The 70957-nt window shown below is 46.3% G+C and overlaps 1 protein-coding gene across 1 annotated transcript; it reads left to right on the top strand.

The window, feature by feature from the left end:
* Positions 1–40909: 40909 nt before the first annotated feature.
* On the top strand, positions 40910–64431 carry DUSP10 (dual specificity phosphatase 10). Its single transcript, XM_009953220.2, has 3 exons — positions 40910–41711; positions 60288–60665; positions 64041–64431. Exons 1-3 carry the CDS (start codon positions 40910–40912, stop codon positions 64304–64306), a joined length of 1446 nt encoding a protein of 481 aa, XP_009951522.1. The 3' UTR covers positions 64307–64431.
* The last annotated feature ends 6526 nt before the right edge of the window (positions 64432–70957 follow it).

Genomic DNA, 70957 nt, shown 5'->3' with positions numbered 1-70957 from the left:
ATTAAGTCTTTAAAAATGTTAGTCAAATGGACAAACTGAGGTGTCAGGCTAATATGCAGTAGAAACCTTTAGATTAAAATTATCTGTAGAGTGGTGCTACGGTGGGTCTTTAGCCAAGGCAATAGTATTTGAGGAAATCAGCCAATTGGGACTTGCACTAATTCAGATTCTTAAAAACCGGTGAACTATCATACAGGAGTGAAACAAGAAACAAAAGGAAGAGCATTGGATCCAGACACAGTGTGATTCAGTTTCTTATGAGGTCTCAGTAATATCTAGCATTGTGCATATTCAGATTTCTGAAAGAAGCAGGAGATGATAATTGAGCCACATGTAATAGTAGCAGGGAGTTGAATAATAAATTCTATGCTCAGTCAAGCTGAGCTTAGTTTCTGTCGGAGTTTCATTTCCAGCAGTTGCTAGACAGTCAAGATTGAACTCCAGACAAGCAGAGGTAGAACCTGGATTGCACCAAGAATTATGTGTTAGTTATGAGAATTACAGCATGATCTATTATTAGAGCATCAGAAAATAGCCCTGTGAGGTAAGGGAGAGGCTGAAAAGCATAGAAACAAGACCTGAAAGGGATCTCACCATGTCAAAATTAAAGGAAAACAGCAATTTTTCCTTGTGGCAAATAAACTTTTAGGGACATGGCTTAGTGATGGGCTTGGCAGTGTTAGGTTTATGGTTGGTTCAATGATCTTAAAGGTCTTTTCCAACCTAAATGATTCTATGATTCTATTCTATGAAATTCTGCCTCACGAATAGGAAGACTGTCCTGTATCCAGATGTCTCTGGATTGCCTGCCTCCTCCTGAGGGTGTGTTGGCCCTGAGCTTCCCCCTCTCCTAGTGGCTTGGCTGTGGGTTAGTTCCCTACCTGTGGGGTGAGCTGGAGGCCTCAGCTCCCTTTGTTTGGGTCTACTTCCTTAGCCTGCTGTTGCCCTTGCTCCTGCCTGACCAGGTGCCCTGTTGGTTTGGGGCCAGATCCTGATCCTGGACTTGACTTTCTAGCTTTACCTTGGAGCTGCCTTGTCGCTATGGACTGGCTTGGTGGTCTGGACTCCCTGCAGACCCTGGTTACAACTTCTGGATAATAGCTAGCAGGGCTGGAGTCCCAGGCATGTTGGCCTCAGAGGGTGTGTGGCTCACTGCATGTGCAGGATCCTCCAGCACAGTGCCTTCTACAACAGTGGCAATGCATCAGGTCATATTGGACTCGCTGCGAAACCATCAGCTCTGCCAACACTTGCACAGCTCAGCACAGACTGCCTTCAGAGCTCCTACCCAATTTATTGCACTCATGGTCTGAACCTCTCCAAGCTTGCTTCCATTTCTAATGTGAAATGTTTTGGTGGGGTTTAGTTCAGGCCTGCAGCATCACTGTTAAGTTCTTTGTTCTTGGAGGCCAGATAGAAAACCTTAACTTTGAGTTAAGCAGTCTTTGAACGTTTAATCACACACTTGAGTGTTACCAGGCAGGAGATTCCAAAACTGAAGGTTGACCTGGCAAAGTGAACTTCTACTTCTGTGCTGTACCTTTGTAATTTGGAAGAGTGCACTCAGTTGTGAAGTTGTGTGTTTGTTTTGGGGTGTTTGTTTTGGTATTTGGCAGGGGGAGGGGGGGTGTCTGGGTGTTTTTTTGTTGGTTTTTTTTTTTTTTTTTTAGTAGAAATGGCTACAAAAACATGGTCCTTTCTTATTTGTAGGGGCTTGTAAATTGAATTTTGTCAGACTTTGCCTTGGAATGGGCCAGGAGTCTGTGAAGAGTTTATGGGTCAAGATTAGCAGGCAGTCTAATATGGGTGCTGTTATAGTGGGTATCTGCTATGGACCTCCTGATTAGGAAGAAGTAATAGATGAGGCCTTTAAACAACTGAAAGAAGCCTCACATTCATAGGCCCTTGTCTTCATGGGGCACCCACCCCAATATCTGGTGGAGGGATAATACAGCAGGGCACAAGCAATCTAGAAGGTTTCTGGAGTGCACTGATGACAACTCTTTGGCACAAGTAATCAAGGAGCCAACAGGGAAAGGTGATTTCCTGGACCTGACTCTTACAGATAAGGAAGAACTGGTCTGGGACATAAGTCAAAGGCAGCTTTGGCTGCAGTATCTATGAGATGGTGGAGTTCAGGACCCTAGAGGAGGGAGCAGGGCAAAAAGTAGCCCTGGATTTCTGGATAGCAGACTTCAACCTCTTAAGAGACCTGCTTGGAAGAATCCCATGTGACATGGCCCTGGAGAGACAAGGGGTCCAGGAAAGCTGGGTGATATTCAAGGATTACCTCCTCCAAGCTCAAGAAAGGAATATCATGAAAAGCAGGAAAATAAGCAAAGGGCAGCAGGAGGCCTGCATGGATGAGCAAGGAGCTCGTAACTGAACTTGGACATAAAAAGGAAGTGTACAAGAGGTGGAAACAGAGGCAGGTGACCAGGAGTATAGAGTTGCTCTCGATCATGCAGGGATAGGATTAGGAAAGCCAAGGCAAGCCTGCTGTTGAATCTGCAAAGGGATTATGGAGGGCAACAAGAAAGACTTCTAAAGGTACATAAACAGCAAAAGGAAGACTTGGGAAAACACGGAGTTGCTGCTGACTGGGGCAGGGGAAACTGGTGATAAATGATATGGAAAAGGCTGAGGTACTAAATGTCTTCTTTGCCTGAGAATTGACAGTAAAATTAGCCTTCCAGAATCCCAGGCCCCTGAGACCAGAGGGAAAGTCTGGATGAAGGAGGGTCAGACTAGGGAGCGCTGAAACATACTGTACATGTACCCATGAGGCCTGATGTGTTGCACCCATGAGTGCTGAGGGAGCTGGCTAATGTCATTGTGAAGCCACTCTTGATTATCTTTGACTACATCAACTGGTCATTGTGACTGGGAGAGGTTCCTGAAGACTGAAAGAGCAAATATCACTCCTATATTCAAGAAAGGCTGGAAGGAAATCTGAGGAACTGCAAGCTGATCAGCCACATGACAATCCCTGGGAAGGTGATGGAGAAAATCTTCCTGGAAGGTATTTCCAAACACATGAAGGACAAGAGGGTGATTGGGAGTTGTCAGCATGGATTTACAAAGACGAAGTAATGCTTGAGCAATGATGTTGCCTTCTACAGTGAGATGACTAGTTTGATGGACAAGGGGAAAGCAGTAAATGTTTGGGTTTTTTCACTGTGAGGGTAGTCAAACACTGTCACAGGTTGCCCAGAGAGGTTGTGGAGTCTCCATCCTTCAAGATACTCAAAACCCAGCTGGACACGGTCTCAGGCAACTGGCTCTAGCTGGTCCTGCTTGAGCTGGGGAGCTGGACTAGATGATCTCAAGAGGTCTCTTTCAACCTAAACAATTCAGTGTGAATGTATACACCCTGTGTAGATTTTGCAACTGAAGAACTTCTCAATCCATATTGCACCAGTCAGCAGCAATGATGAATTAAATAAAAAAGGTCATTTTCTAAAGCTATGATACAAATTGCATTGAAGTCATTAAAAAGTCCCATTGATTTCAAAGGGCTTTGGCTTAGTTCCAATACTCCTTATTTAAATAACTGTCTAAATGGCCTGATTTTCACAAATATAGGGAATGCAGCTGCTCCAGAGGGCTTCACTTGGCTTTGATCAGGCTCTAATTAGTTGTACTTGTTTAAAATGTTTCTAAAAAGTTTGAAAATTTGGTATATTTTTTTTTCTCCTCACAGTCAACAGACTCAGTAATTCCTGGAGGGGTACGGTTTAAACTTTCCCCAGAGCTCAACCTTTTATATAAAATAACTTTAGACAAAATATTATTATAAAATACAACTTTGAGTACGAAAAGTCAGCAGCATGGTAGAGAATCTCTTCTGTAATCATAGAAATAGGCCAAGAGTTTTGGTGTCTCAGACTCGTAAGGGCAAAATTCTGGGGCAAAGAGTGTTAGCGAGTGTCACATCCAACAGATGTGTACCACATCAGAAATCAGAGATGGGAATGACTGGAGATTGGGAAATAAGCATTGGATTGCCCTTTCCTACAAGTGGCAGCTGTGTGGGAGACAGTAACTCCAGTGACGGATGGTTTTGCTTTCTTAGTCAGTAAGTGCAGGATGTGTGAATGATGATGTTTCTGAAAAAGATTGGTATTATAATATCCTAGGCTGACTAGAGATCTGAGATTTGCTATTGAAAAACTCAAAAGGGAATGCTGAAACTGTTTTCTGAACACTGGAAAGCTGAGATGCCAGAGGGAAAGTGATTGCAGTGACGTTCTGGTGAAATGTTCATCAGCTATTGTCATACTTTATTAAAATCAATTAATTAAATAAATACCCTCAACAATTATGCCAATTATTAACAGCATATGAATGTGTAAATCTGATTCTTAAAAAGTCACCTGGGCAGTGTTTCATATTCTGCTACCAAAAGATGTGTCATTTATGTATAAATTATTTTGCCTTTTCTACAACTGAAATTATCCATCGGTTAAATGATTATAATAAAAACCAGGCCTTTAGCTCACAGGGATATATTGTTTTTAGCCATACTGTAGTTCCTACTAAGAGCTCAAAATTCTTCTTCCGTAAGACTTTTTTTTTTTTTTTTTTTTTTTTTTAATACTTTATAGGCCTATATTCTAATTCAAATTATTACTGCATCTGAAGGTTGATCTAGCCAGAACATCTTGCGTGGGGTAGATTTCTTCTTTGGAAGCATTGGTAAGCACGGCTTCATCTATATTTCTTCTGTATCTGCTGCAAAAGCAAGAAAAAAGCTCTGATTGATGCATATGACTATGGGGAAAGACAAAGGGGAAATATCCAGCCTGGTTAAGCGCAAACTAGAAATATCGAACCAGACAGCTAGCTAAGCAGACAGGCAGATAAAAAAGATAGAGATAACCATAGAAATACACTGAGAATTATACTTAGCTTAAGTATATAACTGGGGAAAGGCACTGAAGAAGTAATGTCCCCCTTGAAGATACCTGAATCTGTAAGAAGTAGCCTGAGATAAAGGATTGAAAGGTACACCTGCCCAGGGTCACCTGTTTTACTCTTCTAGTGAAAATTCAGGGTATAAAGATAACCTTAAAAAAAATACTTGTGGTTTTCTGCTGTAATAATAAACGGAAGTAATAACAAGTGGCAGAAAAAGAAAAGGTTGGTTCTTTAAATGGTCAAGCCAGACTCTGCCTGGGACCAGAAGGGACCAGCCAGAAGGGTTGTGAGCAACAGCGGATGCTTCCTCTTGCCCAGAGAGCACTGTCACTACAGAGCCGTGTCATTAGCCAGAGCGAATAGCTCACCTGCGACTCACCCTGAACCCATGCACAGCAGCACATTGAAACTCAGTGTAGTTTGTTGGCATAGTCTGAGAAATAACTTCTAAGCCTCCCCAAGTGAAAGCACATTATTCTGTGAAACAATTCATTGTTCTTTAATGAAAAAGACAAAATTCCAGTGTTCATCATTTCCACCATTGTAAACTCCAATGAAGTTATAGATGTTTCATTTTTACGTGAATGTAAAAAAGGGAAAGATTCAGACCATGAACCTCACATTTTTGGCTTACAAACTTTAACCTTGTTAAGAAGGCACAGATGCAGTGACTGATAAAACCAAAGCCTACGCTTTCTTGCTTTGCTATGCAGGAGAGGAAGTGGTTTTTCATCTACAATGCGATACCACAAAGAACTAACTTTTTCCATGTCTGAGTTATACAGTGTTCTTTGTAGCTAGATTCTTGGCACCCATCAAAATATGACTAATAAAAAGATGGCATTTGAAGAGATATGTGCAAGATCCAGCTACTAAAATGAAGTCACCTTCATCTTAGTGTGGGCGTTCCTTACCAGAGTGCTTCCAGGTTTCTTAATATGAAGTCCTCTCTACCTGGCTTTAACTGCTGATGTGGTGCAGCAGTAAGGTACTACTACATGAGGTAGCTGTCAGTACCTTTAGCTGCAATGAAGACCTGAATCCATGGTGTACCTATCTGCTGCTGTAAATGTCCATACCTCATTGCACCTGCTCACTCCAATGGAAGGGTTGGTTGTAACTGCTGGCCTCTCTTTTCAGGAGCAATTGGGAAGTCTTCTGGGGGAAGCTCTTGGATTTAAGGAGAAAGTGGATGCTGTGCCAGGTGTTTTTGCTACCATCCTGTAGCTGAAGATAGTAGTATACAGAGGAAAATTTGCTGGGGAGGATGGACTCTGAGATGTGTCTTCTTTCTGCCCTTTGGCTTCAGGAAAGGGTTGGGGGTGCATGCAATCTGGGGAGGGAACAAGAGAGCAGGGATTGCTGGGAGCTCTCTCATAGCACCCAGAACCAGTTTTTACTGTTTTACCTTGACTGCTTATAGCAGTCTCCAGCTGCCATGTGTTCTTGCTTCTGATCCTTCCTGAGTGATGTCTTCTTGCCACATATTGTGATGGACTGGAGAAATTGTGCTCTTTCAGCTTCTGGTCTGGCACAAACACTTAGAGGGACTGTGGCTAAATTGTGGGGCAGAAATGCTCTGCAGGTGCCCCATGAACCTGGCTGGAGCGTGCTGAAGCTGGCTTCAGGCCTGTGTGATTAGTTTTCTTTCACAGGCAAACTAGGCTGTTGAGAGGAGGAAGGGAGAGAAAATCCTACATACCTGGACACCTTCTAGCATGGAGGTGGGTCATACATAGTCCTGCAAGCTCCCAAGTCCCAGAGTTTACATGAGGACAAAGGGTAGCTAATATTTAAGTCTTTCATTTAGTTTTATTTAGTTACTGAAAACCTATTAGGTCTAATTTTAATTGCAGTAAGGCTTCATTGCACTAATCTGAAGGGGTAAAGGTACCTCTTAACAGTATAAATTAGTTTCAATTTTAAAGCACTGCTTTAATTCATTCTTCAGTGTTGAAGAGCAAAGAATAATTGCATTAGCTTCTTGTTATCACTGCTTGATGTATTCAGACCATCTATATGCATGCTGGCGTATCTTGGCAATGGCTGGAGAGCATTAGTGAATGCAGCAGAGCTGTGGAGCTGACCTGAGATTTTCAGAGGGTACCAGAATTAGGGTTGGTCTCTGAACATCATTTAAATTATCTTTTAATTGATGTTTTAAAAGAGAAAGTTTTGAAAGTTGCAAATGGAAACTTTCTAAGAGCAAAAATCCCCTGGAGCCCCACACATTGTTTCTCAGGATGCCTAGATAGTTTCTTGCTCTTACACCAGCCTGCTGAAACAAGGCATTGTAAGAGCTCTTTCCGAGCTCTCACAAGGGTCTGGTGGTGCTTGGTATTTCAAAGTGCTTTAAGATCCTGATGAGAGGTGCTGTATAAATGCACCTTTCTTACACATAAAGAATACAGTTTGCTGGGACTGTGTGCAAGTGTATGTATGTATAGATCTACCTTATTCCAATGCCATGGCTGTCCATCCAGGACGTAACAAAAAATTATTTTCCTTCTGTGACACTGGGCAGATCTAGGAGAGCAGGTAGAGTCATATTGCTGCAGCTGTCTGTACAAACAAAGGGCAAAAACCCTCTTTACAAACAGCACAAAAAAAAAGTACCTCTTCCAGGTGCAGGGTTTGTGCATATAGGTGACTTCCCTTGCTCGAGCAAGGTGAAAATGAAGGACTGCTGGCAGCTGGATTGCAGCAGTCTGATACCTGACCTGTTCATTAATGATGTGCTGCAGTCTGAGCCTTTGTCTCAATATTAGGGTGACCCTCCACCTTGTGCGGTGTTGCCTCTGTGTGTCACTAGCTGGCACTGTAGCTGGTCTGCTATATAATCAGGGGGTTCTTCCAGCTGTGTGAAAAAAAATGTGTGGAAGTGGCACATATTCAGGATGTACAGCTGAAAACAACCCAATGGAGTAACCACTCCTGGCCACAGCCTGAGTGTGTGCGTCAGACCTTCATGTGTCAGAGAATGATCTTGAGGTGATGGGCAAAGGCAAAGCAGTGGGGGACAGGTTAATTGTTTGGGTGCCTTTTTCAGTCCTGAGTTTCTATAGTCAAGAGACCTAAGGGTTCCTAAATGTCTGTGGATATTTGGCTTTGAGGAAGTCGGGGTAGTGGGATGCATAAGCTGAGGACTAAGTTTCTTTCCTTTGCACCAGAGTGAGTGTGACCAAACAGCCATGGAAAGTGCATGCTCCAAGGGTGTAAAATACAGCTATTTACATACAAGAAGTTTCTCATTAGACTCTTCTCTCTGCCCCCCAGATGACTTCGGTAGTAGATAAGAGAATAGGAAAGAAGCCATCAGGCCTGGATTATCTTCTTCTGGAGATTATCTTCTTGCACAGATTTAGGAAGTAGACTACACTCTGCACTACGGTTAACCACATCCTCTTGCTTATATTAACAGTAAGATCATGCTTAGCATCCTGCTTGATAAAGCATGTTTCATTAAGCATGTTTTCTTTTCAGCCTTTACAAAGGATGTAGGCCCTTGCATACGTTGCTAGAGAAGTCCCATCCTGCTGCTGCTGTAGTCCTTGGGCCCTTTCAAACTGGGGTGGGAAGCAAAGCATGGGCTTGAGTCTCCTAGGAGAGGGTCAGCTGCTGGATCATGGGCTCTCCAAAGTCCCTTCGCTTTGGGTGCTCTGATAATTTTGCTGTTTGATAACTTTTGTGTCCTTGATCCTAAACATAATAGTTTTTATAATGTCAGGCATGTGTAATGTGCTGTACATAGAATGCAGGAATCATTTGTTTTTCTGCATTGGCAAGCAGCTTTCCCTTAGGATGGAGGGACTGTTATTTAACAGTCCGTAGAAATACATACAGCAGCTGGTAAAGAAGTAAATAAGGAAACAGGAAGCAAAGCTTTTTCAAGAACTGAAGAAGCAGGACTGTTATTTAACACTTAGAGATGCTTTCCGTCCTTCAGGATGTTCCCATGGGGTCTTCTGAAACTGGGCTAGCCTTTCTGTTCATTTTAACAAAGGCTGGACGGGCTCTGACGCAGTAAGTCCCCGGGACAGTTGACAAAGGCTACCCAGGCCTGTCAAGGGGGATATTGCAAAATAGCACTTTTAGCTGTAGTGCTTGATTTCTTTCAAGCTGGCACCACACCTGTACGATGGAAAGAGAATCAGCCAGGCAGCTAAACTTGTACTTCCTTCTGATATATCAATATATTTTGTTAGAAACGATCAGTCACTCATAATCTTTATACGACAGCTGCAGTTTCTCCTCTCAGCCTCACACACTGTGCCATTATAAATAGATTGTCATATTCCTTGCAGCACTAAATTGCTTTCTGCATTCCGAGTCCCTGTGTGGACTGATTGACTTGGGAAACCTGCCATTTTGGTAGCCCTCCAGAAAAAAGTGATTACTTATTTTTGCATCTGTGGCCAAACCTGTGTAAGTATGTTACCATTAAAAAGTCGGTATTTAACCACAGTTACCATAAAGGGGTATTTCATACGACAGTTGTTTCCTGCTGTGTTATGTTTCTCTGTACACAAAGACCAAATGGATGGTTTTAATTAAAGGAGGGGGCCCTTCCTAGAGATATCTACACTGCTTTGAACACACAAGGCATTCTTGCTTCTTTAACCAATACAGTGATTAAGGATTTAAAAGTGCAGCCCACAAAACCCAGAAGTATACCTGTTGTAGGGAGCCCACAAGCACAGAAGAATATTAGGGTGTATCACATGACACTTCCTGCAAATAAATGTAAGTGCCTAAGGGTGATGCTGGAAGTGGAGTGGTTGTTTGGCTGAGGGATACTTTACTGGAAGAATCGTATTCATAGCATTTGCCTGTCCTATGGCCTAATACAGAAATGTATGCACGGCAGTGTGCTGGGCACTCCAGAATCGGGGATATGTCTCTGCATATAACAAGATCTATTGCCCTAATGACCTTATCCAACCTTGGTGAGTCAGTGAAAAACTCCTCATTGAGGTGAATGGGCTTTGGATCATACCGTAACCCTTTAAAAACCTTCCAAGACAAGACATGGGATTTTGCCTAGCCCTGCAAAATAGGGCACTTTGTGCTGCGTGGTTCTTAATAAGGCAATGTCTTTTGCATTTTAATAGCATCCTCTTAGGCATTGGCCCAGATCAGAGCTCCTTCAGTGGCTGTTTATACACTTAACGTTGAGTGCTCATTGATTAAAACCCAAACACAGCCTCAGGAACAGGGACCAGTTCATCTCAACCAGGCTGCAGGCTGATGCCCCTTCCATGTTCGTTCTCTCCCTCTTTCTATTTAGTCCCATGAACAGTGAATTTTTTTACTGCATGGTGACAGCGCTCCAAGGACTGAGGTGAAGAACTGTTCTTGTCTCTGCTTCCCTTCTTCACCAGCTCTCTTCCTAATCTGGACTGCATTTGGCAGTTAAATGCCCCATGAGAAGGTAGGACATGGGCTGAGAAAGGCGCTAAATCTCCCTTTCCCAGTCAGCTGCTATAAAAATGTAGTTAATATACAAAGGCTAGGGGGGGAGGTGACATCCCTAGTGTTTCATTTCTGAGAGACGATGACTGTAGGAGAGGCCCTGCTGGAGTCATCCCTCAAGGAGAGTGTAAGATGGAGGAGATAGCCACCCTAAGCCTCAGCTATAAACTGGATATTATCAGGTTCTGCTAGGGCAGCTGTCATCATGCAGCAACTTTCTGATGAACCTGATAAACTTGTGGTCCAACAGGGATCTCATGAATGTATGTTCCTCCAGGGCTTGGTGGCAGGTAAAGACTGTTTCGGGTCACAGCTTCTAAACTTGGATGCTTTTTCTCTGCTGAAATGCTTTTTCTCTGCTGAAATGCTTTATTAAAATGAAACCTAAACCCAGAGACCTCAAAGTGCTTTTTGAGATGGGTCAATACAATTATTTCATAGTTTTGGGTGAGTCCAGGATTTCTAAAGATAGCCATATGTCTAGCATCAGGAAAGGAAGCCTTTGGTATTTTTTTCCCCCAGTGATTAAATGGGTAGGTGCTTGAGGGTTTTAGTGAAGATTAACCTGAATCTCACTGACTATTTATCTTTACTTTGAGGTAACTGAGGAATCTGAAAATACAGCCTCAGGGGATCTGCCCAGAGCCCAACAGAAGGCAGGTTTTGGCTCTGATAACAGAATATGGCTTTCCTGATCTGCTGCTTGCTCCACGAGCACCAACGGGCTTCTGCTCTGCTGCTTCTCATGTCCACTCTTTCGTGAGGGGTGCTGTTTGACATGTAATTTAGTATTGGATTACAGACAACAGGCTTATACTTTGTGACTGAAGGTAGAGGAATTCATCGTAGAAACCATTCATAGTAGATACAAAAAAGTATATTCTATTCCTTTGATACAAATAAGAATTTAAAGTTACTTAACAGGCTGTCTAAATAGCATTTTATGTCTGGCCTGTGGAGTATTTTAGCAGACTCAGTCTATTTAGATTGAGCAGTTACTTATTGCATACTAATCAGAATACTTACTGATTTAGCACATTTAAATTTTTTCGTCTAGCTAATAGGAATCTCTTCAGTTGTTCTTTTCCTCCATAAATACTTTTCCTAATGTCCAGTGCTCTTTTTTTAATATGCAAGTCTTCTCTCCTGAATCTGAAGAGCAAGATTAAATAGGATGCTTACGATATCATGTATAAATAAATAGCTCTACATTATTAAAAGCAGCTGGCTACTAAGTACTGTAAAATCAGTATCTTTTTTGTACTTTCAACCAGAGCATAAATGAACTTTGTGGCTTGGTGTGCCATCAAATCCAGGTCTGGGATCATATAAGTGCAGAGATTCTGGAGTTTGTTCCAAAACCAAAGAAAATAAGAGACGACAAACCACTGTATTTTTCCTGCACTACCTTATTGCTGAGCTCCAGTGCCTCATAAGCGCTTCCTTCTGTCATTCCCTATTGCCAGACACCTACAAAATGCCTGCAAAGCCTTTGACATGAAGCAGGAAAGATGATGCCTGTCTCCAAGTTATGAAGATTGTTTACAACCCAAATGTTTGAAGATGTTGCTAGTTATATGGTAACCAGAACCTGTGTAACTTAATGCTTTAATTAAAGGTTTCTGTTGATTGAAGCGTGGATGATAGCTGATTTGAAAGCTATTGCTGCAGCTAGGTTTTGTCTATGTCTAAAGATGACACTAGAGAACATGTAATTCAGAGTAAATATAAATTACAAAAAGCTAGTTGTTGGCTGGTTGCTGTGCAAATGCAATCAGCTATTGCTAGCCTGGCATGATGGGAGGAATATCTCTGATGTATAAAACTGCACCCACCCTGCTTTTTGCATTTGCTTTTATTTTGTGACTCTTTTTTTTTAATCGCTCCCAGGATGGTCTGTCCACAGAAAATGCCACCTGAACAACCTTCTGTGGGCTCTTCACAGCTTGTGACCTCTTCTGTGGTTTGGCCAACATTGTTGCTAGTGATGTGGGATTTGGACACTTGATTATTTGTGTTAGTGAAAATCAATGTGGGCAAGCAGGTAATGAAGGACTTGGGTTGGCAGCGCAAGGGAATGAGCTCGAACCTTACCGTCTTTCTTGTTCCAAATAAATGTGAGCAGAAATCTTCCCTGAGGGAGATTTTAAGAAGGCATCAGCTGCTCTGGAGATGTGTCCAAACCTCTGGACCTTTTGAGGTTTGCCCATCACTCGTTATGATCAGGAAAGAAATGCATGACTCTGTGAGGAAGGTATTTTAAGCTTATTTTCTTTAATCTTCTGGGTTCTGTGGTTGTGACTCCCCTGAGGTCATACAGATATTTTTAAATGAATTCTCAGTGCTTGGATAATGAGGAAATAACATCTTGGTTTTCAACTTCTGTATTCTTCAGCTTCATAACTTTGGGCACTCCTCAAGTGAAGCTGAAGTTGTTGGGCTGTTTCAAGGGTCCTTTTGTATTTACGTTAATAACAAACCTTCCCCCTCGAAGAACGTTTGCCATACTTCAAATGTTTATTGTTCAGCTGGGCCAGCTAACAGCTGTATGGAGCAAAGCCCCATGTGACAACCAGTGCATTCCTGGGTGATTATAGTATACTGCCAACGACTGTTTAATGTGTACGTTGCGGTAGTTTCCGCACAGCCTGGAGCACATATAAGGGGAAAAAAAAGCCCTCGCAACCAGAGTATGAAATTGTTACATAGGGATATAAAAAGCAAGGAAGAGGTTGTTGCACCCCTGGTAAAATGTCTTCTGTCCCTCTTTGTGCTGAATTTGTACCTGTTTACTGACAGAAAAGCGCTCAGCCTGTGTAGGTATGTGCCTTGGCATGGAGGCTTTGGGCCTGTTTTCCCCAGAGATGGCTCAGAGCTTTTCTTGGAACCATATTTGCATCAGAAAATGGAGTCTGACAAGATCAAAACATGTTGTGGGAGCACACCAGCATTCAGGGGATGGCAGGAGGGGATGTGCGGTCGCTTTGACATCCTCGGTTTGTTCTGATCGGTGCCAGACTGCATTGATTTGACAAGAGGAAGGCATTTTGTTTCAACCTGCAATGCTCCTGTTACTTTTCACTTGGTCTATTTACATTGAAGAGAATGTTAATATTAAAACTCATCAAAGGCAGCAGCGCTTTATATTGCGGTATCGTTGTAGAAGTGAGGTGCTCCCAAGCTTCCGAATTGATTTCTTTTAAAAGAATTTCTAGTTAGCAGGAAAACTTAAAATTTGGACTTTTTGGGTTTATCATGACACAAACTTGGAAACACTGGAGGTGACTACAGCTTCCTAGCTAACTTGAATGTGTCCTTGTATCCACACCATTTCTTGCTCTGACCCATGCCAGATAGCGATGTCTGAAAAAATACATTTCCAGACCAAAAAACTTAGGAGGTTTTTATTTACCGGATTAATTTATAATGCTTTTTATAATTTTTGTTGTAAAAGGTGTTGGGGCTTGCAAGATGGAGTGGAGCATTGCCCCTTCCCAGCACGCCATGAGCTTCCCACAGCCATCCTCATGTCCTGGGTGCTACCGTGAGCACAACCCAGCTGCATGGGGCCCATGCTAGGGTCCTGACCCCAGTTTGGGACTTTTAAAAATTGCTTAGCTTTTTCCCTATTTCTGTGTGCTCGGTTCTCCCTTTTCGCTCTTCCACCATGCAGAGAGGTACAACAGCTGCTGGGGAAGTACAGCTTTACCTGGATGCTTTTTGGACGGGGCTGCTCCCACGGCAGGGAAAAGCTGGACAAGCCTAGGGCCCAGCTGTGATCCCATAGCAGGTAGCAGAGGAGCACCAGCTGGAGCGGAGGAAGGTATGGTTTGGCTCCTCATTTCTTCCTCACTGCCTCTGTCATGGTGAAAATGAAGGCATTGGAGCAGACCGGTTCTCAGCTTTCCTAATAATAGAAATTTTTTAAATCATCCATCGTGTTTAGATTGTTGCCATGCCATGAGCTACTGTCTTAATAATGTCATCCAACAGGCACACAGGGAAGAATGAATTGCTACAACTTGTTAATAAAAATAGTTTTAGCACTTGGGATTGCTTCAAACATGTTCCATTCAGATAGATTTTTGTGCTAAGAACAATGTTTCTTCCTTACCCCAAAATCTTCTAAACCAAAAGGCTGTGTAGCTACGAATTGTCTTTAACAGTTCCTGAATAAAGAAGGAAATTATATTCGGGCAGGCCTTTTAAATCGATTCAGAAATCTCATTTGGACTTGTCTTTCATGAGAGCCCTCCACTTTGCCAGCCCTCTGCAGCATACAAGCTGGCTGTTCTCCTCAACTAGACAAATAATAATCTCAAACATGGATTAAACTGATAATTGGCTTCTTAAAAAAAGGCTTTTTAAAATGGCTGTATGAGAATGAATGTTTCCAGCAAATGCGCAGAATGTTACAGGAAAAGTGGATCTGAAATTAGCTCCTTCTGATTAACTTTCATGCAGTGGGCTATCGTGGTGCCACCTAGATTCTTCCTGTTAATAAAGCTTATTTAAGGAGCAGAATAATGATAGTCTTGCAAAATGCCTGCTTTTGCAAGATTTTCAGTATAATTTTGATGACTCAAAATGATCAGATATGATTCTTTTGAATTAAGCGTGGTTAGTAACTGCAACCATATCTTTGCAGGGTATTAAAGATTTTAAACATTTTCATGGTAATATTTTTGTTAGGAAATGGGAAATAAGGCTTTACAGGCTGTCACACTGTGTAGAAATTTGGTGCAGGTTTTGGTTTCCTTTTTTTCTGATGCTATTTCCTACAAAACGATATATTCCTTAAAAGAATGTCTTAGTTCACTTAACATTAAAAAAAGTTTCCATTTGGAGAGAATAATTTCTCCAAACCCTAGATTACGCCATGCCTCATCAACTCAAAGGACTGTTATTGTTTGGGAGCAGTTAACCTCATGTCAAGTTCTTCAGGACTCATTTTCACAAGATCGAGAAACTGGAAACCAAGCTGTTAACCATGGTGCAGTCCAGCTCCCTGAACCCACAGGGAATAAAAAAATTCACTTTTTGTGTACAGTTCTTGGACTCTGTCTGCTAGTACCTTGCTAAGAGAGGTCTCTGGACTTCTACTTGCTACCTTGATGTAAGTGGAGGTCTGTCTGATGCCTCTCTGCTTTTTTTTTTTTTTTTTCTTTTTTACCTGAATGGTGACTTTGGAAATCATCTTCTCTGGGACAGTGGGGAATGAGATACAGTTTTCCCCTGAATTGCTTTCCTTTCCTGTTAGGCTTAATTAGCCCAGGAGGATCAAAGGGATGGCTGTTTGTGTTTCCCAGTAGCGCAGGATGCACCCGTAACAGCTGGGAGATGGTTGCCCATGTAACTGTTGTTTCTGATGCAGAGCAGGGAGACAAGAGATGGAAATGGCTAAGAGCTGAAAAGTAATCTATGAACCCACTGAAAGTTTGGAAGAAAGATTTCAGGCTTTTCGCCGGCTATGAGAAGGTTTAGATGTAAACAAATCCATCAGGCCTTTGGCTGAGTGAGAAAATGCTGTTATTTTGAGAAAGTGCTCCATTGCAATGGAGCCACGGGACTCTTAAGCCTGAGAAAGGGAGCAGGGACGCCTCTGAGGGTGCCTTGTCCGTCGGGATGCCCCGGTGCATCCTCCCTAATGCTGCTGCAGGGGAGGCACAGCTGCAGCACTCTCACCTCTGCGCTGGATCTTGCCCCGCGGATACTGTAGCCTGTGTATATTTTTTGTCTGTAATATTTAGGGGGAAGCGTGGCGTCCTGATGGGAAGCAGCTGAAAATGAGGTGGCTAAATCTGCTTGGACCAACTCTGACCTTTGATATCTCTTGCTGCTGCTATCTTGTGTCTTCCTTTATCAGAGACTTCCAGTCTCAAGTCAATTTTAAGACATGGGCTGTGGGCCTTGGGCAAATATTCGCTGGAGATTAGGAGGAGACCTTAATGAATGCAGCGCAGCAGAAGCACTCACAGGACAGTGGCTTTCGAAAAACCTTTCCCGGGGCAGTTGCAGGAAATCTGGGGCACGCCCTGATTTCGTTCACTTGAGATGCCAGCTGCGAGGCATGTTGTTCCATGTGAATCTTCTTTTGCATTTCACCCGCTCAAAATGTCCGCTCTGCGGCTGCTGGGAGCTTGAAATGAATTTGGGAACGCATCCAAAAAATGGTGGGTGGGTGTGTTTTGTGGGAGAAGGCTAGTGGATGAAAATCCTTGTCAAACAAGGGGATACGAAGAAAAGATGATCACAGTGCATACCCCGGCCAGAGCCAGGGCAGAGGGAGGGAGGATTCGTTTCCACGGGGTGCGTCAAGATGCTGACCCAGATTCGTGATGCCGCGGTGGTGGGTTTTACGCAGTGCTGACTGCGCATGCAGCAACGCAGCAGGAAACAGCTTGTACAGCATGAACATTTCATCACATCCCTTCCAGGGTGGTGAACGGACTACCTGGAAGTCCCTGCAGCTTGATGGCTGGATTGGGAATTGCTTCCCACCTCCCACCCTCTTTCCTTCTGTAATTACTAAAACTCTGTAGAAAAGCTGAGTGGTGGGGTCAGGCTTCAAGGTCAGCTGCATCTTTGAGGCAAGCCCTGTTGTGAGTGGGTGGTTGCACTGGGTAACCCCCAGAGATCCCACCTGAATCACCAAAATCAGTAGTGGTGTGATGGTGGTATCAGAGTCAGGCCCCCAGGGACATACACACTAGTGCAGAGCTGGCTGCAGGTGTGTCTGAGTGCCTGTGAACTGCCTCGTTCAGAGTTTATCTCTTTTACCTGCATCCTAATTAGGTGCTAAATGATTGCTGCTTAATCTTAGTGTTTCCTCACCATCAGTCATGTAAAACTATCAGTATTATTTTATGCCTGGTACAGTTCTGTTACAGGAAATGGTGCTATTCAGGGACCCACATGATGCAGAATTTGGTCTGACCTACAGCTTATTTAATAAAAGCTTTGTCTGTCAAGTGTTAGCTTCCTCTTTCTGCTTGAGTTACAGGACCCCAACCTCCTTTCATTTTCACTTACCTTCAGAGATCTAAGCTCAGACCTGTAGGAAGCACCAGAGAAAAAAGGAAGCCTGGACTTGCTGCTAAGGCAAGTCTAAGGTCTAACTCAGGCCTGCTAAGACCCATTTCCACTGTCATGGACTTAGGCTTCTCCCTCTAGAAAGTGGGAATGATTGTACTGGCCTTTCTTATCAAAGTATTAAATAGCTTAAGGAGTTGAGGCTTAGAAAGAGCTTGGAGAGTGGCAGACAAAGTACAAAAGGTGGCTGCATCATTTAGGTCTCGAGGAGATTGCGTTCACTCGATCACACAGCAAGGCCACTGGGAAGGTCACGGCAATTTGGGTCCTTGCTCAACCTTTCTCCCCAGAATTTGGAAAACCTCAGCAGTTTGCGAGCCCTTGGGTCTGTGGGTGTGACTGTATGCAGCCGTCGGGCAGCAGTTGTCAGGATATTTCAGGTTTTTTCAGTTTCCATTTCCGATGAGATAGCAAGAGAAGAGTTGGTGATGTGACTTCTTGTAGCGGACCACAGAAACGTCACTGCTCCTCCAGTTTGGCAAACAAGTTATGACCAACGTTGTCCTAAGTGAAAATTGCTTCTCCTTATGTCCCATTAGGAGCTGCAGTGGAAAGCTTCCTGTGGGTCCACTTCTTCAGTGACTTGGCCAAGGAGCAGTTGGGTCCCTCATGCAAGGCAACTTCAGGCTGGCAGCAGGGACCTGGTTTTTTGGCACCACACTGGGCCCCCTCTTCATGCATGAGATCACATTGCTTTACCCCTTTATGAGGGAAAAAGGCAGCTCTCCTTGCTGCTGAAGGCCAACACATTATTGCTGCGTGATGCCAGCCACGTGTCTGCCCTCAAACATGCTCATTGTGGCTGCCAGCATTGATTTCATTGAAGGGAAGCCCTCAGTTTATCGGGCCAAGCTCTTTTTTTTTGCCAAGATTTACTTGGCACGGGGGAGAGGGGCATTTGTCAGGGACTGCAGCTATCCCTGAGGTTTGCTGGTAGTTTTTAGAGCTGCTGTGGTCTGTGAATGGCCATGGCATTCACTTGGTGGGTGCAGCTACCAGGGCACCCAGGAGAGACTTGGTCACCCCAGGCCTTGGAGGGCTGCTGAGCTGTTCCCTCCAGCCAGCTCAATGGCATGAGGGAATGATCCTGCCAGCACTGTGCTGGTTAAGGCCACCTCTCCATAGCAGAGCACTTAGCATGGTCCCACAGGTGAGGATATGTTCCCTTTGTCTGGCTTGGGCTGCTGAAGGGCTGGGAGCATGGGAAAGAGCTGCGTCCAATATATGTGATTCTCCTGCTTGCTGCCTCTTCAAACTGATCTTCCCTCTGACCCTTGTCGGACAATAAATGCTGAGGCATGTCTAATTCTTACCTATCTTCCTTAGCCTGTACTTCTTCCCTTATCTGAGTGGCCAAAAATAACCTCTGCCTCCTCTCCTTTCCAAATATCGTTCATGCAAGATTGGCCTCACGGTACCCACATAGGAGAGTAAAGCACACAGCTTGGTTTTGTCCATAGACAAAAGGGATTGAACTGAAATGAGCAGGGGATTTCCAGAGTCAGGATTCACCTGCAGCTACTGGGGATTTTCCAAGAAGGATGATCCAAAGCAGAAGCCTTGTGTAGACTTCACGGCATCTATTTGGTTAGGTTGCATTGCATGGTCCATGTATCACAAGGCATTGTAGGAAAAAGTTAGTGTTCTTGGATTCAGAGGTTTTTTCTTTTTTTCTCTCCTGTGATAGATTTCTTCCTCTTTTTTTTTTTCCTTTTATTTTGATATGCTTGCTTGCGATCACTAGATGCTAGCGTGAAGAGGGTGACCAAATGCTGGTGTAGAAATGCCCTGCGTGAAAACAGAGACCTTGAAATGGATAAATAGAAAGGGGCCAGATCCTACCCAGAAGATAAATGGGTGCAGAGCCTCTGCCTACGAATGCAGCCATCCCTGTTTATGCTGCTCTAAAGACCTGTCTTGGAAAAAGTCAGCTGAGCTGGGGACCTAACATCCTTGCTAGGGAAAGTATGATGAGAGATGTGTCCGCATGTCCCTACCACTTCCCACTTGCTTTCTTGATGAACTGGGTTGTTCTCTGGGGTGGAGAAGGTCTGATGGACTCAGAGGTTGTTCCCCTCCATAGGTGGATAAACCTTCCCTGAAGTTACCGCTCAGGCCAGAGCGGCTCAGGCACAGGGTGTCCCATGACCCTGAGCACATCAGGGAGGTGTTGTGGGAGTGGCAGGGGGTTTACTCCAGGCAAGGCTCTGAATAGAAGGGGGATGATGTGGCAAGAGCTTGCGTTAGGCAAACACTGCACATTTCTTGCAGGTCTGGTGCATGAGGAAGCATGGGGAAAATTCTTCAGCTTTGTAGACAGCTTATTCATATCTCCCAGATAAGGACGGACTGTGGTAGTTGTTGCAGGTAAATCTCACTCCTCTGTGTGACTGTAGGGAGCTGTAGCTGAAAGCTTAGGTGGGTATAGAGAGAGAGCAAAGTTAATCACAAAGTCCAAGTCACGTACACCATGTAGATGCATGCCTGGAAGCATGACACTCAGCACTGGGCGAGGCGGCAAGCATTGGGCTAGGGTGGCAACCATCACTAGATCGATATCTGGTGTTATCTGGATGCCTGGAGGAGTGTGAAACACGATGGAGGCCTCGTGGTCCCAGTCCCCCATTTTCTTTGCCCTAAACAAAAGGAGCCACTACTTCCACCCGTGCAGGTGTGAATTAACGGACTTTGTGGCATTAACATAAGTTACAAGGTTGTCTATAGTCATCCTCACCGCAGATATACCCCAGTGATGTACTGTAAAAAGTTGAGTATAAATATCACTCCAATTTCAGCCCCAAAATCGGGACAGGATCAACTTGGAACCACCGACCAGACGGATTGACGAATTCGCTCCTTCCCCATTCCCCCACCACTCGGGACGCCTTGTGGGTAAGATTAGTTGCTTCAGCTAATGCTGAGAGATATGCTTTTCCTCCCCGGGAGTATTTCACGTTTTCTCCTCAGGCACATTTCTATGCTACCCTGAGTGTATCCTTGGTTCTTGTTTGTTGCGACTTTACTGTCTCTTGTTCCACTGTACCTCTGTTTGACGGGCTTGTCCGTTTGCCAGGTGGCCGGGCCTACAGCGGGTTAGGTGTTAATGTTGTTAGTGTGTGTGTATAGCGTGTGGTGTTGTTGTTATATTAGCAACAAACCTTTAGTTATACCTGTAGCTTTTAATTTATCCCTGGCGATTCAAAAGAACCTATAAATGTTGCTGTAAATAAACAATTACTATTTGTCTCCCGATTTGCGTCTGTCACATATTCGGTGCCGGCCGCACGAGACTGGATTTATTTCCCCATTTTCACAACAGTGGGACTGAGGTGCCACATGGACCTTGTGCTGAGTCTCTGCACAGTGGGGAGCTCTGTGAGTCCAAAAACTCTGTGTTGGCCAGCTGCATGTGAAAGGTGAAGTGAGATTTGGAGGACTACGTGAAATGAGTGTTTGTCCATTTCGAGCTTTAAGTACTCAAGGAAACTTTGCAATTAGAAAAAAAAAAGAACAAAAACCTCAGCCCTCCACCACGTTAGTTTCTGTGCATCCATGCGTGTGTATCTGTATGTAAAGTTATTTTAGAAGGCTGTTCAGTCATTTCCCGTCCTCCATCTCTCATTCATTCAGTAAGGCACTGCTGCTCCTGGCATATCAGTAAGTGGGAGAATGGTAATGCAGGCCACACCTTAGGGCTAATTAAAGTGTCACTTGAAAGTCAGGATTATAGCCAGGCTTTTGAGGTAGGGATCTCCCAGCATGACACTTAGTAAAATTTTCATTTTGCCTTGCTCCTGCATGATGTTCAGTTCTTCCATTCAGCTGGAGACCAGTGGCATATCTGTGGTATCTTCAGTAGGGCCAGGATATTTATTTTGCTGCCAGACTTGGCATACAGATTCTTGAATGCTGTGCACCACTAATGCAGTGTTGAATAATCCTTGTAATTATTTCCCAGGTCTTTTCTTCTCGGGATACACATATCCTGAGCATATATTAACGGTGCATGTAAACTGGAGGCAATGGCTCTGTTGTCAGCTTCAGCAGGCAAGCCTGGATCAGCAGCTGGATAGACCGGTGCTGTTGGGCCCATCAATGCTGGCTGCAGATCTGGCCCATCTGTGGCAGTGGACATAGCTGGGGAGGGAGAACTTCTTCCCTGGGGTCAGGGTCACGCAGCATGTATCAGGACAGTAATAGGGGAATTGAGTAATATCAGAGCTGGTCACTTGCTTCTCTGAGGCAACAAAATGTTAAACATTTGGTTCACCAGAAATGCACAAGGCATGTGCTTCTGTGGAGCAAAGCCTTCAATCGGTAGGATGTTACTACTGGGTCTGGTAATATGTGCCCTTCTTTGGGATTTCTTGATAGCTTCCACTATTCCTTTGTAATTAAGGGCATGATCCTCAAGTGGCATAAAAAGGTGAGACCCCTTTGCTATCATTGGAGCTATTGTGACCAACGTGACATGACACATTGGCCTCATTGTTACCATTGGCCTTCTTTACTCATTTTTTCCAGGTTTCCACTCAGAATAACTCATATCAGTTTTTCAAATGGGCTATGTGCGGTGACTAAGCTGGGTTGGGTGAATCTAACACAGTTCATTATACCTTATGCTAACATGAGTTATTTTTAATGCACTGATTTATGAAAAGTGTGTGTGTGTATATATATATATATATTGGGGGAGGATGAGTATTTTACTATATACAGAGATGTCTTCTTGTAATATCACACCAACTTTCAGTCAGCCAATGATGCTTGCTATTTTGCACCCAGATATATAGAATTAGATTTAATGCTCCACAGGGCTATGCAAAATGATGCACAAAGGGAACTGGGAGGCAAAAAGGCTTTTAAATGCACTGTAAGATTTAGCTCACGATGTCTGTGCAAAAAGGAGCAGGATGAGACATTTGGCAACACTTGGCCACAGCTGTCTCAAGAAATACTGTCCCTGGTCGTCCTGCTGTACAGTGGGTGTGCAGTACTGCGTTACTGATGGATTATCGTGCTCCTCTAACTCTGCAGGACCTGGAATACTAGTGCCTGGCTTCACCCTTTGGTGGTAACTGCTCTCTTGTATCCGTTCAACTCTGAGAGCCTGCAAGCCTGGGAAAAAGTCCCAGCAGCATAGAAAAGTGTATGAATCCTTTGTTTTTCTGCCAACAAAGAGGTATATTCAGAGGAAAACAAAAATAAAATGGCTGATTTGGTCAAGCAGATCTGAGCTGAAAAGTTGAGAGACCCATATCCTGCGTGTGAATTTATATTTATGCTTAGTGTGTGCTCTGATCCTTTCCCTAAGCAGTGGGCTCGAGGGGTTATGGAGCTGCAGTGCTGCACCATTAGGAAGGTGTTTTGCAGCCCAACGAGTCTTGTTCTTGAAATCTCTCAAGTCGCAGGGGGGACTACAGGGTCCGTAGGGTATGGCTGTGTTTTATAGCACATCCACCTGACTGCTGTTGAACTGTGGCACTGTGAAACCCTTGCGTACGTGTTATACCCTCTGTTGGTGGTGACGTTTCAGCAAAAGCTGTCTTCCCCTGCCCTGCAAGGGTTAAGTATAATTCTCTTGGAAAAGAAAATCCTCTCTTCGACCTGTCAGGGTGTGAGCTGCATGTGGGTTAGAGGATAGTCATAGAAAGCGTTCACTCCTTTTTTTTTTTTTTTTTTTAATATGCTGTCCCACCTTTCCAGTGTAATTACCACCTCTGTGTCAGTTTTGATTTCTAAATGGTTAAAGATCATGAATCACATTTTGTTTCCCTTTTCCATAGCTTGATAACAAATATTTTTTCCTATACTGTGAATGTCTGACCATGACTGATCAACTCCTAGTCATCACCATAGTGAATGATAGCAGATTGTGCAAGGCTGTCCCTTGATGGAGTGAGCTCATCCGACCCGAACGTGACTCTTCTCCCAGGCATTTTTTTCATTAGCTGGGGAATAAATTCAGCAGAAAGGCTCCCCTAATGGGAAAGATCAAAACAAAAGATTAGGGAATGGCTCTGAAACTGCCTGAGATTGTCACAGCCTTTTTCACTTGGCTAACTAGCACCTGAGTTGGGGAAGTTAGGTCACTAAATTTTTACATGATCCTTCTCGAGGTGTGGGAGTATCCCAGAAAAATTAGGAGGCAGCAAATGTGTGAGGAGGAATAACACTCTTACACAAGGCATAATTAACACGTGAAAATTCCTCTCAGAGAGAGCTCCGAGGTCAAGAGGCAAGTGGGATTAAGAGAGTGACTGAAACGCTTAGTTTAGAGGGCTAATGGGACTGCTCCCAAAAACTTTGCTAGAAGGAATCAAAAGCACTAACGAGTCTTGCCTTCAGGAGCTTTTGCCATGGCTTGGATATTGGAGCTGTTCCTTGGCTGTCCACTGAGGGGTTCATTCAATCTTTTGCTGAAACTCTGCTCTGAGGCTCAGTATCAGAGTAGAGGCGTCACTGGAATTGCCTGCAAAGCCAATTTGTTTGTATGGTATGGAGGGAATCACCAAAACCATTCTCTCTGTGTGTGCATGTATATACACCTACAAGCACGGTGTAAATGGAAACTGTTTAATATGCATAGTTGTTCAGACCTCACTAAGTTTTATGGCCAAAAAGTCTGAAGACATGACATTGTCAAGGAGAAAAGTTGTGTTTATCACCTTTTTGCTTGCAGGCTCCATTTTATATACTGACCTCAGCAAATGTAGCAATGAAGACAGCAATATCAAGGAAAAAAATCAAAACAAAGCCTCCCAGCTGCTTACCCATGCATGTTCTCAAATCCTACACTGAGCTAGATTTGAATTTTGCAAAACATTTCTTTATAAGGGACTGAACAAGCAATCAGGTTAAAACAACCTTCTTTTCCCTTCCTCTCCCTATTCCCTCCCCTTATCTGCTCTGGGTAAGATCCTCACACAATAGTTTGCAGTTTAAACTAAAATGCCTGAGCAATTCCTCATATCCATGTTTCTTTGAAATACCTTAGTGGAATGTGCGTGTCCCAGTCCTCTGAGTGGTGGGTCAAGGTCCGTGCTGTTCCCTGGTGGGCCAGGCTGCAGGACGTTGATCCAGCTGAGATGACAGAATGCTTGGAAGCCCCCATCACGCTCCAGAGCCCTAGCTGAAGTTTTGTTTATGCAAAGTTTGCCAGAAAAACATTAGTCATGAATGAAATATCCATAAGATCACACAACTGTCCTCCCAAGCTTTTATTTAATTTATTTTGAAAGGATGTATAATTTTATAATACAATGCAGTGTTTTAAGAAATGCCGTGGATGAGAGATGACTTATATTTGCAGTGACAAATGGAACAGATGAAGAGACCTGTTGTTTATCGTCAGTCATGGCAGTTGCATACATCCTTCGCCTGATGAAGCAATTCCTTATTTGTGTATTGAGCGAGGTTTGTGTTTGCTCTGTGTTTAACACAGAGGACATTGCTCACTCCTGTGGCATTCACAATTAGTGCTAATCACAGGCAGTGTGGTTAGATGTAGGTGGTATCTAAATAAAAGTCAAAGGGGTGCTGATTTTGTTAAACCTAGAGGTGGGAACATCACTATTTCCTTTAGCAGAAGCAGAGTTTATCCCTGCCATGAGCACTATGTGCTATCCCAGGCCCTCCTGGGAATTAAGGTGTGATCCAAGAGTTGGGAGGCAGCCAGTCAGTGGACAGGACAAAAAATGGGATGCCTGGGAATTGCAGGACCCCTCTTCTTTTCTGGTTTTGACGCTCTGATGAGAGAGCAGTGGGAGGACGAGGGCAGAGGAGAAGCAGTGCTCAGGCTCTGCTTGGGATTAGAAATGTGCTGCCTGGCAGGGAAAGCTTTGGTGATTCATTATCAGAGCCTCCATGGGTCTGAAACAATTTTGCTGCACATTTCTCAATCCCTGTTCTGCTCATCCTGCAGATAACTAGGCGACAGGCAAAGACTCTTTTGAGAAAAAAATAAATGTTAGAAGTGAGAAACAGCATCACAGCAGCAGCTGGCGGAGCTGCTGCAGATAAGGGCTTGTGACGATTTCCATTACCCTGTTGTTTAAGCGCTTATGGTTTAGCCATAAAATTAGTTTGGAGCCAAGAACTGACATTGAGTTGTTCATCTCTAACACTGAACATACACAAAGTATGGCTTTTATAGCGTAGGCTCCCCATTCTTGGCAAAATTTATAGTAAATAGATTTGCCCCCATCTGTTAGCTGCAGGCACAGACTTCTGCATAGTTTGCAAGTATGGGGTACTGAACTACAAGGGAAATTATCCAGGTGTGGACCCAGAGATTGTTCTCTGTCCTCAAAATGGGCAGGCTTGATGGGTGAGCATGTAACACACCCCAGAGATTCTCCATGTACGCCAGTGGGAACTTCACACTAGCACACTGGCATACTAGCTGTGCCTTCCGATGCTTCTGGACATGAGGCCAGGCTGAGTTGTGACATTTAGTGGCTCCTGTTTGGCCATGATGCCAGAAATATTTTTTTTTATTTATTTTTTAAAAGATAATGCAAACCATAAGTTTCAGTCCTTTACATATATATTGTTTTCAAAACATTTAATCAATGATCTGTGCCCTTAAAAGGGTAATGAAACTCCAGTTCCCATCCCTTTCTGTCCTTCAACAGCCCTTGGGCAGTGCTGCTCCTGTTAATAGTTCTTGAATTGTGATGTAAGGCTGCCCGTGTGGGCAGGGAAGTACATCTTCAGTAATATAACAGGAAAAGTCCCTTTGGAGTGCTTGTTTCTGAAGAGATCATTCTGCACTGTAGGAAGTAAAGAATAGAGGAGATAAATCTTCCTGAACATATGCTGTGCCTGTACAGACATGCGGGGATCTGGTAGCCACTGTTGTCAACGCTTACGTCTACTGCAATGCCTCTGGAAATACCTCTTGGAAAAATTGTTCTTCCTTAGTGATTTTCTCTGGCGTTTTCGAAATGCCACACATGCCTGACCACTGCTTATTGGGTGGATTTTCCCTGACCAAGCAGCAAAGCAGAATGGGGCCGGGATGTGGAGGGGAACCAGGATATCTTATACCAGTTGAAGGGTGTAATCCCCTCTTTGGGAAGGGGAAGAACCAAAACGCATCAGAGAGGTGGTGAGAGTTTTCTTTTGCAGAATGACTGCAGGGATGGTAACTGCCCCTTGCTGAACATTAATCCCTTAATGGCCACAGGCTCAGCAGACCCACCTTTGTTGCCCCACCTGAAGACCATGATGTACTCACAGCTCCCACAGAAGCTGTGTGACCATGACTTACTTAATGCTCATTAAGAAAGAATCTTTCACTTCATTATATCATCGCTTTTTATTTTTACACTCCTTCAATTAAAACCGTGAGTAATTACTCGCACTGTTGACTTTGGCATCTCCTCTAGATCTCCTGAGATAAGATGTGGACAGGGAGGTGACTCAGAGCACTGGAGTAATCTGGGGGTGGTGTCTAATTTAGGCAGCGACTGTCGGGTGCCTAATCCGGGTAGTTTGGGTGCCTCATCTAGATGGCATGGCTACCTAGAAAGGAAGAGGACTAAAATCCTGAATGAAAGCCCCTTGACAGGATTTGGAGCAGACCCACGTGATACCTGGAGTCACAGTGTTTACTGTAGTACCACTGCATCTGACTTCCTTGCTGGCCAGATGGGATTAGACATATCTCAGAACTACTTTAATCAGACTAATAGTAAATGCACTCGCCCGGCTGGGAAAACTCATTTTCATTTTTGAGGAAATCCGCTTGATTTGCCTGATGCAGCACGAATGACTGGCACAGCTGAGAAATATTTGCACAATGCTCTGTCCTGGTGTACAGGTGATTGTTTTACTTGCCTTTGCAATCAAAACCTTTCTCTTCTGCTAGGCTACAGACAATTACACTAGCTTCCACAGCATTTTAAGGCTGAGTCACCACCTCATAAATAACATACAAAGTCCTGCAAGTTTACTGTATCTTTATTATTAGATCTATGTAATTAATGGCCTTATTTTGAAGAAGAGGGAGGGGAAGCAGTGTTCTTTGAGCATGTTTATAAAAGCAAAATTGAGCAGGGCAGCGTGTTTATAAAAGCAAAATTGAGCAGGGCTTTAGGAAGAAGAGCAGAATGTGGAAACAATGGTGAAAAACACTCAGGCATTGTTTATGCCATCAGCCCGTCTTAGTGTGTTGCTGCTGATGCAGGATTCATGTAGAACTGAAATTCTGATGAGTGTCCTGGCGTGTTCATACTGGTTTGGGCTGGGGGCTGAGAGACGTCTGCCCTGGATTCTCCATTCTGGGTCTGCTCCTCACTCTTCTATGTCCTCAACAGCTTGTTTTTAAGTCACCTGGGATCTCTAAGCCACCAATGACCCCCTTTGGACAGGATCTTATCCCTCAGATGGCCACTCTGGAGACTGTAGGGCCACTTCTGGAGTATGGCACTATCTGACTGGCTTGCGAAGTGACAGGTCCTCTTTTCCTTGTCTCATGCAGGTGGCATGGAGGACTGGTCAACATTCTGACAATGCTCTGAGGTTGTACAAGGTCTGCTTCTATGAGCTCACTCTAAACTATTCTTCAGTGGTGAGTAAGGAGGCCAACCTGGGGGCTGGTGATGTTGCTGCTGTGTGGGTGGCGTGGGCAGCACTGACTCAGCTGAGGAGGACTGGCACTATCACTGTTTTCATCTGTAGTGGCTCTTTCAAGCCAGACCTCAAAAGATGATCCATGAGTTACAGAGATCACCTGCAAAAGCCCACCATGGTGCAGTGATGGAGCAATATGATGTTGCACACTAAGGATCCTTATAGTAGTGACAGCCTGTCCCGAATACCACATGCACCAGTTCAGGTGCTGCTTTGAGAAGGTAAAGGGGGTTGTGATTAAAGCTTGCCCATCCAGTTCCTAATATCTGCAGTTTGCTGCTGAACAGAGCAACAAGGGCTGAGCTGACCAAAACCCCCAGCAAACACTGAAGTGAAGCTACAGCTGTGCTCCTTGAGAGACTACCACAGGCAGGGCAGAGCCGTGTGACCCCCAACTGTGGCATCTCACTAAGAGGTGCCTTTCCAATACATTGCAGCTGCTGTAAGGCGAAGTGCTTCTGGGATCTGGAACCAGGGCCACTGCTTACTGGTAGGGATTTTACAGCCAGCTCAGGAGCAGCCTTGTGCTGCCTAGTGAGAACAGGATACTTACAAAGATTGAAGGAGCTCATCGGAGGTCAGGAGAACTACAGGAATTGGACTGGAGTAAGAAAAAAGACTGGTCAGCTGTTGGCTGCATGCCGAATTGCTTTCAGCAAGTAGCAGGGGGAAAAATGATTATTGGTCCGACCAACAAATTAATTTCTCAAGGAGGTGTCGAAGTAGATGGTAGGTGTGGTGATAATCCTCAGTGGGCTGGGGAAGCAAGCCCGTAGTGCATAATCTCCACTGCTGACATCTCTTGTGTGAGTCCCTGCATTGTGGTTTCACAATCCATCAGCTGCAGGATCATCAGCGTGGGAAAACAGAAGTTGCGAGAAATGCCTGGAACATTTATATGAACCCTACATAAACTTGGTTTTATTTTTGGTACCTTGTAAGAGAAGGGCACTGAGATTTCCTGCTAGGAGCGGCCAGCCTAACCCGAGTGTGGTACATTCTAGGCAAGAATAAACATTTTGCACAAGATCTATATTTACAGCCAAATACTGCGTGTTTCACTTTCACAAGTGGGCACGAGGGAGCCAGCTTCCTCTTCTCCCTCGATTACATCATGTTGTTTTCCTCCTTCCAAGAGCTGTAGAAGTCCCTTAGGAAGTCCCTCAATCCCATGAGTCAACTGAGCAGGATTTGCCTTAAAATTTTGATCAGTTGCAAGCATTGATTATACTGATTAGCTGATTATACTGTCCCACTGCTCTGTTATTGATTTATGTGGTAAGAGTGTAGTCTCCCTGCTTAAAGTTTGGTCACAAGCATGTACCACAGAGACTGTCTCACTCAGTAAGAGCCAAATTGCTCTATAGCTTTCTCCTACCATCTTTACCCTTAATGTCTGTCCCTCATCTCCTGGTGGCTTTAATATATTCACCTCAGAAAGGAAGAGGGGACACCTGAGCCACGGCAGGAGAACGTGCTGTTCCCCTTGGAACAACGTCCTTTTTAGAGGTTTGGCAAGGCCAGCGCATTGTGCTAAGTTAAAAGCAGTGGTGACCTCCCAAGGAAATAACTTGGCACCAGCAACCTGCGAGCTGGTGTCCCCCATCACCTCGCCTCACCTGCAGGGATTAGCAGGGGCTTGGCCTCCTGCACCCACTCTGGGAAGTCCCATCAGCCCCCCGTGTTGCAGTCAATGGGCACAAATGGGGAAATTAAGGGGGATCCCAGGTGTGTTGTGGGACCCAGCCAGCAGCTGTGAAAGCAGAAGGAAGCAAGGAGTGTTTTTCTGGTGGGAGGCAGGCTCTGTGGAGGCAGGAGATGCTTTTGATTAAAGTGTTATCCCTTTCAAAGGGAAAATCTCTTCAATGAAAGCTTCATAAACCCATGTGGGGCTCATTTGCCTTTTATACAATAGACTGGCAATGAAGCACCCTCTGTAGTTAAACTCGTTTGTCGTATCAGCGTAAGGAAGATGGTGAGTGTAATTGCTCACTGCTTCAGAGAAGCAGAGGAGGAGGGAGACAAGCTCGTCCAGTGACCCAGAGCACTTTGGTCATTTACTAATGAGATGAAAATTTGGAGCCCATTAATATGAATTCTACTTTCCCTGTTGCCTGACTTTGGCTGCATGGGGGGACTGCTGGTTGCTTGACTGCGGTGGGAGGAATGGGATTTGTGAAACAGGCAGAGGGTGCCCAGGAGCCTCTGCTGTACCTGCTCGTCCCGCACTGGTGATAAAGCAAGCAGTGGCTTGCGCTGTCGTAATCATAAGTAGAACAAGGTCAACTGCCTATTTCAGTCAACATGACAGAAATAGGTTGATCTCAATAAGATCCCAGCTCTTTCTTCCTGTTAACTTCTCAGTTCCGATTTTAGGATTGCTGTAATCAAGCTGAGGAAGAGGCTGTTTATCCCATGGAGGGGAAGTTGCTTGAAGCCCTCGTGAGACCCCACCTGGAATACCGCTTCCAGCTCTGGAGCTGGAGCCCCGAACACAAGACAGACATGGAGCTGTTGGAGCAAGTCCAGAGGAGGGCTACCAAGATGGTCAGAGGGTTGGAACACCTTTGCTATGAGGACAGGCTGAGAGCTGGGCTTGTTCAGCCTGGAAAGGAGAAGGCTCTGGGAAGACCTTACAGCGGCCTTCCAGTACCTGAAGGGGGCCTAGAGGAAAGGTGGGGAGGGACTTTTTAAAAGGGCCTGCAGTGATAGGACAAGGGGTAGTGGTTGGAAGCCTCGAGAGGGCAGGTTTAGACTAGATACAAGGAAGAAGTTCTTCACCCTGAGAGTGGTGAGGCACTGGCACGGGTTTCCCAGAGAAGCTGTGGCTGCCCCCTCCCTGGCAGTGTTCAAGGCCAGGCTGGATGGGGCTTGGAGCAACCTGGTCTGGTGGGAGGTGTCCCTGCCCATGGCAGGGGATGGAACAAGATGGTCTTTGATGTCCCTTCCAACCCAAACCATTCTGTGATTCTATGATAAGCCCAGGCAGGAGGAGAGGAGTTGCCTGAAAATGTACTTTAAGAAATGAGTCTCTGGCCCACAGGGAAGGTCTGTGAGGTTCAGGAGTTGTTCCCATCGAGTCATCAGTGTGACCATGCAGAAGGTACATGGGTAGGAAGGAGGGAGGTGATTGGGCTGAACCATCTAGTCTGGCCAAGCAAAAGTTTCCAGGTTTGCAAGCCTGCGCATCCATTAAACTGTTAAAACTCTGGCTTTGTGCAGAGCCTCCCCTGCCTGCTGCCAAGGAATATTGAAGCTCTTTTCGTTGGAGGCAAGATGCTGACAGCTCTGTTTAATACAGATGGAAATGGGGTGGGGTGGAAACTGGCACTGAATGCTAATCTAAATGAGCAGCGACTTACAATACAAAGCCTCCGCTGTAAACAAATTAGTTAGGATGTTCTCTTAAGAAAAACATTCCGAGTGGTTTTATGACAGTTCAATTAGTTCCCTCCGAAACACCTGCAAATGCCAAAGCGCAGCGCTGCTGACGGCTGACTGATGCACTTTACCTTGCAGCCTGCCTGTGCGTGTCCTCCGTCCCCTCATCTCCCCTGGGCTGGGGGGAGGGCTGGGAGCCCAGGGTCCTTCTCCCTAGTCAAGCGGGCAAGTGAGCATGTCGTTCATGCCTCTGAGGAAGGCTGATGCAGGCTCAGGCGGTCTTCGAGCAAAGGAGCAGAGCTGGTGGTTTCCCCGCGTGGGTGGTGCTTTGCCAGTGAAGCTCTTCAGCTCTGTGCCCCTGGGCAGGGCCAGAGGTGCCCAACCCAGTGGCTGCTTGCTGCTGCCCCTCTGCTGCTTTGGCACAAGTGCTGGTGCCAATTCAAGTACTGACCTTGTGCAAGGAGAGGTAGAGGAAGGGGTATCCGTGCCTCTTCTGCTGGTTCCTGGCTCGGTGGGATGAGCTCCCTGTGCCACGTGTCTGCCCACTTACTCAGGCCAGCGCAGAGCAGGCAGTGAGGCAGGAGCAGCAGCCGGAGGTGACGCAGGCACAAAATGCTGGGTTAAAATGTTGGTTGCAAACCAGGACTGCTAGTGCCAGTTATTTGGGCTGCGATTTGACCCCTGGTAGGCAGGTTGCTCATGGCAGTGAGTGGGGCTGGTAAGAGCCCAGCTCTGCTGTAGACACACATCTGCTGTCTAATGGGGCTTCACCTGGCTGTGCAGCATTGCACTTTTTCACACCCCTGACCTTTAGAGCCTGGCTGGTGTTTGCAGCTGAGCAGGACCAAAACTGCCGTCCAGGCGGAAGGTCTGATGTGGAAGCTTGCTCTGGAAGATGAGAACCTTCTCACGTAAGACAGGAGCTGCCCTTCCTGTACAGGGGCTGCTGCTGAAGCAGCTACAGTGGCAGTTGAAACAAATGTCTCTGAAGATTGGTTCTGGTACACTTCCAAGTGCAGATAAGCCATAAAGGTTATATTCCCGTCCTGCTTCCCCTTTTGTTTATGGGAGCAGAAGCAGAAATATGCAAGACAGTTTTCTCACTCTTGTGGCTCAGGAGTGAAAATAAAACCAGGAGGCAGAGCACACAAAAGGCAAGAGCTGTCACTTCTGGCAGGCAGGCAGCGATGCTGCCCGGCACGAGGAGGAAAGGGCTTGGCCTTACCCAGCTTTGCAAAGGGGCACACCTACAGCATCTCAGCCGGGGGCCTGGAAGGACCCTCAGAAGCCCCTGTCCCACAGCGTTAGCTGCGGCGTGCCCTCGCCTACCCTGTGCACGTCTGTCTGCAGTTCCCAGTCTGCTGGGACAGGACAATTGGATATTTGCCTCCGGGAAGGAGACCTTGTGCTAGTGCACCGAAAGGCAGCGTTTGCTCTCACTGAATCGATAGGGTGGTTTGGGTGTGATGGAGAGTGGTATTTGCCCAGCTGGCTGTCAATAGCACTGCAGCTTTCTCAGCTCACAGCTATTGTCAGGGCAGCAACTATTCATGCACTTATTTTCCGACAGAGCTGATTTGAATAATTCACCTTCCCTGATCTCTTTTTGAAGCCAGGAGGGACTAGCCTTTATGACCCCAAACTGCTGAACAAAGCTGTAGGAGTGACTCCAGCTGGACATTCTCCAGTCCTCTTGCTCTGCTCCCCATCACCAGTGTCTTCCCCTTTGGCTCTACTAAGGAGAGACAGAGCGAGGGATCTCACCCAATCTCTAAGAAAAGGAAGTAAGACAGTGTCTGGCCTGAATGCAATTTATAAATAAAGACTTCAGAAAGCAGTTTCCCTTTTCTTTTCACATTCTCTTATTCCTTTCCTCCCTGGACTGTCCCCTCCTGTGCAGCACTGGTGGGCTGCCTGTCCCTTCCTGTTGACGTCCTCCTGCCATTGCTTTGTGGTGGGGGAGCGGGGTGGGGGGGGAGCTGCAGGAGCACACCTTGTGACTGGAGTCTGTTCTGCTCCCTATGGTATGTGTACCCTGGGGAGGTCAGTAACTGTGTGCTCACTCAAACAGCTGCTGCTTAAATGGGGAAATCATAATGATAAAAGGATTACAGAATCAGATTGAGCAACTGGTCTAGTGGGAGGTGCCCCTGCCATGGCAGGGGGGTTGGAACTAGATGATCTTTGAGGTCGCTTCCAACCCAACCCATTCTATGATTCTATGACTGTAAAAAAATAATCTGTGTCTGTCCTGCTCAGGTTCCCGGCCAGGCTGCAGCCCAGACGTGGCTGGAGAAGCTTAAATGCAAATTAGCAAGTTGGACCCAGGCAGATTTGAAAAGCAAGCTTTTGCTGAGGCAAACTCCTATTTAATCATTCCTCTGTTGTTTTAAAGGTGGCATGTGCTGCCAGGTAAGTGGAAATATGTTTGTTTTGAAGCCCTGGGTAAATGTTCTGTAGAGGAATTAAAATGTCAATCTGTAGCTGCATTTGTTTAATGAAATTGTATAAACAAGGCTGTGAGCACAGACCATTTTCTCACTTGAGCGCTGTGTCTTAAAGGTGTTGAAGCACTTCCTGCTCCTCCCAGCTTGCAGCCATCCCCACGCTCTGCTGGCTGAAGGGTCATGAAGGTGCTCACAGGGCTGCTGGAGGCAAATTCCCCTAGGTTAGCTTGTACCCTGCTTCAGCTCCTGTTCAACCCAGCCCATCCCACCTGCAGCAGCTCAAGACGTTTGCAGGGTGGTCTCGAGCTGAGATCTGCTACCAAGCACCAGGAAGGCAAGGACGTCTGCAAGGGCTGTGGGGTGAGCGTCCAACCACAGCCCCACAGCAGTGGCCAAGAGCCAAACTGGAGCAGGCATGGTCAGCAGAGAGGGGTTGACCTCACCTGTCTGACTGCCTGCGTTGTTGCTTTGTTTAAGCGACCTCCTTGCCCAAATGGTCCTGGGGAAGGGACACCTGGCATTGCCCGTGGCTTACCAAACCCCTGCAGGCTGCTTACTGCGCAGCAAAAGCATCCTCGTGGAGTTACAGTGCCAGAGCTTCTGCGTTTTAATTTCTCACCTAGGTCATTTTATAGCAGCTTCCCCACTGGGGGTAAGCCGTAAAAAGCAAGCAGGAGTACACGGATACATCTTCATGTTTCCTACTGGATCTTGTTTTCCTTATAAACTCGTTTTGTACACAGTTTTAAACCCATCCCCTCCCTTAGAAGATGAACTGTTTGTCTAAAAGGGATTTATGTTTCCTTTCATACCAGAGGATCAGTTAAGAGGGAAGTTTGCATTTTACTGAGGAATGTGCCTTGAAAACAGACTTAAAAAAAAAAAGGAGCGGGGGGAGTGTATCCTTTTCTTGCAAAAGGCTGAGAGAAACTGAATCAAGTGGTTTCTCAGCTTTGCCTGTGTAGTGAACTGACGTTCCTAATGAGGACAAACGAAGGCACGATGCACTGCATTAAAACCTACCAAGAATCAAGGAGTGCTTAAAATTAGTGAACACGTAGAAGTTCAGTCTGGCCCCCGGGAGACCTGCTTTTAGTCAGTTCATGCAATACCTGCTGAAGTGCAAGACACCGGTTTGCAATTTAAATACTGTGCTGGTTAGCACCTTCGCTTTCCCCAGGTTTCCCAACTTCTTGCTCCACAGTATAAGCTATTGTGTAGCTTTGGGCAAGTCATTCAACCTCTTGCTTCCCATTTCTGTTGGTAAAATTGGGAACTTTCTTTGCTCTGTTTAAATCCCAGTCTCAGGAGGGACAGGCGGCTGTCCTTTATGGTCTTTACACAGCCTATTACGGTGAACAGCTAACTTTGGTTGTTACTCTGCTCCTAAAAGCAGAATAACTCCACCACTGAGAGGGCGGCGCTGGCAGCAGCGGACACAGGAGAGCCCGGTTCTGCATTGTATGGACCACAGAGCATGTGGTGTTCGTGGTGGAGGGATGCACCATCTTGTATATCAGGTCAAATCCATCCTTCACACATGGCTTCAGAGGAGATTTGAATGTTCGAGGGGGACAGGACAGCAGACCTTCCTCTCTGCTTAGGCGCAGGGCGGGTGCTGTACATCACTGTGTCGGCGAAAGTAATTCTACATTTCTTTTTAATCCTAAACAAGAGAAAAGGTCCCTGATTGTAGAGTGGAAGATGAGAATGGTTGATGTGGAACAAATCTTTCAATAACAAGGGACTCTTTAGTTTGAGAGCACTTAAGGGATGTCTGTGTTGTTGGCGAGAATTTTGATGGCTTCTTTTTCACGTGTTAAATATTCAGCGTGTGGTTCTAGCAATCTTTACCCTTTTTGTAAGGTTGAACGGGTTTGATTGGATTTTATGCAATTAGTATACTGTGAGAGTTTGTGAGGATTTGCTTCAATTCTGAGATGATTTCTCTTTGTCTGCTTGTGGTTTTCAACAAATATCTGAGCAAGAGCACCATGATGGCAAAAGCATTGGAGGAAAATGAATGTCAAAATCCCTTGTGTTGCTACTGCTGCAAGTGGGAATTTAACTAAGATCTGCCAGCTTTCATAGTAAGGATTCTTGTATGCTTTTCAGAAAATAGAAGTTTAGTTGTTAGGGGATAGATAAGTCGTGTCTCTTATGGGTGTTAGATTACAGAAAGCAAAAGCACTTAGAAAGCTGTTCATTGACTATACTCAGAAAAAAATCACAGTGGGTTGTGGTTTCTGAGAGCAGGAAAAAGGCCAATCTTATGTTGCAGGCTAATAAAATATATTAAGGATGAAGTCAGTAAAAGTTCTGTAGGAAATCCTCTGAAACTGGGGACGAACAGCAACTTATAGTCAACATTCTTAGAAAAATATGAAGTCAAGTCAAATATGAGACTAAATTACATTTGGCCTCCCTTTGTATTGTAAGAAAACTTGGCAAAGCCCGGGGATTCTTCAGAAGGGAGCGCTGCTTGCCACTGGTAAGCTCTGCACGGCTCTTCTGCGAGGTGAGCTCCTCCATAAATGAGTCACAAAACATTTCCTCGGCGCATGTTATTAGTACTGAAAAATTTGGTCAGAAAGTAAAAGATAGCTAAATCAATGATTCCAAGTGTTTTCTAGTAAATGTTTGCTTTAGGACACGTCTAGTTTTGGGAGGATGCCCGTGCACAGAAACATGGTTTCCAGCTCCCCTGGTTGGAGGGACCATTTCAGGCGTGAATTGAACACAAGGCCACAGAGAGCTCCTTCTGCACACCCGAGCGTGGCTTGAAGGGCAGTTCTGAGGGAAGCACGAGCTGACCCTCCTCTCCGCAGTGAGCCCCGTGCCAACCTCGGCCAGCCATGGACAAAGAGGAGCAGAGAGCATGAAAACGCTACCGTGGTGTCTCACACTGGCACCCCCGGGGAACTGAACCGTGTTTGGGCAGAGAGTCCGAGACTGGTGCATTTCTCCATCGATCTGTTCGCTGTCTCGCTGGGGAGGGCAACTGTTAATGCCACGGTTGTGCTGGTGTTAGAAGCCTGGTTTGCCTTTGTGCTGGGTGTCACAGGGACTTACATTATACAAGCCTTCAGAAGGTGATACCTCCGGACTGCGGTCTTTGCCGGAGTGAAGATGAAGCCACTCCATGACCGATTTGCTCCAAGCCTTTGCCCATGTGTTTGTCCTCAGTGGGAGCAGATTGCTGGAGGTGAAGCTGTTGCATGCGAGAGCCTTCCTCCAGCTCCCCTCTCCTCTTCAGCGTGTGGCAGAACTGGTGCCCTGCTGGGGCATCGCAACACTGGAAACCAAAAGCCTGGGTTTGTGCTGGATGAGTCACTGTCCTGTGAGGAACATTTAGGGGAAAGCAACTGGTTGTTTAAGGGATGGAGAACGACTTGACTTGCTGGTTACATTATAACTATTCGTCAAAACCATCAAGTATTCGGTGCTTCTGAAACCTTGCTACCTGTTCTTGTCAGATTTTTTTTACTCTGAAATTACTGCGTTTTACACTATTTTTTGTAATAGTCCTGGACGGATTAGTAGTCATATCTTGAAAACCCCAGTTGAAAAATTAATTCTCCATGGACACCCCAGAACCAAAATCTGTGGGGGCTAATTTAGATTCAGTGTTATCACACTGACAACATCTCATCTGCTCTAGCTTCACCCTTCCTCCTGTAGTTCAAAGGGTTTGCATTCCTTGGTTGTAGGTGAAACTCTCTGGCACTCCCTCTGTCAGGGAGAACGCGGTGGGATGCATCGTTCTGGTGATGCCACTTTCTCCGTCTCCGACTTGGTGGGTTGATACATGATGGATTGATACGTGATGAGATGTGTTTGCTGAACCAGGAAATGCTAAAATAGGTTGCACAGTGGGGAAGGAAGGGGTGCAAAAATCTCTTGCTGCTGCCAGGTAGTGTTTGATGAGTTGATCCATATGGCTCGAAAATCAGTTTTCACCTTCTGCCTCATAGTGCACCCGTAGCAAGGGAGAGAGCTCATCGTTTCACTCGTGTCAAGGTCTGAGAGAAGGGATGAAAGGGATTTATACTTGTCCTCGTGACTGGTCCCTAAAATCTTGTCCTCATGCTTTGCTTTTGGCTCTGGGAGAGTCTGGTCTAATCCGAACAATCTTTGCTGGACAAGGATGGGCTGGCGGCATGCCAGGAGCTGGATTTGATCTGAATTTGCAACTGGATCCATCTTTAACATGGAGGTCAGGCAGGCGGAGACCTGCAGGCCTAGCCGGCTCTGAGCTGTGCGCATGGGGGACATCTGCCCTTCCTGTGATTTATTGCTGCCGTGCAGGGAAGTTATTGTTTTTCTACTCAAAAGTGCCTTGTGCAGGCTTATTTTTGTTGGAGGAGGATGCTTGGAAAAGCAGCTGAACAGCAGCCTCCTTGATTTGAGGCCACTCGTACACCACCGAACGGCTTATTGAGGGGCTGGGGAGGACAGTCGGTACCACCCCGCTGCCCCGAACCTCCAGGAGCGGGGCATTCGCTCTCTCGGCCCCGCTGCGAAGGCGGTCGGTCGGTCGGTCGGTCGGTCGGTGGGCTCGCTGGCCCGTTCGAACTCTGCCTATGGAAACCGCGCGTCTGGGCAGCCGCTCTCCGGCAGCTCGCTTGCCTTGAAAGGCCGACTGGGGCGGGGGGGGGAGGTGATGGGGAGGTGGCGCACCCCTCTAGGGTGCAGCTCCTCGAGCCGGTGGCGTGGCCCAGGAGGCGGCAGGCCGGGGGTTGCCGGGGTCTTTGCGGCTTTCCCCGATTTGGGACGCGTCGCGGTGGGCTTTCTGCCGCTTCCCTCAGCGGGCGGGCAGCGCCGGCACGGCCCGTTGCGGGCCCGGGCGCCTCAGGCCCCGCCAGCAGCGCGGGTATCGGAGCCGCCCCGGTGCCGCCGGCGCGCACCCCGTCCTGCGGGGGGCGCTGCCGCGGGGGGCGCGCGGCCCGGCCGCCTCCGCCTGTCAACGGGGAGCAGCTGCTGCCCCGGGGCGCGGGCCGGCGCCGCGCCCTCCCGATTGGCTGCCGATGACATCACCGCCCCGGCGCCCGGCGGGCCGGCCACGCCTCCGTCCCCGCCCCACCGCCCGGCGCCGCGCGGTCATTGGCCAACGCGGCCGCCCGTCGCCGCCCGCCCCGCCCCCGCCGAGCCGTACATTTACGCGGTAGCAAAAGAGAAAGTAACGAGGATGGTGCAGGCGGCGCGCGGGACGCGGGGCGGGCGGCGCGCGGGGCAGCGGGCGCGAGACGCAGCGGCGGCCGCGACGCACCGCGCCGGAGTGCGCCGCGCCGGTGAGTGCGGGAGGGCGGGGTGCGGCACCTCTACCCCCCCCCCCCCCCTCCTCCCCTCCCCCCCCCCCCACCCCAGCGGGGGCCGGGGGCTGCGGGAGCCCGGGCAGGGCTGCCGCGGCGGGGAGCACCGGCCCGGTTTGGCCCGGCCCGGCCCGCTGTACGGGTGGCGACGGTCCCGAGTCCCGGCGCTCAGGGGTAAAACTTCAGTTTCCCGCTCTCCTTGCGCTTTTTTTTCTTGGTTCCCCGGTCCCCAGCCGAGGAGCTGAGTTATCTCCCTCATTCATTTTGTTTAATTGCATCAGGCGAAGGCGCTCGGGGCTTGTTTATCCCGTGACAGCGAAAAGGGACGAGGGAAGGTTTGGGAAAACAAAAATAGGCTGGAAAAACCTCCCGGGAGAGCCGCCGGGGCCGCTCCGCGCGGCCCCAGGACCTGCGCCGGCCCTCAGGCGGGTGGGTCGCGGCATCTTCCCTCGCTCCGCATGTGCCCGCGGGTTCGCTCCGTAAAGCGGTGGCTGCTGGGGGGTGGCAGCGTCCTGCAGGTCCCCCCCGGGAGGAGCTCTGGCGGTTGGGGATGGGGCATCTCCGTGCCCGTTTTGATCAGCGGGCCCGGTGCAGGGCTGGATGGGGAAGCCATCCGGTGTTGCAAGCGCTCGCCGGCTTTGGGGGGGTTGGTGGAGTTCGTGAAGTTGCTGCTAGAATGTGTTGCAGCTGCTCCGAAAGTTGCTGGGGAAGGGGAGGCACTGTCTGGCTTCCTTAGGTAGTTCTGCTCCTCTTTTCTATCCCTCCCGAGTGGAAAGGGGGGTTTCTAATCCTGTGTGCTGTCTCTTGGCAAATGGCAAGCCATGTTCTTGGCTGGGGGGCACCCCTCTTTCTAGAAGCTGTGAAATGTGCTGGGGAGGAGGGAGATTCTGCATCTGGGACTGTTGGAGAACAGCAGCTTTCCCGGGCCTGGACCTGGGGTCTTAACTGAGGCTGGATTAACCGAGTCATGGGGGGGATGGAAGTGCAAGGTGCACGCTTACTTTTTGTAAAGATGATCTGAAACTAATTTTCCAGTTTTCTCCAGGGTGTTTTTTTGTTTAGCTTTATGCCTTCAAGTTTGTAACAGCCTCAGAATTTATTCATAAGCTAAAGCTAATTTTATTCCAGCTTGCTGGAAAAGTTGGATATTACTCCTGACACGTTCAGCTTTGTGTTCCTCCCAGTAGTCGAGTCAGCCCAGTAGTTGTTTCCCTTGCAGTAAGCAACGGGAAGAAGAGAACGTGCCTCTCTGTCATTATCAGTTGCGTGCCTTGCAGCCTGGGGTTTCAGAATAGCTCAGTACCATCTGCATGTAGACAAATGCTTCTTCCTGGGTGTAGCTGCACAGTCCAGGCTAGTCGCGTGTATTCTGCGTGCCATGTGCACACATGCAGATAGCTGAAGTATTTGCTGTGGGATTGGAAAAGGTTTTTTAGCAACTACTGTAAGCTGATAACTGTCAGAAGGGGTTGTTAACGTTGTTACCCGTGGATAATGGATGTTGGCAAAGTTAGTTGCTGTATGTGTATGCTTATGTGATTTCATGATCTGTTTTCATTGCCTTTTTCTTCTGCCTGTTCCCCTCCCTTTTTTTCTCTTGCAGGGTGATCTTGAGTTCTTCTTAACTTGCTAGTGCTCAGCCTCCTCATGCCTCCATCTCCTTTAGACGACAGGGTAGTAGTGGCACTTTCGAGGCCAGTGAGACCTCAGGATCTCAACCTTTGTTTAGACTCTAGCTATCTTGAATCTGCCTCTTCTGCCAGTGAGAGCCACTCCAGTCTGCTCGGTGCAGCTGTCGTGTCCCTAAAGACTGCTAATCTCACGTATATGCCCTCATCTAACGGCTCTGCACGCTCCCTGAGTTGTGGATGCAGCAGTGCCAGTTGCTGCACTGTGGCAACGTACGACAAGGACACTCAGGCCCAAACTCAAGCGAGCACCAGCAGCGCCAACGCCGGAGCCTCCACCGCCTGCCCTGCCAACCAAATGGTCAACAGCAATGAGAACACCGGCAGCTTGAGCCCGCTGGGCGGAGTGGGGAGCCCAGTCTCAGGCACCACCAAGCAACTCGCTAGCATCAAAATCATTTACCCCAACGACCTGGCGAAGAAGATGACCAAATGCAGCAAGAGCCACCAACAGAACCAAGGGCCTGTCATCATTGACTGTCGGCCGTTCATGGAGTATAATAAGAGTCACATTCAAGGGGCTGTCCACATTAACTGTGCTGACAAGATCAGCCGGAGAAGGCTCCAGCAGGGCAAGATCACAGTCTTGGACTTGATCTCCTGCCGGGAAGGCAAGGACTCCTTCAAGAGGATCTTTTCCAAAGAAATCATAGTTTATGATGAGAATACCAATGAGCCAAGCAGAGTAATGCCTTCCCAGCCACTCCACATAGTGCTGGAGTCACTCAAGCGAGAAGGCAAGGAACCCCTGGTCCTAAAAGGTAATCCTCCTCTTTGCCCCCATGTAGTCTTATGGCTTGCTTTGCAGTGTGTGTACTCCAGTGTCAGCCTTGCTGATGGTTGAACTTTGAAAGTGCCTGTTTATCTCTAGGAAGGCCTGCATGCCTCAAGTCAACAGTGGTAAAACATATGCCTTCCATGGACAAATCATGGAGCCAGTAGCAGGGAGATGCTTGCTGTTCTCTGACTGTTGTCAGAGGGGGTGGGAACTGGAAGGAGGAGGAAATGTGCTTCCTGGTGTCTGTCTGTCTGTGCAGACAAAGAACTTCCCCCAGTGCTTGCTCTGAGTATTTATAGGCCGAGGGGCAGGGGTCCGGGAGGGTATACTTTTTTAGCTCATCAGACTGACCTTTACTTAGCAGCCTTATCTTAGTCTGTATAAAACTGAACTCATGGGTGCTGGAGATGGGCAGTGGGAGAGTGGAAGAAGGGAGGAGGAAAGATGAGGGAGGACACTTGGTCTGAGGTGTTGCGTCATGGACCAGTCAGCAAAAGCTGAGGAGCAGTCAAGCCTTGTTTTGCTGGTATGGGGTCAGAATAATGGACAGGGGAAGATACTTTGTCTAAAAAAGTGATCTGGAAGTGTTGTGTTTACGTGTATGTATGCTTGTAAATGTATGTGGTTTTCCTGTAAGGGCTCCTGTTTTCATGTGGTGTTCAGTCTATCCCTTAGTGCTTTGGGGGGAACAAGCCCCACCAATTAAGGCAGCATCCAAGGACACTTCCCTTTCTTAACTTTATTCTGTAGCTGCTATTTATAACAATGCTGCCCTCTAGATTGAATCTCCTTTCCCTTGGGTGTTTATGCCATTCAGAGGCATGGTTCGCAGAGACTGGCTGTGGCACTGAGAAATTATGGAAGGATTTGTTGCTCAGCCCATACAAGTATGTATTTGATTCACTTCATTTTTCTGTATAGCTTGCTACTTCCAACCTGCACAACATGGCAGGGGAGTGGATTGGGCTGGTAGTTGATCTGCTTTCTTCTGTTTAGTTTGAGCTACATAGGAGCAAAGGATCCTGCAAGATACTACTCTCTGGGTCTATCTGGTGGAAGCTTAAAATTGCACTGAACTTTCTCCTTGCTCCTAGCAAGCGTATGGTCATGCTGGGCTTGTTTTGATACTTGCTACAGTTCCCAGTATGCTTTTATTGAGCCTCTTGGGTCATGATGGTGCCCTTCATCTGTAAAAGAGGGAGAGGAGGTGCTTTGCAGAGTGAGGTTACCACTGAAGTCCTGTGTTTCTGGTGGTAATCAACCTGTTGTACAGCCCTTGCAACTAGATATATGGTTGTAGTCTGCAAGCCTGCCTAGTCTTAGAAAAGTGGGATGCTGAAGGTGGTTTTCCCTCGTTCTCTGAAAACACTGAAGCTTCTGTGGACCTCAGACTGGCAGGTTTTCAGTACCTGAAGTAAGATCCTGGCAGAGACGGAGCCACGGAGCCATAGTTGGGCAGCATCCACTGTCAGGCCCGTGGGCAGCCCCTTCTCCCACCTTCCAACACTGGGGACTGCCCCTGGGCACTGCACTGTGTTTAGCGGAGTGCTTGTGGGATTGGTTGGGCCACATTTTTGTTTTCAGCCACTGAGAAATGTTAGCATCTGCCTTGAAGACCTGCTAGCAGAAATCCCCTCCCCAAACTGTTTTGCTAGCAGATCTGGAAGAGTGCTAGAGGACAGAGGAAGCCCAAATCCTTTGCTTTTTGGATGTGGTGATCAGCTGGGCAGGAGAAGACCTTGCCTGGGGAAGTGTGTAAGCATGGAGCTCACCCCTGTCATCTTAACTCCCCTCCCTTCCTTTGATGTGGGGCTCAAACTGGGGTCAAATGGAGTAGAGTGTAGGATAAAGCAGCATTTAGGAAGGCTGTGGTTAAGTTTCCGAGATGGAGGAGCAGTGCTGGAAGCACTCGTTATTTAGTTTCACTTGTCAGATAGCGTTTTTTCCATCATGCTTCCGCAGCCCAGGAGCTGGCATGTGCATGCCTTTGGGTTCAGGCACTGAAGTGAAAGCAGGGGTAGTTGGGGAGCCCTCTTTGCCTCCGTTATTTCGAGTGATTTCTCTTGCTCACTGCAATCCGGTCCTAATTTATAGCCGGCCCATCTGATCCCCTGTGTTGTGTTTGCAAACACTGGTTGCTAGCCTGGCTGTCCAAGTTTATGTCCCTCTGATCCGGTGCCACCTTCTCCATGTTTGGTGCTGCCTGTCAGCCCGCCGCCCCGTTGCCGTTTTTGTGGCACGGTGTCGCGTTGTGAGGCAAATCCAGTTGGCAAAGCCAGGGTTGAGTTACAGCTTTGGCTCACAGCGCGCTGGGGTAGCAACGTGGCCCTGCGTGCATTTAGGTTTTAGGTGCCTGAGTCTTCTGAAGCAGCAGAGAGACTCTGTGCTGTTTCCAAAAGCCAGGCTGTGATCTATAGGTAAATGTATGCATAGGGCACCTTATTAGGTTCAAGTTAAAAAGAGGTGGCCTGATTTATTTTTAATGTAGCAGACCAATATATAAACTAGCACTGTGACAAGAAAGTGTTGGGGTTTTATGTATGCTGTGGTATAGAGGGATTTTAAGACCTCTGTTCCTTTCTTCTTTTCCGTGCCTCTCTTTGCTGCTTCCTTTAAGGTGGAACACTTGCATAGTTTTGATTTAAGCTCTTTAGAAGCAAAGATTTGTTTAAATTTCTTTGTTCACAAAGCACAACAGCACTTGAGACAGGCGTAACCCCCCTATTTTGACAAAAGAAGAGAATTGTGTACTTCACAGTGCTGCTACGTGGGCTCTAGCCTAAGCTGTCAGGGCTGAAGCTGCTGCTTGCTCTGTTTGTATACAAAATAGGAAGAAGTCATATTCCCCCCCACACTGACACACCTTTGTACTAGATCATGGTATTGCATACTTACTGAAACCTAAGGCCTCCCTTTCTGTGGACTTTTCTTTTTTTATATTTATTTTGCTTACCATTGGGAAGAGAGGATTAAAAAACTGGTGATGTGAGCCCAGCATCCCTTCTGCTTGAGGCCAATGGCAAAGCTGTTGCTGAATTTGGGGAGGGAGAGCATGGCAGTATGGCCCAGGGCTGGCTCAGCACCCCTGGCCCTCCTTGGCAGGGTTGTGCCCCTTTCCCTCCTGTAAACCCAAGCGTGAGGCATCTCTGCCTTCCCCTCAGCTTGTAGCAAAGGTGGCCTCGAGTCTTGGGTGTTTGTGTGCTTGAGTTTGCTACTGGAACCTTAAAATAGGAAGTGGGAAATTCATTTGCATTCAGATGAAAACTATTATTTTACCTGGAATGAAATGTTTAGGTTTGGAGTTGAGTATTTCTTTTCCAAGTTAAATTAAATCTACAAATGAAACAAAAATGAAAAATTAAGGCATCTGTGCTATCATGTTTCAACAGCTTTTAACCCAAGAGGAGTTGCCTTTGTCCCCCTGGCCAGTGTCTAGCAGTATTGTCTTCATCCTGCTCTCCTTCCTCTGCCTTCGAGCCCTGGCAGCAGGAGCCTTGTGAACCCTCTGAAGTCTTGTGTTTAGGTTTTTTTAAAGGCTTCTGTGTTTGAGTGCGGGGAAACACCAAATTCAAAAGCAGAGGTGCAAAATGTAATTTGGCCAATAATTTCTTTTTCCCTTGTGATGTAAACTGACGGCTGGACTGCTGCGAGGGGGATGGGGAGGAACCAGCTGGTGATAACTAGTTGCTTCTCTGTTCTTGTTCCTGGTCTGAGGAGCTTATTTGTGCTCTGGCTTTCAGTCTTCTTGTTGCTCATCTAACAGGGAAATAAATGAAGTGACTTGCTCTCATTATAGCAGGGAGTATAAGACCTGCCAGCAAACCACTTCATGCTTTCTGCCATGGTCTAAGAATAGCTTCAGATCTCTTACCACACCAAAGTCACATATCAGCAAAGTTGAAACAATTATAGAGGGACTGAGACACCTATAAAAGGAATAAGTACCTGGTTTATGTTGTCCTATGTTTGTGTGAAATGCTCTGATCAAGCTTTGGAATACCTGACCTGGTATAATTTGTTGCAAATACGTTATTAATTATTATTTAATTTAACAGTGTTGGTGTTACTTTAAACCGACTAATTGGATTACACTGCACAAGTGTATTGAGAGTAAAACTTGACGTGATGGTCAGCAAATCCAGCTGACGAACAAAACACGTGCCTGGCACTTATTTCCACTAGATATCTCCACTGAATAATTATTAGGTCATGGTTGTAATAGGGAAATGTGTATTTTTAAGTGTTAAGTAATGTGTGTAAAATGTCCAATGTCTTTAAAACTAAAGTGCGTTCCCTTTGTGCTGCAGATGAAATCTGGCCCCATCAGTCACAAGGGGGGAAAACTTCTGCTGGCTGTGTTAGGGCTGAGATTTCGCCTTCAGTTTTCAGACTCTGATTGCTGGAGCTTAAAAAAAGTGTTTCATTCTCCACTGATAGATAATCTTATTGGCCATAACATTTGAAAATTGCCTGTGTATGCCTGTACCTTTTGCATGTAGATAAATTGGGGCAATAGTGTGGTTGGACACCACAGTCTTTTTCTGTACTTCGGGGGGATGCTTCTGCAGACAAGCGTACCTCTAAACTTTGCCTGTTCAACAGTAATGGAAAGTGTAGCATTTCTTCCCAGATGATGGCATCTGAGAGATCAAAATGCTGCCTTGCACAGTGCCTGTCACATTTTTAACTGTCCTTGGGGGGAAGAGAGCAATGACACTGCCTTGGAAAGAGAGGAACAGGAAGGAGATATAATTTTTTTTTTTTTTCCCTTCAGCTTCTCATACCCTTGGAAACTGAACTGAGAATCAAGAAGCAAACTGTTACATTATGCAAATATCTCTGATGCTTGTAAAGAAAAATCTGGCTCCAGTTCTGTTTAAAACTGTGGGGACATCCCCTGCAATGTTCCTGGTAGGCAGGCATTGGTTTATAATTGGCTGAATGCCTCATGTGCTGCCCTTACCCACACCCTGCTGGAGGTGAGACACTACTAGTAAAATCTTTGTAGAGTTGCCTGCTGGTGTGTTTTCTGGCTTTTTATTCTTAAGGCGAGCACAACCTTTTTGAGAGGCTCAGGGTGGAAGAGTAGCTGTATTTGAGGTTTGAGTGGTGTCTGGAAGTTAACTAATGCAGATAGACCTTTTTTTATTAGACCTATATGTGTTGTTTTCCTTCCAAAACAGAAGCCAATATTTTTACTACACTTAGGAATGCAAAAGTTTTTAGTGAGATTACCTTGGCTTTATGATGCATTTGAAGTGGGGGATCAGCCCTTTAGGCTATGACTCTTTCTTTACTCTGTGAAAAGCCACATTATAATTAGGTTTTTTATTTATGCAAGCAAATCTGAAGTGAAGAAATACCATAAATAGGAGTGGCATGCACACAGTCTTAACGTTTGTCTGGTTTGCGTGTTTACCAGCCAAGCAGGAGGGTAATATTTCTCAAATATTCAGCATGGGCTTGCAGGGCTATAGAAGTCACGCTGTTTAAATAGATAGATTATGGTAACCTGTGAAGATGACCTAATGCATTGTCCCTTTGCGCACGAGATAAGATTATGCGTGGTGCCTTGGCCTTGTTGGGAAGTCTCTGGTGGGCCTGGGAGAGCACTGGCTACAGAAATCACAAGGCTGACCCGAATTATCGTGAGCAGTTGTTTGCCTGGAGCTTTATTTCTAGATACTCAGCTGAATCTGTCTTCAGCATTTTGTAAACACCTCTGTACTGTAAAAGTTAATTTTTTTTGAGGTTCTTGTTATCATAAAGGTGTTTGGTAAGCTGGGGCTTAAAGAAGAGTGGCGGATGTCATGGATGTCACCTTCTCCCTCCTCACCTAAAAGTCAGAGCTGGCAGAGTCCTGTTGAGGGGAGACTGGATAGAGGTGCTGTCTTGAGCATTGCACTTGCTTCAGCTTCAGCTGGCAGGCCTTTCACCTGGTCTTGATCCAATGAATGTTGATGGCTGTGGTGGTAAAGCTCACACGTGCAGCAGTTCCTTTGGGTTCAGCCTACAGTCCTGGCTATGCCTCTCAATGCAGAACGGAGGGCTGCTGTGAGCAGGAGGGGTTCAATGGGGTTATTTCAGCAGCTGGAAATTCCCAGGGTGCTTGTGGTCTCTGTACGGGGTGACCAATCAATGCTGTGCTCCAGTAGTGAAGCTGCAGGGTTTTTTTAATACCTTGTGACTTTTTAGTACAGGAAACTCTCTGCTTCAATTAATATCTATGATTAAGGTAACCTCTTGTCTGGAAGTGTCTCAGCTCACTGGAGGTTGGTTTTGGTGTGTCCTCCCCTGTTCTGAAAGGTGTTGGTTCCTCAGGAGCATGTGTCCCTCCAGAAGGTGGTCTCTGACCTGGTTCTGGAACTGTGCAGCAGCAGCATTTTAGGGCTTGAAGGAGAGTGGGGGAGATGGGAGAAGTAAGTCAGTCTCCCACGTGGTGCAGAAAGGTGGTGGTCTGGCTGGAGGGAGAACTCTGTACGTAGAAGGTAGAGCAGTCTCGGGGACAGGGGAGCTCTGGCCAAGGCTGTGCAATGGTGATTCTCTTGCTCTTTGATGAAGCACACACCACAGACTTGCTGTGAGGCCTTGGACAAGTCAGTTTGATCTGTCTGGGTTTCCTTGTGCTGTCCTTTGGACCATTTGTAACACTGAGTTAATCTCTCTCTTATTGCCGTCAGTGTTGAGTGTGGTCGACCCAGATTCATCCATCATCACAGTGGTGCCCTGGAACAGCACAGCTGCCTGTTGCAGACAGTGGGAGGCAGACTTAGGAGCACCCCCTTCCCCTCTACCCTTAACAGCGCGTTTTTGCTAAAGTGGTAAACAGTAGGCTCTGATTTGCCTCTAGGTGGTTTTTGTTCTTTTAAGAATCCAAGGTTCGTTTTCATGTCTTTCTCTGCTTGGGTGAGCAGGTTACCTCCTTTCTAAAGGAAAGCTCACCTCCCGGTGAAGAGACCAAGATCCAGAAGGGGCACAAGCTTATCTCCTGGCACCTGTTTTTAGTGGTGCCCCTAAGAGCATGTCCCAGGTGAGTGTGTGCAGAGAAACCTGAGCCAGCAAGTCTGCAGAGAGCAACTGGGACTTTGTAGGTCTAGGTGCCACCTAGTCCCTCTTGTCCTGAAGGAATGAGCCTCTGATTACTGCTGCTTGGGGCAATGCTAGCCTTGTCTAGCTCAGCTACACCCACAGCTCCCTTGGCTGGAGTCCAGCCAGCCCCTGTGTCCCTGCACTGGGCTGTCCCCACTGGAGGGGTCTGGGGTTAGTGCAGTCGGGGTGACTGTCAACCTGTCGCCGCCTGCTGCTGAGGGGACGTGAATGTGCTCAGTGGGTGGGAGGGCTTGTGAGCCACTGCTCCCACCAGGTTAGATGCTGCTTTGCATGTATGTATCTCTGCTTCAAAGACAATGGCTTTGAAGGAGGAAACTGGAAAAAAATACATTAAGAGAATAATAATAAAGTGATGTGGACACGTTGGTTCCAACTCTTCTATGCTCTAGCTTTAAAAAGTCTATGGGTTAATTCCCACTTGATTCACTGAAACAGAAGAACTGTTTTTAATTAAAGGTAATAAAAAGGACAAATGTTACTCCTTGCCCACACATGAATTATCATATATATTTTTAATTTTTTTCTTTTACAATGGCTTAAAGAGACTTGGAAGATAGAAGATAACTTGCAAGCTTCTGTCATATCAGTCAAATTGGTTGTCTCTGGTTTATTATGCTGAAGTGGGATATTAAGCCTTATGTAAGCAGTTGACCAATAATGTTTTAAAGCAAAAACTGTCTTTACAGCAGTTGACCTGTACCATGTTGGTGGTGGGCTCTAATCCTTCTTGGTGTCTGCTAAGATAATGGGAGTCTGTTCAATTGATGGAAAGTAAGAATAAGCATTTTGCTGATGCTTAGTTTGCTGGAATGGTTCAGGTACAAAGCCACTTAATGTGATTGTTTAACATGAGGTTAATCTTAAGTTCATAGGTGTTTGTCTTAGTGCTGCAAGGCAGCATGACATCTCTGTTGAGGGATAACACAGTGCTTCTGCTTCTTGGGAAATGTTAGTGTTAACTCATCTGTGGAGACAAGGACACCCTGGTTGGTTTTGATCTGGCTGAACAGATTCCTTGTTTGAGTGCTATTTAGCTCTGGATTCTGTAAATATGTCTTTTTTTTCTTTTTTTTTTTTTTTTTTTCCCCTTGACTCTGGAGTATATGGATGCAAACTGGGTCAACTTTCTCTTGCTCTTTGGGCTTAGAGTCTAGCCTTGCCTCCCTAACCATTAGGATTGGGATTTAAGTGCTAGCAGGGCTGGCCCTGAAGTTTGTGTCAGAGTGGGTGCTGGTTTGCGTCGTGCTAGTTCCAGTAGTTTGCTGCTTTTATTTTTGAACAGGGTGGCACTGTGATATATCAAGACAGCACCCTTTATTTTCTCTGGGCTTTCTTCATGTGCTTTGAAATACCTTGCTGGAAAGTGTCAAATCAGAGCCAGATATTATTTCTAGCCAAAAGGATAGAAGCTCTTCACTTGAAAAACAGTTTAGATCCAGCAGGAATGGTTGGCACTCCCAAAGGCTAGTGTGGTATATCGGCACTCTTTTTTTCCTTTCATATTAATGCAAATGCTGCTGATGTTTCTGATGTGGAGGAGCAGTGGTTTGGACTTGAAAAGAGCCTGTTCTCATCCTTGGGAGAAACAAAGCAGCCTGCTCTCTTCTTAGAAAGAAGTTGTCCTGAAGAGGTTGCCCTTAAAAGGGTAAAGTGAATAAATGGATGGATGGCTGAACCATGAAAATGTCAGTGTTCTCTAAAACATGTGAATTAAACAGAAATGTCCACTCCTACGCATCCAGGATTACAGATGTCTGACACAGTGCTGGGACCCTTCTCTCTCTTCAGATGTCCTGAGCCAAAACTCTCTGCATTGCACTCATCTGCAATCACACCGGCTGTTGGCTGTCTCCAGGCCAAGCAGGACAGTTGTTTGAGGGATGTGCATGGTGGTGGGCAGGGAGAGAATTGGTAATAACAGGGTTGTGGGGTTTTTTTGTTAAAAAACCAAACCAGGTGTTTTGAGCAAGTCTGATCTGTTCTACCTCTGTCTATGAAAACCGACTTGTAGCTCTTTGTCAATATAAAACCATTTGTGGTATCTTTATTGCATGAAAATAGTTTCTGTTCCCTCCCCCCTCACTTCCCCTGCCTCCTTTGTACATAGCTTTAGCATTTCTTGATGACCTTTTTGTTAATATGATTTCCAGTGGGAGCATTTCACAGTAGAAGTATGTATTCCTTCAGGGTTTACGCTGACATTTCCAGTGATTATTTAATTGGACTTCATGTTAGCCTACATCCCCACGGGAATGCATACTTTTGCTATGAGAAGTTGTAATGTGTCTAATTTTGAGTTTCTGCTATAAACGCTCGCCCTCCAGGGAGTGTAAGTCCAGGCCTTGTCCGTGGCTGCAGAATTGTCACTGTAGTGTGCTTGGGATGTGGGTCTTCTTGTCTTGTTCATAATTGCATTCTTTTATAGCTTAATTCTTGTACCAAATTGAGAGCAGGCCTTCTCCTCTTTCACCTTTCTGACTGCTCCCCAAAGATAATGCAGCGCTTTGAAGGATGCTATGTGGTTTATTTTCCTATGAGTTTTTTTTCAAATGGACAGACTCTGTACTCACTCAGCATAGGGGGATTTCCAGTTACAAGCTGGAACCACTGTCTTGAATTCAGAGGTGTGGTCCACAAGTATTCAGTGGCTGCTGTACAGGCTGGTGAGTAGTCCAGAAGTTAGTGGCATCTCTTGGAAAGGCTGGTGAGTAAGGTAGGGGAAGAGACGTGAGAGACTTGCATGGGTGCACTGGGCCCGAAATTTAAGGTCTGAGCAAAAACAATTTGACACACACACCCCAAAAAACCAAACCAAACAAAAAAAAGCACCCAGAAAAAACCACCACCCCCCTGCCCCCACTGAAATACCAAGAAAGATTCTGTAGTGGCACATTAAAAAAACCCCAAACATATATTGTTTGTTACTAATTGAAACTAATTTGGGTGATCTAGTGGTCCTTGGAAGAAAAGCAGAGGGGTGAGAGCTGATGGTGGAAAGAAGCAAGTCATGTGTTGAGGTGTGGGAGGCATTGGGGATGACAATGTGGCTGAGAGCAGGTGGTGGTGGTGGGACAGAAGGAGCTGAGACTGGAGCTGGGCAGAGCCAGCATCTCAGACACAGCCTGGCAGGGGAAGAGGCTTTCAGTGACCTCTCTCCTGCCTCCCTGGGATGTGTCCCTAGGACAGCTGGCTGTGCTGTGCTTGGTGTCAAAGTACAAAATAAAAGTAGATGAGACCAGGGAGCACAAAGGCCAGTGGGAGAGGATGTGCTGTGGCAAGGGGTGTGAGCCGTAGTGAGGTGAAATTAGAAATAACATGCAAACATATGCACGTGTGTCTCAGTGCTGAGGGGGAACCTTTACTCTTTATCCAGCATCATGCTCTTGACTTCTAAAGGGACCTCAAAGTGGTTGTGTCAAGGATGTGCTTGTAACTCCTCTGGGCCAGAATTTGTGTACAAACTGACCTCTCAGGATAGTTCCCACATGGAAAAAATCTGACCTTGCGAGTTCTCTGGAATGCAGGGTTTTGCCTTTTTTTTTTTTTTTTTTTGAAGTGCCGTTGGCAGCTCCATTAGAGGGAGAACTAGATTAGATTGAGTGTATTGAGGTGGAAGCTGTTCTTTGTGAACTATGTTTACTTTTGCTTTTTTATGTTTGTTTAAAGCTTAATCTTTTGTGGCAAGGCTGATGCTGAATGCCATGTGGGCAACAGGGAAAGAAACCGTATGGTGGGTCTTTGGAACCTCCTGTGGGCAGGTGAGAGATACGCTTACAGGACCAGAAAGTCAGACCTATTCTACTTGCTAGTAGCAATAGAAGTAGAACTTTCAGTTATGCCTTTGATTTGGAAAATGGGAGGGACAGTGTGGGTTGTTGAGGTAAATATGGATACTTAAGTTGTAAAAGGATGGGGTTGTGTGTGGTGTGTTTTTTTTTTTTTTTTTTTAAATTCCCTCCCAGTCTTTCTTTAACAGTAGGAATAGTAATATGTAAAGCAGTCCTGGTGTCACTGTGGTCTCCTAGCACTGCAGAAGGATGGGCTCCCCTCTGTTGTGGGCTTGACCTCACATAAACCTCCCTCCAGTGTTTTAAAACCAACAACAACAAAACAAAAACCAAAAAAAACCCAAACCAAACAAAAAAACCCAACAACCAAACAAAACCAAACCATGCTTTCCTTGAAATCAAAGGAGGATCTCCTAATGTCACCTGGGTGAGTGTGGCCTGGTAGGTCCCCACCCCTTTTGACTGAAGGGAGTTGCCCTTCTTATCTCTGCTTCCCGCTCTGTGGGCCAAATACAGTGTTTTCAACCATGTCAAGCTTTCTACAGCAGTGAGGGTAAGCCCTGAGTGCTGCTCAGGAGCAGCTGTGATGAGAAGGGCATCTGTCTTGAAGAGTAGGAACACTCCTATGATGATGTGCTTGGATTAGCCCCATTCCTCTAGAAGAGGTAAAGTGGCTGCCTAGTGGTGGTCAGGAAATTTGAGCATCCCTTTTTTCACACCTCAGGATGAACAGAGAATGACCCCCAGTATGCACCATGAACCATCTTTGCTATGGCCAAAATGGTGCTCAGAACAATTGTGGGAAAGTGTGATGGTTAGATCTTTGACTGCAAGGTGGTCTTAGCTCTCATGCTCTATGGGTGCACCCCCAGTGCCTCCATGTCCTCCCTACTAGTGCCTTTGGTAGCCAGTAGACCTACCCCTGCTTGAGGCTAAGGGAGTACTGCACGAGAAATACGGATAATTAGGTGCTTTTCTTCTGCTTTTTACTCTTTCTATGTCATCTGGTGGTGTTGGAGATAAGGTAGTGAGACTTCGGTTGGTTATGGCCCAGATAGAAGAACCTTTGTGACTAGCCATAAACTTCTGCAGACATGGCTGTGTTGGTTGGTGGTATGAAAAGATGGTCTGAGTGGTTGAATTCTGCTTCAGCCTGTACAGCTCCTTTTTGCTTGGTGGAAGGAAGCAAACTGTGACGGATTTGCCTCTAAAAGTGTACCTGTGTTGGAGGGGAGTGGTGTTCCTTGGGGCGCCTCAGTGCTGGAGCTTGCTGGTTCACCTAGTGTGGGCAAGCACTCCTACCACAGTCATGTGACCTGGGGACAAAACATTGCCTCCAAAAAAGCTCTAAAGAGCTCAGCCAGCCTCAGCCCTCTGTAAATCTGTCATGTGAAGGTCAGCACAAGGAAAGCAGTGCTACTTACCTGCTGAAGCTAGTGGGGACTGTAGCCTGAGCTGAAGAGGAGGAATATGTGACAGTAAGGAAAAAAGATAAGCAAGCACAGTGCTCAAAACTAAGTATGTCTCGCTTGAGCATGGTCCTACAGTCTGTAGCATGCCCTGCCCATGGTACAGGGGCAGCCTGAATGCTGGCATTAGAGCGGTGGTGGCTCAGCACCAGCATGGCACCCTGCAGCAAGACCTCCAGGTGATGCAGCAGGTGGGTGGCTGCAGGTCCTGGACGCTTCTGCTAGGCTGAGGAATGGCACAGCACCGGGTGGGCAAAGCGTCTGGGCAGTACCTGGCCTCTATTTTTACATGCTGGAGTTGTGTTTGCTTAACCTTGAGGCATCCTGCACTTTGAATCAACTTGACACAAAGTCATCTGTTCATTAATAACACAGGAGCAGTTTAATTGTTGTCTTAGTGGAAAAATACATGAGACTGTCATCAGCTGTTGCTTCTGGCAGTGCTTTTCTACAGTAATGTAAATAAATGAGGTCACAGGTTTAAAGGAACAGGCTGTACTTGCACAAATTCAAAGCGTCATCTTAAACAGATAGGCACCAATAGTATGAATATCTTAGTCTTGCCCCCCAAATGCTCACTGTAACATTTTTGACCTTAAACACACTCAAACGCAGCTGCAGGGGCTCCATTCGCTGTGTCGGTACTGACGGGGCACATGCTGAGTGGGTGTTTTAAAACTTGGCTTTGTTCCAGAGCGAATGAAGCTTTTGGTGGCCAGAACTCCAGTATCACCAAATTCTCTGCCGCTCCCCCTATGAGAGCTCAGCAACTAAAGAGGAGGGGAAGTTACAGACCGAGTATATCTTCTGATGATACTTCACAGTGTCCTGGGATTTCTGCTCTTGTTGCGCCTGTGCATGTGTATTTTGGTTTTATTTTTTTGAGATGGCTTTGTGTTATTGTAATCGAGGATGAGCAGATCCAGAAATCTGCCTGGACAGCTTTGAAAGCAGTATAAAAGGTCTGTTTGTCTCCCAGGACCACGTGTTCTATCTAAATGTGGATCCCGCATCTGCAGTCTGTCATATATAAAAATATGTTCCTGTTTGTAATTGTAGTGGGAACACCCAGTACCTGCCCTGCTCAGAACGAAGTATGGCCACGCCGATGAGGTAATGCAAAGGTATTGCTTTATGGTGAGGGTATTTCCTGGTAACTGCCACTCTATAATCTCCCTCACTATAGACAGAACAAGGTCACTTACTCCTTTACTGTGGGGTAAGAGCCTATTTCCAGATAGGAAGCGTACTGCAAATCTATCAGAACTTATTGTAAAACCACATCCTAGTTTGCATATAGTCACACAGCCATAGAGCAGCAGTGATGGTTGAAAGAGGTGCTAACAGAGGCACAAAGGAGGAGGGCAGGTGTTACTGTACACTTTGTACTTTAATTCTCAATCTTCTTTTAAAACAAAACAAAAAACAAACACACACCACCCCCCACCCCCCCCCCCCAAAAAAATCCCAGTTGTACAGAATGTGTGCAGGTAACGTTTGTTCTTGCTTTTATTGAAGATGGTTGTTTCTATTGCAAGGTCATGGTCCCTTGTAAAAGCTGGTTGCCTAGTTCCTGCCATACCTTTTGTGCCTGTTTTGCATCGTATTTGCCCTCTTCTGATGGCAAATGACAGACGCCATGTTTGGCATGATTTTTATGCAAGCGCCATGCTGCTTGTCTTTCATTTGTTCAGAGTTGCCTTGGCTCCTGTCCCGCTGTTCACCTGGCCTTGTAGTGCTGGTGCAGGCCCTGGGCTCCTGGGTGGCTTTGGAGCTGGGAAATCTGTGTGCAGCTGCTGCCTGGGTGCTGCTCAGTGGGGGATTTTGAGGAGCATTAAGAGAGATCTTTATAAGCAGATGGCTGTGAAGAACTTGAACAAACAAGTGTGAATAGCTGGAGCATGTACGGTGCTGACTTGAAACTTCCTAGAAGTTTTGACGTCTCAGACAATCAAAGTCTGTTGCTCGCTAACTGTTCAGGCAGGGCAGGATGTCATGCAGTGGTAACTGCAAAAATACTTGGCTTTTGCATCAGTGGTGAGCAAGAGCCTTCAATCTTCTGTGGTTTTCTACTAGATAGCAGATACCCAATCTGCTGTGAGGGGTCATTGATTCATTTCCTTTAGGAGGAAATACCTTGGGTTCCCCAGTGTGCTGGGCATCCTTGTATGTCCATCTTTGTTTGGATTTGGGTAGGTTCAGGACCCCTGAAAGCCTCCCTGGCAGCCATTTTGGAGCAAAGTGTGCACAAAGGCACTTGAGATGTCCTCCGCATCCATGCATGGGCTGCATCAGACTGGCTGGGTGGTTTAGGCTTTTCGCTGTACTTTGGTTATTAAAGCTGTGTGGTATGTTTAAAGCTAGAAGAGACAGGTTACAAGCATAACATTCTGTAGAAGTGAACCTTGGTCGCTTATCTAGCTGCTGGCATTTTGGCTTGCCACTGAAGGTGGCTACACAGCTGAGTCTAGGCTTCATGGCTGTTGTTCAGACTGCACTGCTACGCGTGCTAATGGTGTTTCCTGGTGGATATATTATATTCTCTCCCTGCTTAGGCTGCCTGTATATGATGAAGGCTTTTTGTATATTGCAAATAGGAGCTGAAAAGCAGCTTTTACAATGCAGCTTACTTTTGTGCTACTGACGGGCTTCTGGCCGCTTGTGCTTCCCTTCCACGCTCCCTGTTACTGCCCTCTGTAGCACTTCTTCATGGACAGGTTTGGGAAGGCTTGAAGCTTGAGCAGCTTCAACCACAAAACAGTTTGTTACAACCGTGAGTGGAATCTCTGCATCCATGCCTTGATCTTCCTTGTGATCTGGAGTTGCTGCCAGTAGTAGTGATATGTCTTTGTCCTTGCTGGGTTTAGGGAATCAACTCTTGGACTAGGCTTGCAGTAGCTATGTGTTGGCCTTCTCTCTGGGTACAGCTTCTTCTCTCCCACCTCCTCTCCCCCACTGCATGAAGACTTTAAATGCTGAAATAGCAGCTGCTTGACAAAGGAATACAGATGCACTTGCATACCCTGTACATTGTATTTACCTTCATGTGGAAAGTCCATCCCTCTTTGACTTTTTCGGACTGGTCATAATGAACTGTGCTTGGACCTTTTTAGGGAAGTAGTCTCAAACTTTAGAAAGCATGCCTGAGCTCCATGTAAATTATACTAGTGCCTCATAAATTGACTAGGAGCAGGGATTGTGTGGTGAGTGTGGATTAAAGGAACAGTACTCCTGAGGTGTGTCGATCCTGTTTTAGGACCTGCATGACTTGTATGGCAGCTCCTACTGTTGGCTTTAGAGTTCAGCTTCCCTCTCTGCATCTCACTGCATCCTTTCTTGGTACCGGTGTTCTTGTCCAGTCCTTCCTTGCTCACGTGTCTGAGACAGTTCAGGTTAGTAATCCTCTCCCCGGTAATGTGTTGTTTCAGGGATATTTGCTCTGGGAGTTGCTTGGGCATGGTACTTTAAATATTGCTAGAACTGACTACTTAACTCCCTACCCGCATGAGGGAGGAGAACAAGGAGACAGGGGATGTGGACTGAAATTACAAAAGGTGACCTTTTCACTGGCAAATATCAGGAAAGAAATTGTGGGTTAGCTATTGTATGTTTGGCTATTCCACTTGTTGGGGAATCTTCCACATGGTGTATTTAGGGTTACCTTCCCATCCTTTGGCCTGATGCTCCTGCTGGAGTGGTGGGGATTGCCCTGCACCTCTTGATCTCTTTTGGGTACAGTGATAACAGGGGAGCTCTGCACAATGTAATGGTCTCTTGTCCTCTCCCCCCGATCTCATCTGCTGGACCAAAGCTCATACTGAGCAAGGGCTGATAACAGGAGTAATAGTGTCTTCTAGCCAACAGGGCAGGCAGAGGCCCCAGAAGGAGGACATGGTGGTGAGGAATGAGCTTGCTCTAGACTCTCCAGCTGTGCTCTATCTTACGAGGCAGCTGGTGAAGCAGGATGGCCTCTGCCATGCCATCAGTGTGTCTGCACATGAAGCAATGGGATCCTGCCTCTGCCGATGGCCACTTACTCCCAGCAGGCTGCAGAAGTGGAAAATGAAGGTTGGCTCTGGAGTCACTAAGGCAACTTATTTTTCAGGGGTTTTCTTGGGAATCCCAGCATGCAGCTGGATGCATTGCTTGCCTGTGCAGAAGGGTGGGAATGTGGGTTAGGGCTTAGCCTTTAGCCCAGCCTCTAGGGTGGGGCTGTCTGTCTGAATGAGACTTCAGACATCTTCAGCTTGGGGACCCATAGTCTTGTTTGTTTTCTTGAGTGGGCTGAGAAGACTTTTCACACCTGGACAAGGCCAGGTGGTGCAGTTACCTGTTGAGCTTAGATTTTTGTGCTTACCCTTCTTTCCATCCTGCTCACCTGTTGTAACAACTTTGCAGTAGAGATCTTTAAGGCAGATCTGTTTGCTCTGTGTCCTGTAAAACCTGAGGTGGGGGAAATACTCTGCATTTTGTGGCCAATTCAAGGATTTCTGGGAAAATGAGTTACTAGCAGCATGTGAAGGACAGAAGTCTGGACATTAAAAAGGGTAGTTGTATTAGTGGGTCTCAGATGATTGTAAGCTAGGGTGCGTGCCTCGTGCCCATAGAGTACTGGGTAGGGCACAGAGATGTCCGAGTGGGTCCCACCCTATGGTGGGCAGGACATCTGGAGTTGCAGCACTCAAGATGTAGGCATCAAAGCCCTTTGCTGTGTCTGATCCAGAGCCCATGTGACACTGTTTTGCTCTGTTTTAAAATCTTCCTTTGCTAGATTACTGTGAAAGAGCATGGAAAAAACAAATAACCTCTTTTTTCTTTTTTTTCTTTTTTTTTTTTAAATAACATTATTGGGATGGTGACATTCAGCATTTATTTTGGCTAGTGTAGCTCTTTCTAGTAACTTCAGCATAGCTCTCCCCCCCTCCTGGGTTGTTTTTCTTTCTTTTTTTGTTTTGGCATGCATTTAACAAAGTGCAATTGAGTCTGAACACTTGGCCTGTCTTGATGCGGTGCATGACTCCAAATATCCTGGTACAACATAAACGTGCGCTTTTGTGGGTGAGGTGGGGGGGATATATCATTGCATTTCTCCTCTTTCCGCCTTTTTCTTTTGGAGGAGCCACCTGTTAGCATTACATCAGTGGCTCCCAGGAACGATGCCTCCTACCAAAGGCCTTACACAAAGTAGTTCTTCTTGTATTGTTTGCGCTCAAAGAGCTGATGTCATGCCAGCTGATGTCATTGTGTGCTTTGTGTAATCACTATGGAAACCAGGCAGGTGGGGAGCCTGGGGCTGATGTAATTGCTGAATGAGGTGTAGAAAGAAGGATCTGCTTTTCTCACCCCAGTTCTGCGGAGCCACCCTCCTGAAAAAAAAAAAAGGGGGGGGGGGGGAAATGTGGAATGCTGCTTGAAAAAGCCAGCAAGACGTGCAGCAGAGCCAGGGGAGGCACAAGCCAAAAAAATGACTTCTCCCTCCCCCCTCGGATCCATTTCCCAATCCATATTAATGTCCTAAAAATAACTCTTGCTAGATATTTTCAGGCAACCGGGGCAGAAAAAGGAGAGCTGTTTGCCACATGTTAAGTGAGCACCTCAGTTGCTGTTAGGTTACAAGGAGTGGGTTTGCTTTTGTTTGGCCACACCAGTGCGGACGTAGGGTTCCACAGAGTGATGCTGGTGTGAGCTGCACCCGCCCCTCCTTGGGGGCATTGGATGGGGGATCCCCTGTAGGGCTGCTCCCAGCAGGCAAATCTGCTGTGGACAGGTAAAGCTAAAAGACTGTCCCAGCTGGCTTGCTGCTCTGCTTTGGTGTTCTGCTAGCCTATTTGCTCGTAGTTTTGGTGATGTTTTCCTTCTTGGAAAAATGCCTTTTGTCTTTCCCCTCCTCCCACATGCTCATAGGTGAGGCAGCCCCAGCACACTGATGTTGTGCAGAGGCGTGTTTGTCTGTGAGCCTGTTCCTTGGCATGGTCAGCCTTGTGGAGGGGAGGACGATGCGTGCTGCTGATTCATGCTACCCTTGCTGTTGGCGGCCGTGCCCAGCGTCGGTCACCGTGACAGTGATGGTAGGGACAAAAGAGGCAGCTCCGGTACTGGTGGCCCCAGCGTGTGCTCTGAAGTCAGGTGGGTCCAAAGCGTCACTGACCTCAGGGTGTCTAACCAAAATATCTACTTGGTCTCTCTTCCCAGGGGGACTCAGCGGTTTCAAGCAGAACCACGAAAACCTCTGTGATAACTCCCTCCAGCTGCAAGAGTGCCCGGAGGGGGGAGGAGGGGGCGGTGCGTCTGCTGTGCCCCCCGCGCTACCTCAGTCCATCCCCACCACGCCGGACATCGAGAATGCTGAGCTCACCCCCATCCTGCCCTTCCTCTTCCTCGGAAATGAGCACGATGCTCAGGACTTGGAGAAAATGCAGAGGATGAACATAGGCTATGTAATCAATGTGACCACCCACCTGCCCCTGTACCATTACGAGAAAGGCATGTTCAACTACAAGCGGCTCCCGGCCACTGACAGCAACAAGCAGAATCTCAGGCAGTATTTTGAAGAGGCTTTTGAGTTCATTGGTAATTATCTTTGACTGGAAATACTCCTAGTTTTTTTTTTTTACCTGTTGTAAGAATCTAGAGTGAATTTTATGCTTCGCTAACTACCCTGAAGGCTGTAGAAGGCCGTATTTACTTTTGTTTAGCCTGTCAGAAATGCTGAGTACCTCATGTTTCTGCTTGTTCTCATCTCTGGCATATCCAGTTAAGTAGCCTGGGGGTACAATTTTTATCCATTGATAGTGATGCCTACCTCCAGGCTTCCAGATTCAGGAAACCCCAGAAAACTGAGACTTTTGTCATCCCTCTTCTTGATTCCTTTGCATTCCTAGTTTCCATGGTGGCTTCTAGCCAATTTTTCATAATAACTATTCTTAATGATGGTTGAGTCTTTCCTAACTTAATTTAGTGAGAATACTGACAAACTTTCACACTTCACTTGTTCTACCATTAGATTTATAACTTCAGAGTGTATGTGTGGATGAGTGGATTGTGATGAAAACTTGTATTAATAAGCCTCTAAACCCTGTAGGCTATGTGAGAGGGTTCACCACAGACATGCAGCTTGTTGGGGAGGTTGCTGAAGAAATGACCTAGCAATGTTATCCACAATGCTCTGACCCTTGCTATGTTCCATGCAGCACAACCCTCAGCCAAGTTTAGGGATGCATTCAGCTCGGGTCACTTAGACTAAAGCCAGATGGCCTCTTTAAGCAAGGCTGATCAGTGAGGATGTCAGCATGTGATAATGAATGCCTTGCCCCTCTGTGTAGTCTTTGTGGGCACAGCTTTTTGCAGTGTAGTGCTTCCCCAGCACAAGTACTGAGAGGTTTTCTGAAATATGCTGGACAGGGTGAGCACTAACATACAATTTCATTTTCTTTGGCTGAGGCTGGGCTTATCTCTTTACCAATGCTTCAGACTTGATGGTGGAGGATGAGACAAAGAAAGTGTGCTTCTGTGCTGTATCACAGCTTAGGTCTTTAGCTGACCCCATGCTGAAGTGGGTGCAGGGCCATCTTCCTCCCTGCCCTCAAACCATCAATGTTTATGGCCCTTGAGTCAGGGTTTGGGTACTTGGCTCCTGAACCTCAAGCTCGCTTGTGCTGGCTCTGTGGAGGTGCTCTCAGGCTCAGCAAGGATCGGGCCCCAGTTGTGGGACTGTGTCCCAGGGCAGGAGGTCCAAGCCCAACATACTCTTCTGAGCCCATCTGCTCCTGCCATATGCCTGGGCAGGGCCTTGCTGCTCTGAAGCAGACAGCCTGTCAGCCCAGTCCGGCTGTGTTTCGGTTGGCAGGGGGTTGTTTTGTGTGCTGATGCTTGCAGTCCGTAGCCATGCTACTTTGGTGAATAGGCAAAATCCCTGCTTACGCTGCAGCTCACATGGAGTCTCACCACTGAGAGCTTCTACCAGGAGCCCTTGGGCTTGTCCTCTACAGTGTAGAGGACCAAAGGATCTCTACTTAAAACCAAATTTTCCCTAGTGTTCTAACCCAACCCCGGCTCTACCAGTAGTGCTGTCAGCTCCCCAAACTGCTGATTACTATGTGATGGGAAGGTGAATGCCCCTTTTGGGTGAAGGGAAGCTTTCTCTGAGAGCAGGAGAGATGGAACCTTGCTTTGATCCTTTAGGAAGAAAAGCTGGGTCAAGAAATCATAAACTCTGAATTCAACAAGAGGAGGAGATGCAGTAGGCTAAGCTTACATAAAGAAACTGCAAAGCTCTGTCGAGGTCCTTTGGGGGTGGGAGTGAGATTTCTGCACCAAACATTCCTATGAACTGCAGGATTAGAGCTCTTGAAACCGCTAAAAGATAGTGTTTGGATTGTGACCTTACCAAGGGCAGAGAAAGCAGCCTTGCTCTGAAGAGATTTAGAAAGTGTTTCAAAACCCATTTTACTTTCCTTTTTAATAATTACAGCTTGAGGGTCTGTCTTTGTTTTTAATAAACAAATATTTCTCCATTGAGAGGTTTTCTCCATAGCAAATTCAGCCAGCTGGGGAAGTAACTAGTCAAAGCTTTCCCTTCCTATGGGTAAACTTTCAATTGCATTTGAGAAGATTTGGAAATGTTTGAACAGCAGATCGTTGGCCTATGTTTCTTTAAATGTGTCTTGAAAAAACCACAACCAAACCCAGGTTTAGCTAAGACTAAGGCCATAGGAAGTGAAATCATCAAAAATTCTCTGGGAAAGTGTGTCAAAATGCATTAGAGTTTCAGCTTTCTGAAATACTAACTGGCCAAGATGTCTAGAGGGAAGTTGGCTGCATTAATGCTTTCACAATAGAGGTTGAACATGTGGGGTAGAATGAACCATAATCTTGATGGGGTTGGATTCATGCCAAAACTTGCAAACTAAATTCGTGTTTCTCCTGTGGATTAAAACAAAAGAAATAAAGTGTCACATCTTGAAAGTTTTCCCTCCTGTTTTAAAAGCAAGCTGTGGGAGATGAGGATGGTATTGTAGTGTCTCTCCTCTTTCTCGTGTCCTATTAGCATGTGGTTCCAGGGCCTCTCTCCTCCCTAATTCCTGCTCAGGTTAGGTCACTCTAAATGATGTGTCCTGGTGGAGAGCGTGTGTGTGTGTTGTGGCTTCCCTCCCTCCCCACATCGCCCTTTCCCCACCGCTCCCGGTAAGAAGCTCAGGAGGGGTAGTGTTCAGCAGAATGTGATGCCGTGCTCGCATTGTGAAGAGGAAGGGGTGGCAAACCCCTTTTTCATGCCACTGAAGGTGACAGAGTCAAAACACAGAGAGCTTGATATGCAGGAAGTGAGGAGTTAGAATTCGAGGTCTCTTATTGCTGAAGTCTTGCTTAGGTATAAACCTGATCCAGCTGCTGCTTTTGCAGAGACATCACAGCAGAGTGCCCTGTTGAAGCTCGTTCCAAGAGTAGCTTTGTAAAAGCCTCAAAGAATAGGACTTTGAAACAAATGTATTGTTATGAATTAAATCTGAAAATACCTGTTTTTTAAAAATGTGGTGTCCTGCTTTGGAAGACAGGGAGGTTGAGATGCTGGTGTAATGCAGCGGTGTTGCAACAGAGGTGGAGGTGGAGCCTGAGCTGCTTCGTCACGGGCCTTGACCTCTTAAATAAATGCTCCCTGGTAGCACTTGTGAGCAGCATGGCAATGTCTCTCAATGTGCAGTTCGTCTAATAAAGAGATAAAAGTGAATGTGAGGCTTTTCAGTGTTGGACTGGCCTGTGTGCTTCACATTCAGTAACTCTGAAGCCCCCAGGAAAGATGGAATGGAGGGGAAGGAGAGGAGATGCTGCTGTGCTTGTAGTCAAGTAAAGGGATTCTCCACATTAAGTAGTTACCCCTAATTGCACTGAGCTTTTTCTAATTTAAAAACTGGCAAAAATCTTACTTTCTTCTGTCTGTCTTGTTTCCAGAGGAAGCTCATCAGTGTGGAAAAGGTCTCCTCATTCACTGCCAGGCTGGTGTCTCCCGATCTGCCACCATAGTTATCGCGTACTTGATGAAGCACACACGCATGACCATGACGGATGCCTATAAATTTGTAAAAGGCAAACGACCAATCATTTCCCCTAACCTTAACTTTATGGGGCAGTTACTGGAGTTTGAAGAAGATCTAAACAACGGTGTTACACCACGAATCCTCACACCAAAGTTGATCGGCGTAGAGACTGTCGTGTGACAGCGAAGCTGCGAGGAGGCAGTCAATGAAGGGGTTAACCTATTCTTCACCTGATTTGGGGCAGTGACGGGTGGGTTGTGGGTTTTTCTTTTTAGCTTCAAGGGGGGTTTTGTGGCAAACTTTTTGTGACTAAAAACCTTTTTTTGTAAGGAAAGGTTTTTAAAAGATCCAAGAACTTCGCCATGTTTGGGATGCTGTTGTGATTTCCTTCCCAGATGCTGGCAGGGCAGGGAGGCTTCAGAGCAAAAGGAGTACTACTTAAAATCAAAACAAGAAGAAATGTGGGGCTTTTCTTTCCTTTTTATTTTTCCCTCCTCTCCAGCTACTTGTAGAGTTTATGGCTAAGTAGTCTGTGCAGGTTCATAGACTGAAGAAACCTAAGTTGAGGATAAAACACAAACAGCCAAAACAAAGCAGGAAAAAAAACTCCCTGAAACATAAGGGCCTTCGTTCTGCAAAGGCTTTGCTAAAGATAACCTAGCAAAACGCTCACCGGTGCAAAGGAAATTGGAGCAGCTTAAAAAGTCTGCAAGGCACTTTTCACACTCTTGACTCAAACTAAAGAAGAAAAAAGTTTATTTAGTGTGTTTCATGTTCCAGTTCTATTTTTCTATTTTGGGGTGTAAGGTTTTAACAGTAAGGGACTTTGATCATTCTATGCCATATGCCTTCACTGGCTTCTTGTGCAATAATAATTTGGGGTTTGTTTTGAGTGTTCAAACCAATTGGAGTTGGCTGCCTGCCAATAATAAGATAATAATTTTTAAAGTCTAATAGTGCAACGGCAGCCGGCTTGGTTCAGACAGGATAAATGAGAGCAATTATTTCGTTCCTTTATATGATATTGATCCTGGTTACAGTGCCATAAACCTTGTTACATATGTATATCAGAATGTACAAAATCAAGAACGAGCAAAGTTTATTTAAGAATATTTTTCGCACAAAATATTGGTGTGTTTCAGTTGTCTATGTAAAAAAAATTGATTATAAAACAAAATCTTTTGGAAAATGTGTGTCCTTTTATTTCTTTAGCAATTTTCCATTTTCTTTCTGTGGGATGGGTTTTTGTTCTGTTCTTTGTTTTGTTTTTTGTTGCAGTGTACATCTCCCTTTGACAAACTGATATCTCTTGTTTGGCATCTCCTCTTCAGTCTTTCATTCCTGTCCTCTGCTGGTAGAACATGTTTTCTTTATTTTCAACTGTAGTCTTGCATCCTTCAGTTTCTGTAACCGGATTTTTCTGTCCTGGAAGTACATCAGTTCTGGAGCTGTTCAGCTGAATTAGCACTGTTGAAGGGCTCTTTGGTACAGACCTGTTATTTCTGCAGCTCAGTAACCATTTGGAAAAATAAGAAATAAACATTCTCCACTGATTCCTTTTCATCTTCCTGCAATTAGCTTATCTTCTGTGTTACTAAATTGTCCAGTTTCTAGAAATATGTTGGTCACGTGTATGCTTTTCCCTGGCCTCTCCGTAGTCTCCTCCTTTAGCAGTTCCACAATTCCTGGGAATCCTCCTCCTGGGATTTTTTTCCCTCTCTCTTGCCCATCTTTCCTTCATCCCCCCTCCCTTTCCAGCTGTGTTGGTGTTAAGTGTGGTGCGTATTGTAGGGCTGATGTTTCTGCCTGACAGTGTCCCTTAGGTGGCTGATGTTTGCTTGCTTTCTTTGTATTTACTTTTTTTTTTTGATTATATGGTATAACCTGATCTCTTCTGGACTGTTACCAACCTGAAGTTTATCTGTATGAGCCTAAAATGAGTTGGAAAACATTTCTTGTATGATTCTGTTGTGCAAACTGATATATCCCAGGAAGCCTCATAGCAGTGAAGGTTTTTCCTGGATGAAAACCAGATGGACTGAACCAAGTTTAAAACAGGACCTGTTGGAAAACTTATGTATAATCACATTAGACATGTATATTTTTGTGGACATTTTACTTAAAATGTTGTTACTATACAGATATTTTCTTGAAACTTATCCCTTTATTAAATTATTTTTCTACTGGAACTGATTTTTTTTTAATTCTTTAGTATGATCAATATTGGTCTCTTTGCTGAGGTGCTCTTGGCAGCAAGCATTACCCAGGTGGCAAAACCTCTCTGACTGTGGCCGTGCCTGGGGCTAAGGAGAGAGTGGCCCGATGGGGAAGTGACCATTTGCTGGTTTGGAGCCTTTGTGCTCTAGGAGGAAGGAGTCCCTTAGTGAAGGTGGTCTCCATTCCTCCCCCCTTTCCTTATGTTTGGGCCCAGCCTCTTCCAGCTGTTCTCCATGAACTGCAGGTGCAGGTGGTTTGGTAGCAGGGAGGAGGTTAGAAAACCTCTTTGTCTCTTGCCAGAGAAGCAAAAGTAGCTGCAGCAGGGCTGAGGGCTGGCTGAGAAGTTGGACCGTGCAGCCTGCGTTCCGGGCTGTAAGCGCTGTGTCGTAGTGCTGATGCTCTGGCAGGGAAACAGGTTATTCATCAAGAGGAGCGTGCGAGCTGCCTACCTGGGACATGGCTCTCCTAAGCGTGAGGGGAAGGAGGACTTGATTCAAAATAGGTCGTCCCTGTTAACTGATGTTGTCTTGTTCCTGTGCTAAATGGCCTGATGCAAACATCTCCAGCAGGAGGAAGGGTTTGCCATGCCAATGCGACTCGCGGCGTCCTCTCTGGTTCAGCCTCGGTTGCCACATGCTGTCTTGGATCAGAATCAAGTTTGTAGCCACGTAAGTTCTTGTGTTTGGCTCTTACTTGAGCTAAAGAATAGCCCTCACAGCCCTGGGCAAGTTACGGGCAGCAAAGGGTCCGATGCGTGTGCCTCGGTAAGGCTGAGCGGCGCTGCTGCATGCACGACCATGGGGTTTGGAGAGCTTGCTGCCTGCTGCAGGAGCCTCGTCAGCCTTTGTGCCCGTCAGGGGGAGAAGCAGTGCCTGGTTGTGCTTTCCAACTTGGAAATGATAGGGCAGGGCAATGTGAGGTTGTGAGAGAGTGGAGTTTGCTGCGGGTCTGTCAGTAGCAGGGATGGGCTGGATCAAAGCTCTACTTTGTGCAGATCCATTCCTTTGGGGGGTGCTGGAGCTGGGCTGGAGGAGAGGAGCTCAGGAGGGTTATGTCCCGATGAAGGCAATGCTGGGAAGTAGGAGCCTGGGAGCTACTTCAAGGAGGGACAGGCTGGAGAGGAATGCTGTTTGGTTTTTTTAGGCAGAATTTATTGAAGCCAGCAAATGATCGCTTGACATCTTTGTGCTTGAGGGCAGGAGAAATTTGATTAGGGTTTGTATGAACGTTAGACCACCTGGGAGACCTGCCTGTGCACATGTGTTGGAGATGCCTCCAAAACAATGCACTGCAAATATGTGCCTGCATATTGGTAGAAAGCCCCTGTCTGAGCACCACATGTTCCTAGCCAGAAAAAGAAGATTTTGTCCTCATTTCTAAGAGGAAGCAGGGCTGAAGGGATTAGGGGACACAGCTGTGGGAGAGTGTAAGTAGACATTGGTGTTGCTTTGCTGCAGAAACCTCCAGAAAGGTTATTTCTGACTGCAGGGTTCTGGCATCTCTCTTACAGAATTGAGGCTCAGTCACCAATCCTCTGCTCTTACCACTGGCTGTAGCACACTCCCAGACTCTCCGAGATGGGGCATGGTTAAAACGAAATACAAATCAGGGAAAATAATTCAATAGCCTTTGATGCACGTGTGGGCATCAGCATTGCATACTTGTGCCAAAATAGGTACTGTCCTGGAAAATTGATTACCTTGTAACTTACTTCCCATTTCTCCCTTTCAGGAGCTTGGGGTAGACCCCTGAGCAGTTGTTTCTGAGAGCATTGCCCTCAAAACGCGGGTCTTGGGAGTGGGTCCCTGAGATCCAACTTGCAAAGCCAGGCAGGGTGCTCACAGAAAGTCCTGCTTCCAATTGTGAATCCACTTTCTCTTTACAGACTGGGATCTCTATCAAATGGTGAATGATTGGTGTGTGAGAGTGTTAAGACCTGCTGTAAATCTTGGTTAAAGTTAAAACTGTTTAATTCATTGGTCTTGCAAGCTATTCCGATTTTAAGTTTGGACTTTCAGAGCCAAGAGATTGTTTAACTTTCCGTGCTAAGTATCACCAGGGACCGAACTGAATCCCCCTTTTTGTCTTGGCAGTCAATTTTCTGAGGCTTCCTATGGCTTTACCTTTCACAAATGTTGTGCTAACATCTTTTGGGGAAAGGCGAATCAAAGGTCCCTCTCCTACCTGCTTGACAGATACAGGCTAGGAGTGTTTCAAGATGAAGAAATCGTGTAGGAAGAGTGTCATTACCTTATGGTCACAAGATCTGCCAATGACTCGTTGCAGGAAGGCGTGTTCAAAAGCACACACAGGAGCTGATGAGACTGAGATAGGAGGTGCAAGGGGTGTGGGAAAGTGCTGAACAAACTGGGAGTGTTTTGATCTCGGGTCCCACTTGGCCGCAGTGGAACTGGCTCCCAACGTGTGCAGTACCAGAAGCAGGAAAGCCTCCCAGGAACTGAAGATGCTGTTTCAGTAGGGAGGACAAAAATAAAGCATGCTATCTCTTGACTGACTTAATCAAGGAGGTAATCAAAGAAAGATAACAAGTGGTTGATGGCTGTCTCATTAGCAGGTATCTGCTTTCCTGAGCATGTTTGCGTGCTGCTCCTGTGAGTACCACAGAGGAGGGTATTGATGAGCAGGCTTCAAACTGTTTGAACACAGCCTGACAGTAGTAGCTGATAATTAGAGCCCTTGGTTTTCCCCCTGAGCATAGTGCTACTGGCAGTGAAGGGAGGTGGTTAAAGCTGTGCTGTGGTCCCAGGTGCTACCAGCCCCCAGCATCCTCCCAATGCTGGAGGCAATTTTAAGCTGTCTGCTCAATCCGGTGCTCCTTTTGCTGAGGGGTTGCTTTCTTCTACTATCCTCTTTCCCTCTGTTGGACTCTTGTCCCGATAGAGCATAAGCTGGAGGAGCGGGCTCCTTTCTTGTCTTGCTTTAGCTGTCTTCTGCATCTTTTCCAACCCTGTCACTCCTCAGACTAGAGGAAAGCAATTTAAAGCAATTTTGAAGGTGTACTGCATCAGGATGAATGTTTTCAGCTGCCCTAGTGGGCTCCTGGTTTGATTTGGGTATTATCCAGGCAATGTATCTCCTAGGGATGCTAAAGCCCAAGACCTTCCCCTGTGACAATTCCTGCTTGCAAGCTGGCAACCACCTTGTTACTAGAAACAAGGGATATTGTTGGGATGATGAAATTACATATTGCAATCACGTGCTGAGTAGTGTGCTGGTCTCTAGTTAGTGCTGCCCAGGGTGAGGACGCCTGTCAGGTGTGCAATGAGCTGTAGCAGGACTTACCTAGTGTGCAGCCAGGAATCCCACCGGTGACTCAGTGGCTGATCTTCTCTTTGCATCTTTGTGGAGCCAGTGTCCTGGAGTATGTAGAGATATGGTCCCTTGTCTCAGAAGCCATCTGAGCTGTTGAGTTTGGCTGGATCCAGTCTGGCTTAAATCCTCCACCACAAGATGCCTGTCTGTTTGGTTTGTTCCTGGGCTCTGGCATGAGTTTGTCAGAGTGAGCACAGAGCTCGTGAGCTCTTTCCTCGGGGCTGGGTTGATTTCAGTGATGAGGAGAAATAACCTATAGTTTTATTTCTGGGGATGAGAATTGCTATATCTGGGAGGGGGAGAGTTCAGCACAGTACAGAAACACTGAAGAAAATCTAGCATGGAACAGGGAGTAAAGTTAAAACAAGTAACAAACTGTTTCTGATGGATAAATGCACTAAACCAGAAGTGAAATATTATTTGACTCATATGCCTTGTCTTCACACTTCTACTTGCTGTACCTTAGCTTCTTTGACTGTCTATATATAAGAGGTGACATTGGAGAGGATGGATTTATCATGAAGATTTATTTGTCATGGAGAGATGAAGGAGCTGTCTGGCACCTGGGGGTTTCATATCAAGTTGCGCTTCTGGCAGGCACCAGTGGAGCGTTTAAAGAAGATCACATTGTAGAGCAGAGTAGTAAGTTGCTATAAGGATGTACAGAGGTTTGTCTGTGATGCAGGGACTCTGACTAGAGAGCCACTGGATTTGTAAGATCTATCTCTGGTCCAGGACTCAGGCAGATACAAAACATCTAGTCAGAGGCATAGACAGTGGCTTCCCCGAGGACGTGTTCTGGTCATTTGTTAAAATCCCAATGGATGATGGAAGAGCGTGCTGGCGTGAAAAGCTCTGAGCTGTTGGCAGCTAGACTGAGGAGCTTACCTGGAGCCATTTACATTTTCAAGGGTCTGGCCAACAGTCCTGAACAAAGATTTGCCCCGATAGCATCCATTTGAAAGCTCTTTTTCAAGGCATCCAGTTTCGATGCAGTGCTGTGCATCTGCCTCATGTTGCTTTGCTCTGTCTTGTAATACTCCAACACCTGAGACCAAACTTTTGCAGTTACTGATAGCAGTTTGTGAGGATTAATTTCCAGTGGGAGGCAAAGAGGTGCTGAGGAGCATACTGACAGTTTGTGCTCCTTCTCCAAACCCTCCTCAGTTTTTAGCTGTGCTCCTTGAGTGGTGAGGGCTGCCATGACCATCGGGTCATGGCATCCAGCTGTGTTTCAGCTGTTGATCCCACTGGAGCGTGACCTATAGAGAAACCCCTCTG

The sequence above is a fragment of the Leptosomus discolor genome, chromosome 2 (assembly GCF_034619465.1).
Source record: "Leptosomus discolor isolate bLepDis1 chromosome 2, bLepDis1.hap2, whole genome shotgun sequence".
NCBI lineage: Eukaryota > Metazoa > Chordata > Aves > Leptosomiformes > Leptosomidae > Leptosomus > Leptosomus discolor.
Note: the sequence above shows the minus strand (reverse complement) of the source record. Positions and strands in the feature narration are given on the sequence as shown.

What these genes read in the sequence shown, in the direction of transcription:
- DUSP10 (XM_009953220.2), top strand. Translation starts at nt 40,910, where the DNA reads ATGCCTCCATCTCCTTTAGACGACAGGGTAGTAGTGGCACTTTCGAGG. An exon ending in GGAACCCCTGGTCCTAAAAG is followed by an intron (nt 41,712 to 60,287) that starts GTAATCCTCCTC and finishes CTCTCTTCCCAG; the next exon opens with GGGGACTCAGCGGTTTCAAG. An exon ending in AGAGGCTTTTGAGTTCATTG is followed by an intron (nt 60,666 to 64,040) that starts GTAATTATCTTT and finishes TCTTGTTTCCAG; the next exon opens with AGGAAGCTCATCAGTGTGGA.